The sequence below is a fragment of the Lactuca sativa genome, chromosome 5 (assembly GCF_002870075.4).
Source record: "Lactuca sativa cultivar Salinas chromosome 5, Lsat_Salinas_v11, whole genome shotgun sequence".
NCBI lineage: Eukaryota > Viridiplantae > Streptophyta > Magnoliopsida > Asterales > Asteraceae > Lactuca > Lactuca sativa.
The window spans coordinates 81,869,333-81,941,421 of NC_056627.2; positions in this window are offsets into that span (position 1 = coordinate 81,869,333).

The window sequence follows — 72,089 nt, forward strand, 5'->3', positions numbered from 1 at the left end:
GTTCGTATGAAGAAGATATGAATTTTTGAATTTTATTAAATAAATTATATATTTATTTAAATCAAAATTTCGGACCTTATCCGAAGAGGAGTCAGCGTCCTCATCCGGGTACGCGCTGCGTACCCCTGTACGCCCCGCGTACCCGAGTGACTTGGCCTCTGATCGTCCACGTCGCCCTATCCGAGCCATCCGACCCGTCCGACCCGTCCGAAGTACCCGACCCGTCCGACCCGCTGTCCCGTCCGACCCGCCGTCCCATCCGACCTGTCTCCCCAGCAACCCGTCCCATCCGACCCGCGTACCCAGCAACCCGTCCCATCCGAAGCCGAGGCAGTCGAGGCTTCGGTCATGCATGACTTACGCGTACGCACTGCGTACGGGCGTACGTCCCGCGTACCGAGGCAGTACAGCCTTCCTATAAATAGGATGTGAGGGCTTCCGAGAAAAATGCTCATTTCTCTCCTCTCTCTCACAATCTTGCCTCGTTTTCCGTGCCCGTTCAAACCCGAAGCTCTGGTCTTTTTGCTCAAGTCCCGAGGGTCGATTTTACTCCCGAGATTCCCGAGTGTCCCGAGGAAAATCCGTTTCCCGAGACGAAACTCTGTCCGGTTTTCCATCTCGCTATCTTCAAACTATCAGGTGAGTTCATACCCCTGCAAGCACACTTTAAATACATTTTTAAATGCTTTTTATACTCTTTTAGGGGGGGGGGGGGGGAATACAAGTAAACACACGACTAAAATCGTGTGAAACATCGATCTTTTTACATATCTTTCATAATGTTGTTTTAACTGTCTTATGAAGTCATTATCATGCAAAACACCTCACAACACAACTTTACCCTCTTGGGATACAATATGTTTATAAATAGAAATATGTTTTATTTATACGTTTACATACAAATACATCATATCAAGGGTAACATTCTTTACTAAACCGTTTTATACATCCAAAGAACTTATGACTTATGCTTTGTCAAATATTGTGAAAAAAGATAAACTTTGCATACAAAACTACTACTTTAATACAGACTTAGTTGAGAATCCATGAGACGTGTACATCTTCAAACACTGCCTTTTTGATAAAAGGTATCGCTACAAGTCCTGTCTATAACCAGAGTCTCCCGTTCGGAGAACGTGTCAAATGTGTATAGATCTATACGGGAAGTCATGATCCCGCACCCTGACTGTTAGCTACAGTCCGTCTTTTGGGGTGACAGTTGTCATAACGCTACGACGCCTGAAGAACGTCGCTACAGGCATATTATGTTTAGTATGATTATAAAACTCATCGGATATACAATTATTATGGTATTATGCTTTTATGAATGAGTAGCTATTAAAACTATTTTTCATCTAACAAGTGCGATCTTCGTATAGCTTTACTAAGTAAAACTATGACACAACTTACAAGCACGTCGGTTGCTTGCGATTTTCGGTCTTAGAGACTGCCAGTCATGTCAGGAAAATAAGGGTTTTTTCCCGTATACAAACCAAACGACTAATAGGAAAATAAGGGATTTTCTCGGTACAATTAGTTGCAACTTATATCACGAACATTCATATGCATTTCATACTGTTATAGGAAAATAAGGGTTTTTCTTGGAAAACACAACAAATCATATCTCAACTATTAGGGAAAATATGGGATTTTCTAGATCTAATATATTCATTTTCAACACAACGAATCATAACTCTTTACAATTGAAATACTGCGTTTTCTAGAAAACATACACAAACTTTCAAATGGCGTACATTTTCTCAAAACACTACTTATGAACTCACCAACTTAATTGTTGACACTTTTCCTTTGAAATAACTTGTATTCTTAGGGAACCGCTAGACCAGGTAGCAACTACCTTCGAAGACTAACGCGCTGGCGTTAGTAACATATTTTGGATCACCATATTGTATTTGATTTCTTTTGCAAACATGTAACATATACAATCATGTAAACTTTTCAAATATATTTATATTATGGTGGTGTGTACTTTCCTTTCTATGAACTGTTATGATACTGAATATGACGTCCTCCGCCCCCGAACGTTTCCGCCGTTCTGGTTTGGGGGTGTGACAACCACCTCCACCACCTCAATTTGATGCTGTTATGTTTCAAGCAGCAGTCACCGCAGCGGTGGCAGCTGCCATGTCACAGATCAATAACTCGAGTACTAATGGCTCGGGATCTGGCACACACCTATCCAACCATGGCGAGAGTCATGGACCACCTCGAGAATGCACCTATAAGGACTTCACCAATGCCAAGCCCCGGATGTTTTATGGAACTGGTGGTGTGATGGCCCTAAGGCAGTGGATTGAAAGGACGGAGGCAGTCTTTGAAATCTGCTCCTGTCCCGAGCACAGCAAAGTCAAATTTGCAACTTTCACCCTTATTGATAAAGCTTTAACTTGGTGGAATGGCCACGTTAAAGTACTTACCCTAATCGTGGCAAACTCCATAAGCTGGGAGAGCTTGAAAGCCATGATGATGAGAGAATACTGCCCACGGGGAGAGATTCAAAAGCTCGAAAACGAACTATGGACTCTCGGAATGGTTGGTACCGACATCGCTACTTATACCAACAGATTCTGCGAGCTGGCAATCCTTTGTCCAGATATGATTGCTCCCGAGAGCAAGAAAATAGAAAGGTACATCTGGGGACTGACGCCCCAAATACGATCAAGCGTGTTAGCTTCCAAACCTGACACCTTTGAACCACAGAATGGAAACAACAACAACAACAACTACAACAACAACAACAACAACAACAACAACAACAACAACAATAGCAGGAAGAGAGTGTGGAATAAAGGGAAGGGTGGGTCTTCCCAAGAATCTGCAAAGAAACAACTGGTTTCAGTGAATGCTACCACTGTACCTACTACAGCTCCTACAAATACCTACCCAACAAAGCCTTATATAGGTAACCTCCCAAAGTGCACCAAATGCAATTACCATCACCATGGACCTTGTCGGGAAATGCAGTGCGCCAACTGCAACAGGAAAGGACACACAGCCCGTTTCTGCAAGGACCCCGCAAAGCCGATCACTCAAGTTCCCGGTGCGGGTGTAGGGCAGACTTGCTACGGTTGTGGCGAGGTGGGCCACTACAAGAGGAACTGCCCTAAGGCAGCAGGCACCGACGGTGTGGGACGAGTTTTGGCAATAGGCCACGACAAAGCTGTAGCTGACCCAACTATAGTTGCTGGTACCTTCCTTCTCGATAATTCATATGCATGCATATTATTCGATAGTGGAGCGGAGAGAAGCTTCGTGAGTCAAAACTTTATTCATTTACTTAAACCTAAACCTAGCAAGTTAGAAAAATCATTCACTGTAGAGATGGCCAATGGAAAAACTGAAAACACTAACTGCATATACATGGGTTGTACGTTAACTTTAGACGGCCATTCCTTCCCAATCAATCTCATGCCGGTCCAAATTAAAAGTTTCGACGTCATAGTCGGCATGGATTGGTTGAGTCTTCTTCGCGCCGACATTGTGTGCTTTGAGAAAGCAGTCCGTCTTAATCTCCCTAACAACAAAACATTAGTTATCTACGGCGACAAATCAAGTACAAACCTTCGCATCATTTTGTGCATCCAAGCTCGCAAGTGCTTGCGGAAGGATTGTCGAGCAGTCCTAGCGCACATCGTTGATACAAGTCAAGAACTGAAGGACATCAAGAGCATCTCGGTAGTACGTGACTTTCCCGATGTCTTTCCAGAAGAACTACCAGGATTACCACCGCAACGCAAAATCAAGTTCAGAATCGACTTAGTTCCAGGAGCTACCCCAGTAGCGAAGTCGCCTTATCGTCTTGCACCAGCAGAGATGCAGGAACTTTCCAGTCAACTCAATGAACTCCTTCAAAAAGGATTCATAAGACGAAGTTTCTCACCTTGGGGAGCACCGGTCTTGTTTGTAAAGAAGAAAGACGGATCGTTCCGTATGTGCATCGACTACAGAGAGCTGAAAAAACTTACTGTCAAGAACCGTTATCCTCTACCCCGTATTGACTACCTATTCGATCAACTTCAAGGAGCGAACTACTTCTCAAAGATAGACCTACAATCCGGATATCACCAATTACGAGTTCTAGAGGGGGACATTCCAAAGACAGCTTTCCGAACTCGTTATGGACACTACGAATTTGTAGTGATGCCGTTCGGATTAACCAATGCACCAGCAGTATTTATGGACCTAATGAATAGGGTATGCCGTCCTTACTTGGATCAGTTCGTCATCGTCTTTATCGATGATATACTTATCTACTCCCGAAGTGAGGAAGAGCATAGTCAGCACCTACGAAAAGTCCTAGAAACACTGCGAACGGAGAAACTCTATGCGAAGTTCTCTAAATGCGAATTTTGGATTCGAAGAGTCGAATTTTTAGGCCACGTTGTTAGCAAGAAAGGTATATACGTGGACCCCTCCAAGATTAAGGCCATTGAGAACTGGTCGGCACCAAAGACACCTACATAAATTCGTCAATTTCTAGGTCTAGCTGGCTACTATCGCAGATTCATAAAGAACTTCTCTAGCATTGCGAAACCTCTTACTACATTAACCCAGAAAGGCGTGGCCTTTGACTGGGTAGCGAAACAGGAGAAGGCATTCCAGACACTAAAGCAGGCCTTGTGCACCGCACCGATACTATCCCTCCCCGAAGGGATAGAAGACTTCGTAGTGTATTGCGATGCGTCAAATCAAGGACTTGGTTGTGTTCTTATGCAGAGAAGGAAGGTTATCGCTTATACCTCCCGACAGCTTAAGACACACGAAGTGAACTATACGACACACGATCTCGAGTTAGGAGCAGTGGTATTTGCCCTGAAGATCTGGAGACACTGCTTATACGGAACAAAGAGTACTATTTTCACCGATCACAAGAGCCTTCAACACATTTTCGATCAGAAGGAACTCAACATGCGACAACGATGATGGGTTGAGTTACTAAATGACTACGAGTGCGAAATTCGTTATCATCCTGGCAAAGCCAACGTAGTAGCTGACACCCTCAGTCGAAAGGAATACACTGGTCGGAGGGTCAAATCTCTAACTATGACCATCCATTCCCACTTATCCACACAAATTAAGGAGGCACAAATGGAAGCTTTGCAACCTGAAAATGTGGCGGGTGAATCCCTGCGAGGAATGGAAAAGAATCTAGAAGTCAAGGGTGGCAGAGCCTACTATCTCATGGACCGAATTTGGACCCCGAAACATGGTGGTTTCAGAAACGTAGTCATGACCGAAGCTCACAACTCAAGATATTCCGTTCACCCGGGTTCAAATAAAATGTATCTGGATCTTAAGAAACTGTACTGGTGGCCTAACATGAAAGCAGAAATTGCTACCTTCATAAGTAAATGTCTTACTTGCGCTAAGGTGAAGGTCGAGTATCAGAAACCGTCAGGATTACTACAACAACCAGAGATACTAGAATGGAAATGGGAGCGGATTACTATGGACTTCATAACCAAGTTACCCAAGACGACAAGTGGACTCGATACCATATGGGTCATTGTCGACAGATTGACCAAATCCGCGCATTTCGTACCCATCAAGGAGACTGACAAAATGGAGAAGCTTACAAGAACATACTTAAGGGAAGTAGTGCGACTGCATGGTGTTCCGATATCCATTATCTCCGATAGAGATAGTAGATTCACTTCAAGATTCTGGCAGTCACTACAAAGTTCCCTAGGGACTAGGCTAGACATGAGTACAACCTACCACCCACAAACAGACGGACAAAGTGAGAGAACGATACAAACTTTAGAAGATATGCTGAGAGCTTGTGTGATTGACTTTGGAAAGGCATGGGACATCCATTTACCCCTTGTCGAATTTTCATACAACAATAGTTATCATACAAGCATAAAGGCTGCTCCGTTTGAAGCCCTCTATGGTCGAAAGTGCAGATCCCCTCTGTGCTGGACTGAAGTTGGCGATACCCAATTAGCTAGAGGAAGAGTTCCTGAAAGCACTCTCACCGGTCCGGAAATCATACGAGAAACGACAGAGAAGATCGTTCAGATTCGTGAGCGATTGAAAGCCTCCAGAGACCGACAGAAAAGCTATGCTGACCAAAGGAGGAAACCTTTGGAATTCCAGGTAGGAGGCCACGTCTTATTAAAGGTCTCACCGTGGAAGGGTATAATACGCTTTGGAAAGCGTGCGAAACTAAATCCAAGATACATAGGGCCTTTCGAGATTCTTGCCAGAATCGGCCCTGTGGCTTACAAGCTTAACCTACCGCGTGAACTTAGTAACATCCATCCAACCTTCCACGTCTCAAACTTGAAAAAGTGTCTGTCCGACGAGACTCTTGTTATTCCACTCGACGAGATCGAGATCAACGAGAGCCTCAAATTTGTGGAAGAACCAGTAGAAATCATGGACCGAGAGGTCAAACAAACAAAACAAAGTCGCATACCCATCGTGAAGGTTCGCTGGAACGCCAAGCGGGGACCTGAATTCACATGGGAACGCGAAGATAAGATGAAACAAAAGTACCCTCATCTCTTTCATGTTCACTAGTATCTTTACTACTTTAAATTTTGGGGCGAAATTCTCTCTAACGGGGGGATGATGTGAGAACCCGATATTTCAACTCTTTGAAATGACCTAAAAGGTCAAGTATTATAACCACTTTTGAGTTAATAAAATTAACTTTCATAATAAAATGTCCAAATAGTTCTATTTAAATTCCTTCTATATTTAAATGTCTTTAAACCATGATCGTACGTAAAAAGAACGCCCAAATCCGACTTCGTATATTGAAGTTATGATTTTTCCAAGTTCAGCTTAGCAACAGACAACTAAAAACTCAAATCGGAGATCGAGTGACTTTTGGCCAGAATGACCTAAACGAGAATCGAAGGTCTCGACAATAGTGTTTCAGCGGTAAAAAGTATGGCAAAAACCGACGTCAGATAAAGAAGTTATGAATTTTTGAAGAAATTCCTTAAACACGATAAGTTATAAAATAAATAATAAAAATAATTTCGGAATTTGCCAACAGAGTTTAAACGAAAGTTGTAGAGCGTAGTCTCACCTACGCGTAGATATAATGACCATCAAAAACGGAGTTCGTATGAAGAAGATATGAATTTTTGAAATTTATTAAATAAATTATATATTTATTTAATTCAAAATTCAAGCATTATCCGAAGAGGAGTCAGCGTCCTCATCCGAGGTACGCGCTGCGTACCCCTGTACGCCCTACGTACCCGAGGGACTTGGCCTCGGATCGTCCACGTCGCCCTATGCGAGGCTACCGACCCGTCCGACCCCCCCGTCCGACCGACCCGTCCGACCCGCCGTCCCATCCGACCCGCCAGACTGATCCGTCCCATCCGATGCCGAGGCAGTCGAGGCTTCGGTCATGCATGACGTACGCGTACGCGCTGCGTACGAGGCTTCTCAGACCCTCCTATAAATAGCATGCCAGGGCTTCCGAGAAAAATGCTCATTTCTCTCCTTTCTTTCACGATATTGCCTCGTTTTCCGTGCCCGTTCTAACCCGAAGCATTCTATCTTTTGAAACGTTATAAGGAACTTTCATATATATAACATATGTTAAAATAGCATTCTATCTTTTGAAATATAAACTGTTGTAATGCATGCATAAACTAAACTTTTCTTAGATTATATGTATACTTGTCTATCATAGACTTTACACCAAAAATCTATGCTTTCATAACAAATGATTCCTTTTCTAGGTATTTCTAAACAAACGAGACACACTTTTAGAAAACTATAACAGGTATAGTTTTACGAACAAATTTCTAACTCATATGTACTAGAAACATGAATTTCAAGAAGTCACTTTCGTATACAAGAACAAACGTAACATTTTAACAACTAGATCTGTTTTTATACCCCGGTTTTGTGAGACACTAACTTCATGTACGTTCGAGTACACATTTCAAGTCCTGTATTATATACCAGAATCCCTTGGAGGGGGAGCATGGTGTTTGTGTATAGATCTATACGGGCTTGACAACCCGCGCCCTGACTGTTAGCTGCAGTCCACCATTTGGGGTGACAAACGTCATAACATTCCAACGCCTGAAGAACGTTGTGTATAGGCATTCCGAGTCAATAGTATGGTTATAAAACTCACAAGGGGTATTAAAAATGCATTGATTTACAAGGTTTTCAAAATCATTGGTTATTTTACACTTACATACATTTTAGAAACAAACATTGGTCTTGAGTGAAGGCTACTTTTATACTAGTAGAAAATATAGGATTTTCTAAACACAAACAAACAAAGACAAAACATTTCATTTCATTCAAACATTGTCATTTAAATACTTATGAAACTCACCAGCTTAAATGTTGATCTACTCTTTCAAAATTACTTGTATGTACCAGGAAATCAGTAAATTTCAGGTATTCATTTTGCTTTTGATGAAGGGATGCTGCGGCGCCAGTTTAATCTCGTATTTTGACATCATATTGTAATTGCTTTTGAACATGTAACTTTTGACAAATGTAAACTTTCAATTATATATATGATGGTTGTATTGCTTTCTTTACTATGTATTCATTTGTTACGCTACCACATGAAGTCATCCGCCCCCGAACGTTTCCGCCGTTCAGGTTTGGGGGTGTGACATGTCGTCCGTTATACTGTTTTAAGTGCAACAGGAATGGACATACTACCAACTGCTGTAGGATCCAGATTCAACACATTACATCAACCACCAATGTCCAAACCTCTCAGATATGCCATCTATGTGGCATCATGGGACACTTCAAGAGGGACTGTCCAGCAGAGAAGGACAACAACGAACCCGAAGGAGTTTGATCGCAGAATGGAAAGAGACGGTTAAGGACCCTAATATAGTATAGGTTCCCTCCAAATCGTCAGTATTTGTATGATCAAAGACATGTTTAAAACTAGTGCAACTAGAGTCTTATCTTTTGCAGGATCATGTCGGTATAAGGATGCTTGTGCTGCGTATACTTGTCTTTTGTAGTATATCTTATTCGCAGCAATAGTCTGGTAGTAAATCTAAAGTACTGTAACTATGTTCATGGTTGCACGATTGTTTTTGTCTGTAAACATTTTATGTTCAAATCTAATGTCTTTAAGTTTCTGTATGATTCCGACATTATCATACGACTCGATTCAATTTGATCCTCACAAAAACAGCTTCATACGTACGTCTCCTTATCAGTAAACGTCTTTTCCAACAAAACCGTCACATCAGAACACTGAAGTACTCATGCTAGGAGTACCTCTTAGTTATGTTCTGTCCGAAGAAATCCCTGAAGTACCACTCATGCAATACGTCAAGTTTAAACTAAGGATTCATACGATTGATCTATCACTAAGGAAGGTATACATAAGAGTGATATATAATCAAGCTTCTACAGGTTTAGAATTGATGATTCCACTTTAACTTCTCTTTCTCCGATGGGATGTGAGCTTAAAGAAGAATCAGTTATTCGACTACCTTTTCAATCTTAATTATATACGACTCGTATACCCGATATTGTGATTGTGAAACCATTTATGAATTCTGATATGAACTTCAGGACGGAGAACTGCTTAAGTCTACTAGAAATCGCATCATCATGTGAACAAACTTAGAACCCAGTATGACTTCCGTAAACAGATCGCCCTACAGTCTAAACATCTACGGAGATACAAGAACAATACAGACAACTTAGCGAAATACACAGAAATAGAATTAGAAGACTAGGCTTCTCACCCTGGAGAACCCCGGTCATATTCTTCCAGAGATCAACGGATTGCATCGTATGTACCTCGGTTATCGAGGACTCCGTCGAGATTTTCATTAGAAATCGTTATCTCTGCCTCGCATAAACGAAATGGTTGAGCAAACGCAAGGAAAGAAACTACTTCCAGGAATGGATCTGAGATCCGAATATCATCAGTTCGAGTGTTAGGGAAAGATGTCCGGAAGACTATCTCCTGAACTCGATGCGGAAACTTCAAGTCCGTAGTGATACCTTTCGGATAGGACCAATACGCCCATAGTTTTCATGAGCTAGATAAATAGGGTACGTCTTTCTTACTGGGATCAGTTCGTCATTTCTCCATGTAATGACTTACTTATCTACCCTTGTAGTAAGAAGGAACCCATGGGAACAATACCTTCAGAGAAACTTCTCGTGAAGTTCTCTAGGCACGAGTTTTGAAATTGAAGAGTTGAATTTCTATGACACACTGTTAGTAATGTGGGAAATTTTGAGTACTCTTTCAATTTGTCAAAACCGTTGGGCACTTGATGACACAAGAGACGCCGACAGTCATTCGCCAAATTCTAGGTCTTACAGACCTACTGTCATAGTCCGTTCATAACTCCCCGTAAACCACAGAAACCCTTTCGACTCTGACCCAGCGAGGAGTGGCCCTTCACTGGGAAGTTAAACAAGAAAAAGAAACCTTGGAGATTCCAAGTGAGTGACCAAATTCTTTAGGAAGTCTCACTCGGGAACGGCTTAATACGCCTCGTAAAGCGTGGAAAGCTAAATCCAAGATAGACAGGACCTCCGAGCTTCTTATCAGAATCGGTCATGTGCCTCGCACAAACAAAACCTACTCCACGAACTCAATAACATACATCCTACTCTTCGCGTCTCGATCGTGAAACCATACCTTTCCGTTAGGACTCTTGTAAGTCCACTCGTCGAGATCCTCACCTTCGTATTAGACCCGTAGTGACCCTCGACCGAGAGGTCAAGCGGACGAAGCAGCGCCATCGCCCGATAGTGAAGGTTCGTTGGGATTCCAACCGAGAACCCGATTTCACTTAAGTGCGCTAGAACCAATCGATTAGGAAGTTTCCTCCTTGCGACACGATCATTTGTACATACTTCCTTGACTAAATTCTAATTTCGGGACGAAATTCCCTTCAACAGGGGGATGATGTGACAACCCGAAATTTCCATTCTGAACAAACCATATAAAGCCAATAGAAGTAGAACAGTTATAGTGAAAATTCAGACTCCGAGTGTAAGTTGGCAGTTTTCAGGATTTACACTTAAGGAGATATTAGGAGAGTGGTTGCACTAGGGTTTGTGCAACACTGTTATTCCAATACTCTAGGATATTAGAGTTCATTCCGAGAATAGAAATATTTTCTGACAAAAATCCCAGGACTATATATAGAAAACTGAACCAATTAGTTCATTAGTTGAATTCGAATCTGAGAAAAGCCAAAATTCTCTCTCACGGATCTTCGGGGTTTCATCCCAAATCGTGAGTACACTTCTCTAGTTGTTTTATAATGCTTGTTATAAGCTTAATAACATAGATTACATGTCAAATACGTGAGATCCGAGAGTTTACCACCCAAGAACGTTCTTGGGGAGTAAACTACAAAAAGTGGCTTAAGAGCTATCTAGTCCCATTTATTTGATAAGTGACTAACTTAGCACATTATGTATGTACATTTAAGGCTAGAAAACAATCAAGAACACATAGCTTTAGGTGTTTACGGCCCAGGAGTTTCTTGGACCGTAAACACCAAATTCAAGGGCTTAAATGTGCCCTAATCACTCCTAAGGCTTTAAGACATTAACCCTCAATTACTTCTAGCTAATTTGGAGACATTAAAGCATCAAGAACACCCCTTAAAAGGAGTTTACGGCCAAGGAATTACTCTTGGGCCATAAACACCAAGTAAGGGCACCAAAGTGTGCCTAGGGTCCTCCATAGCCTTAATCAAATGCCTAGATATTATCCTACTTGTGTTTGGGACTTGAAAGAATTAAAACACATTCCCAAGGGAGTTTACGGCCGTAAACTCCAAGGGAATATGGTCCCAAGGCCGTAAACTCCTTAAAGGAGTTAATATGGCACCCAAACACTTGATTTAGCCTTGAAACAATTCACCACATGAGTTGTATAATTGTTAGACTTTATTTAGGGGCTTTGTTGAGAGTTTACAGCCAGGAGTTTACTCCCCTGGGCCGTAAACTCCAAGACATATGGGCATTAGACCATAAACTCCCATTAGGGGCATTGCACTCCTTTGTTGCAACCCATGAGCCTCCTAGCACTTGACCAAAAGTGTTTTCCTCGCATTTAAATGGCTATACTTGTATAATTAGTGTTTTAACCACTAATTATTTGTATACATATGTCTTCATATGTAATTAGGATCATTGTGTGTGTTTAAAGACTTCACATGACACCAAGCACTTGTCCGATCCTTCCTTACGATAACAGTCCGTTCATTTCCAGTCACTTACTGCAGGTGAGTTCATACCCCTTAACTAATGTTTTAAACTATTTTTAAATGTTTTATGGGGGGGATACAAGTAGAATCATGCTAGTTATTATATCAATCACATGTGATTAATAAGTAGAATTATGCTAGTTATTACATCAATCACATGTGATTAATATACAACATTCAAATGATTTGTCTACTCATTAGCTGTTTTACCAAACCATTACTTCAAATGATTTTTATAAACATTTTATATGTTTTAAACTCCTTATTACACTGTACAGTTTACTCTGTATATTACATTTCAAACATATTTACAATTGTGTTCAAACAAATGTTTCTTTATACTAAACTGTGTTATCAAACCCACGCCTTCAAATTGTTTTATAGATTGACATCAAGTCGATCTTTTCTTAAGATAATAATTATGTTTCAAATGTTTTTACAAAAATTGTTTATGCTTTTATATTATAAATTGCATGCCTCTATATGTATATTTATATAAGAAATGTTTAAAAGACTTAGGAAGGCTATCCACCCTATTTTCTTTTCGCGCATTGAGATGTGGTCTGGTGGGATATCGGGTATTCATCCGAAAGTCGTTTAAATATTAGTTATATATCATGTGTACATATATAGTCATTAAAGGTCCTTGCAGTTCATTCCATGCCCTTGGGTAGCAAGGGTATACATCCATGTTCATACTTACCAGTTAGATTACTAGTAAACTACCATATGGGTAATTTAGGAAGATACTAGAACTATTACTAGAACGCGATATCATACTATGAGTCAGTTCATTCATGAGTCAATACTTACTACTAGAATAACATATACAACTATATACAACTATACTAGAACGATTAGATTACTATACTTGCTAGGTAGAGAGCACGTACCTTACAGCTAGAACAGTTAATTACATTACACTTACACGAATACGTTAACAATTGTGATCCACTGTATGGGAACATGCCTTAATTGTCATGACCCGAGTTGTAGCCAGAGTCTCTTGAAGGGAGAGCGTGAGTTTGCTTATAGATCTATACTGGATTGACTATCCTACACCTTGCTGCTAGATACAGCCGGACCGACAGGTCTGCGGGTGCCAAACGTCATACCTTATTTTCGACTATATGTTGTCGTTGTTACCAGTCTATAGTATGGTGCAATTTATCACATGATACCTTAATATAAATCCGGTTTAAGGTAGTTAGTACTGCAGTAGTTCTTACAGCGCTACGTTTTAGTACTACATTAATTTTCCCTGTACATATATTTAGTGATCTTTTCACTTAAACTATAAATGTAAAAACTATATTTTGTTAATAATAGTTACACTTGGGAAAATTACACACTTTTACATGACACGAACATTGAGAAGAGTTAGGTCTTGGTAGAAGACACCCTTATATAATATTAGGAATCATAGGGATTTCTAGAGGTTTTCAAACGTTTACAGTTGTTTTACAAACATTTTCATACTTAGAGTTCATATACATTTTCAATACTTACAATTCACAAATTCCTACATACAAATTAAGACACTAAGTACTTATGACCTCACCAGCTTTAAAGATGATACTCGCTTTCAAAATTACTTGTATCCTCAGGTCATCATAGACAGGTACCGACGCAAGGAGAAAGGAAGATGGAGCTTGTTCAAGACTTATCTTTCATTTTGATTTATGCTTTAGTGTTTATTAAAATATGACAGAACACATTTGTATAATAATTATATTATTAATGCAATGGATGATGTTGTTGCTTGTGTACCACTTTACATTGTTGTGATATTATACATGACGTCCTCCGCTCCAGAACATTTCCGCCGTTCTTGGTTTTGGGGTGTGACAGTTAAGGTGCCTTTAACCCCTTGAATAGCTTGGTTTTGGACATAGAATCACATGTGATTAACCTTCAACCACCAAAGCCGTTGATTCATGGACAAACATGAGTTTATGGTAGTAAACTCCCCAAGAACATCTCCTTAGACCTTAAACTCATTTCCAATGCCATTCCAAGTCCCGATCACTTCGTAAGCCATGGAATCGACCCTAGAACCTTCCCATGTGCATTGTATGACCATTTGGCATCCAAGAACCCACCACCCATACGGCCGTAAACTCATGGTAAAATGGTCAATAGGCCGTAAACTCCTCATTGAGTTTATTTTTGAAGAGTAAACTCCATATCTAGGTCCTATTCATCCATAGATGTCACCCGGATCACTCCTAACACTTGAATTGAAGTGTTTTCACGTCTTGGAGTGCATATTCATGTCTAATTAGTGGTTCAAAGTATAATTAGATACAATTTCATATCATTTCATATTACATAGGAACCTCGCGCGTAATCAAGCCCCAAACCATCACATAGCATCCAAACCGTCGCGTTTTCTCGTCTGGTGAGTTCATACCCCTACCCTTTTTCACTGTTTTCACCATTTTCAGGGGGGAACACAAGCAAAGTACAAGGGATTACCTGTACTCAAAACATGTTTTCATATGTGTGTTTCACATTTTATATGCTTTTAACACTGATTACTACAACTGATAACCGTTTGAACATGCAGATCACGTAAACATATATTTGTGAAATGGGTTTTAAACTGTTATGGTTTACATATATTTCACAAATGGATTTCCACATTTTATCAGTTAAAAGCATGACATTAGAACATTTGATCATAATACCTGTACACTGTTTTGTCCTTGGTAACACTCCACATAAATACGCGAGTGGAGGACTATCATATTATTACTAGTAAATTTGTTAATCCTGTATGATTGGAGACACGTCCTCGGAGAACACACCATAGAGATACGCGAGTGGAGGACTACACCCGTAACCAGAATCTCTGGGATTTAGAGAGCGTGACTTCAGTGTATAGATCTATACAGGGTTGAGTACCCCACACCTGGCTACTAGCTACAGCCGAACCGAAATGGTTCAAGGGTGACGAAAGTCATAAGTATGTGGACTACTTATTGCCACAGGTTTAGTCCATTGTATGGTTATGGAACTCGCAATTAGGATAACATAGATTTACTTATAGTAATAATGAACAACTTTATACAATTCATAAGATAACCAGGTTTTGGTATACATCTTTCACATCGGTAACCAACATTCAGGAAAGTATGGGACTTTCCTGGGAAACCTTGTACATAACCAGGTCTAACATGAATACATCTTTTACATACGGTAACCAACATTCAGGAAAGTATGGGACTTTCCTGGGGAAACATTGAACATAACCATATTTTACAGATACATCTTTTACATTGATAACAAACATTCAGCAAAGTATGGGACTTTCCTGGGGAAAACGTTTACATAAACAGAAAGGGTAACAAACCACATAACCTAACTTTACATCTTTCACAATTGATAACATACAAATCAGGAAAGTATGGGACTTTCCTGGGAATACATTGCTACATAACCAGAACAGTATGTCAATCTAGATAACCTAACTATACATCTTTACAAGAGAAAAACATGTTTTTCAGTGTACAACCTTACTTTACATGTTAACAAACGATAACCAACCTTTTTAAGAAAATATGGGATTTTCTTGGTGTGCTTAACATTTCAGAAACAGAAAGGAAACTTGAACATTTCACAAACAAAAACTACTTATGAACTCACCAGCGTTATGCTGATTTTCAAACCGCTTGTGTTCTCAGGTCAGCGTTAGAACAAGTACTCGAAGATCTCTTTTTGTCAGAAGACGGAGTTTTCAGAAGACCCGTTTCATTTTGTTCATATATATACTATGTATCACAATTGTACAACTTTACTTTTGAAACAATTGTAAAACTTTTCTTTATGTAATGTAATGGTTGTTTTACTTTACTTACTATGTGCATTGGATTTGATACTCAACGTGGAGTCAACCCCGTAAATGTTTCTGCCTTCGGTTTTCGAGGTGTGACAGATTGGTATCAGAGCCCTTGTTTATAGTGAATGAAGTATACCAAACCTTACATGGTATAAAACTATAAACACTAAAGGGCCTAAGTGCTCTGAATTAAAAGTATCTTCAAACTATAAGTATTTTCAAAAGTATACAAGTATACCGAACCGTTGTGATCCGTAACTACAAGTAGAACAAAACATAAGTAATTGGGTGTTGTGTACTACGGTTAAACCTAGGCAGTTATGTAGTCGTGTCTAGGGTCAATATAGCCTGGCCAACTATATTCATTCGAGACACGGCCAACATGTGCTTGGGAGTGACTGTGGTGTGCGGCATTCCTAAAACTTAACCTAATACCAAAAACATCGAACCATTGTCGTAATCAAATCATGAAATACTATGGGAGTATTTCTCGATCCAATCCTCTGTAGAAATCCTTATTCGAGTGGCGTTCTATGATCATTCATAGCGATAAATTATCTGTTTTAATAACTCTTTCCTGCTTTATCGCTTATTCGGAACATATAATTGCCATATCTATCGATTCAATGTAGAGGACTTACCATCCTCTCTCTTTCTTGATCTTATTATATCAAGATGCCTCCCAGAAAGAGACCCAGCTCAAAGAACAACAATAATCCTTCTTCACCACCACCTCCTCCTCAATGTGATCTTGCATCGCTTCAGACAGTCCTAACTGCTGCAATGGTGGCAGCCATGTCGCAAGTGAACCCTGGTGGCTCAGGAGGTGGTCCCCAGCCCCAGAACCCCGAAGACAGTCAGGGACACCGAAAGGATGTTTCCTATAAGGATTTCATGAACCCGAAACCAACATCCTACAATGGCACTGGAGGTGTCATTTCCTTATCCCGATGGTTCGAGAAAATCGAATCCATCTTCGAAATCTGTGCCTGTGCGGAATCTGATAAGGTCAAATTTGCAGCCTGTACCTTCGTTGATAAAGCCTTGACTTGGTTGAATGGCCAAGTCAAATCTCTGACCCTACCCGTAGCCAACGCCATGGGCTGGGAAGCCATGAAAGAACTTCTGATAGCCGAATACTGCCCCGTTGTGAAATGCAGAAACTAGAACACGAGCTCTGGAACCTGAAAATGAAAGGTTCCGACATTGCTGCATACACTTCCCGATTCGATGATCTGGCACTTCTCTACCCGGGATTAGTCACTCCTGGGAGTAAAAAGATCGAAAGGTTCATTTAAGGGTTATCCCAACCGACAAAGAGTCATGTCTTGGCTGCCCGTCCGGATACCTTTGATAGTGCCAAGACTTTTAGCCCAAACCCTGATTGATCATAGCGATGATGTTGAGGAAATCAGTACCACTTCTGAGCCGACTCAAAGGAGTGGTTTAAAAGAGAAAATTCTGGAAGAAGAAGAAGGGTCAATCTTCCCAAGGATCTTCCAAGAAACAGCAGACTGTAGCAGTCCATGCTGCTACTACTACCGTTGCTGCTGCTTCTGTTGTGGGATCCACAGCTCCAACTCCTACCAGCAGATATGCTGGTAATCTTCCTCTGTGTCACAAGTGCAAATACCATCACAACCTCGGCCCCTGCCGAGAACTATCATGTACCAACTGTGGTAAGAAAGGGCACACAGTTCGATTCTGCAAAACCGCGAAGTTTGTAACTTTCCTGATGTTTTTCCCGAAGAGCTTCCAGGAATTCCTCCCGAGTGTCAGGTCAAGTTCCGTATTGACCTAATTCCTGGAGCTACTCCCGTAGCGAAGTCTCCGTATCGCTTAGCTCCAGCAGAAATGCAGGAGTTATCTAGTTAACTCAATGAGTTGCTCAGTAAAGGATTCATTAGACCGAGTTCCTCACCCTGGGGAGCTTCGGTATTGTTTGTCAAGAAGAAAGATGGATCCTTTCGGATGTGTATCGACTACCATGAGTTGAACAAGTTGACCGTTAAGAACCGATATCCTCTTCCGCAAATAGATGACCTCTTCAATCAACTCTAGGGAGACAGCTATTTTTCAAAGATAGACCTTCGGTCAGGGTACCATCAGTTACGAGTTTAGGAGAGTGATGTTTCCAAAGCAACTTTCAGGACTCGGTATGGACACTACGAGTTCGTAGTGATGCCCTTCGGTCTAACCAATGCACCGGTTGTGTTCATGGACCTGATGAACCGGGTGTGCTGTCCCTTCTTAGACAAGTTCATCATCGTGTTCATTGACGACATCCTCGTCTACTCCAGGAGCGAAGAAGACCACAAACAACATTTGAAGTTAGTGCTGGAGACCCTTAGATCCGAAAAGCTATACACGAAATTCTCCAAGTGTGAATTCTGGATACGGAAGGTAACTTTCCTCGGTGACGTGGTAAGCGAGGAGGGCATTCACGTGGATCCTTCCAAGATTAAAGCAATAGAGAATTGGTCGGCACCGAAGACACCCACAGAAATCCGTCAATTCTTGGGTCTCGCTGGCTACTATCGGAGATTCATCCAAAAATTTTCCAAAATCGTTAAACCCTTAACCACTTTAACACAGAAAGGTGTACCCTTTTGTTGGGGTGATAAACAAGAAACTGCATTCCCAACGTTGAAGAGGGCCTTATGCAGCGTGCCTGTTCTGTCCTTACCCGAAGGGACAGAGGACTTTGTTGTCTACTGCGATGCGTCTAATCAAGGTTTAGGATGTGTGCTTATGCAAAGAGGAAAAGTGATTGTTTATGCCTCAAGACAGCTGAAAGCACACGAGGTCAACTATACCACACATGACTTCGAACTAGGGGCCGTAGTCTTTGCATTGAAGATTTGGAGACATTATCTCTACGAAACCAAGTGCACAATCTTCACTGATCACAAGAGCATGCAACACATCTTTGATCAGAAAGACTTGAACATGAGGCAACGGCGATGGGTAGAATTACTCAGTGATTATGAGTGTGAAATCTGTTAGCACCCCGGCAAGGCCAATGTGGTAGCAGATGCCCTTAGCCGAAAGGAAAGTGCAGGCCACAAAGTGAAGAACCAGACGATAACTATCCATTCCAACTTAACCATGCAAATCTGAGAAGCCCAGTTAGAAGCACTCAAACTTGAGAACGTGTTGATCGAAACCTTGAGAGGAATGGAAAAGAAACTTGAGATCAGAAGTGACGGAGTCTATTGTTTCATGGATCGAATCTAGATTTTAAAGTCCGGAGGATTCATGGAGATTGTCATGGAGGAGGCACACAAAACCAAATACTCTGTTCACCCGGGTTCTGACAAGATGTACCTGGATCTCAAGAAACAATACTGGTGGCCAAACATGAAAGCTGAGATAGCTACATTCGTGGGCAAGTGTCTGACTTGCGCCAAGGTTAATGTTGAGCACTAGAAACCCTCGGGTCTGCTCCAACCGCCCAAGATTCCTGAATGGAAATGGGAGATGATTACCATGGATTTCATCACCAAACTACCCAAGTGTGCTAGTGGGTACGATACCATTTGGGTAATTGTCGATCGTTTAACAAAGTCCGCTCACTTCATTCCGATCAAAGAATCATACAAAATGGAAAGACTTGTGCGAATCTACATATAGGAGGTAGTTCGACTACATGGTGTACCTGCATCCATTATCTCTGATCGAGATAACAGGTTTACCTCCATATTCTGGCAGTTCCTTCAAAAAGCCCTTGGAACCAAATTGGATATGAGCACAGCGTATCATCCTCAGACCGATGGACAGAGTGAGAGAACAATCCAAACCTTGGAGGACATGCTTAGGGCATGTGTCATTGACTTTGAAAAATCACGGGACACACATCTATCTTTGATCGAATTCTCATACAACAACAGTTACCACACCAGCATTAGGGCTGCTCCGTTTGAAGCCCTATACGGTCGTAAGTGCAGATCCCCTCTGTGCTAGGCCAAGGTGGGGGATACACAGTTAGCCAAGAGTCGAGTCCCCGATAGTGCTCTCACTGGTCCTGAAATCATCCGCGAAACCACCGAAAAGATCATTCAAATCCGGAACCGATTGAAAGCTTCACGAGATCGCCAAAAGAGTTACGCTGATAACCGTCGGAAACCTCTAGAATTCCAGGTTGGAGACCATGTCCTGTTGAAAGTCTCGCCCTGGAAAGGCACTGTACGTTTTGGCAAACGTAGAAACTTAACCCTAGATACATTGGACCCTTTGAAATCCTCTCCAGGATCGGTCCGGTTGCCTATATACTCTGATTCACAAGTTGAATCAGCCACCGTCTCCTGCTTTGAACTCTTCCAAGAGATTGCCCCTCCGTTTAAGGTAAAGACCCAGCCCGACTGAGAGCGAAAGTTATCCCTATCAGTCTGAAAACTAGCATCACTATACCCTAATACTCTCAAGTCATCACTCCCACCAAGGTTAAGGATCCAATCCTTAGTCCTCCGCAGGTACTTGAGAATGTTCTTTACCGCAGTCCAATGAGCCTTGCCAGGGTTCCCCTGATAACTTCTGACCATGCTCAAAGCAAAGGCCACATCAGGGTGGGTACAAGTCATAGCATACATGATCGAGCCAACAGCGGAAGCATATGGTAATTGGCTCATCTCAGCTATCTCTGCCTCTATACTCGGACTCTGAGTCTTACTCAGCTTGGTATTGCTTTGGATCAGTAAATCTCCTTTCTTGGAAATCTGCATGTTGAACCTTTTCAACACCTTATCCAAGTAGGTACTCTGACTAAGTCCAATTAGTCTTTTACTCATGTCTCTTAATATCCTTATCCCTAGGATATAGGCAGCTTCCCCTAGGTCCTTCATAGCAAAGCACTTCCCAAGCCAAGACTTAGCCTCCTGCAAGGTTGGGATGTCATTTCCTATAAGTAGTATGTCATCCACATACAGTACCAAGAATCTAACTATAATCCCACTAGCTCTGACATACACGCAAGACTCATCTTCACTTCTCGAGAAGCCAAACTCTTTGACATTTTCATCGAAACAAAGATTCCAGCTACAAGATGCTTGTTTTAATCCATAAATGGATTTCTCAAGCTTGCATACTCTATTAGGGTACTCTGCACTGACAAAACCCTCTGGCTGATTCATGTACACATCCTCAGCCAATTTTCCATTAAGAAAAGCGGTTTTGACATCCATTTGCCATATTTCATAATCATGAAATGCAGCAATGGCTAGCATAACCCTAATAGACTTAATCTTTGCTACCGGCGAGAAGGTTTCATCATAATCAATACCCTGAGTCTGAGTAAAACCCTTCGCAACCAGTCGAGCCTTATAATTATGCACTTTTCCTTCCATGTCGGTCTTCTTCTTGAAGATCCATTTGCACCCGACTATTTTACGGCCTGGTACATTGTCAACGAAGTTCCAAACTTGATTGTCATACATGGACTGTATCTCGCTGTCCATAGCCTCCTTCCACTTAGCAAACTCCGGGCCTACCATGGCTTCCTTAACATTGCTAGGTTCATCCAAATTTACCAGTGTACTATCGCTGATAAATGTATCACCTTCCGTAGTAATATGAAAGCCATAATAAAATGCAGGTGTGTTCCTAACCCGTGTGGAACGCCTTAGAGGTACAAACTCGTCAGCTGGCTCAATAGGAGTTTCCTCCTCAGGTTGATTGCTAGTGTCTGAGGTTCCTTCACCAATTGATTCTTGGATTTCTTCAAGATCAATTTTCCTCCCACTATCTCCTTGGCTTATAAATTCTCTCTCACAAAAGACCCCTCTTCTTGCTACAAAGACCACATTCTCACTGGGTCTGTAGAAGAGGTAACCGAAGGATTTCTGTGGGTAGCCGATGAAGATACACCTTTCACTTCGGGGTTCGAGCTTATCATGAGTTTCACGCCTCACGAAAGCTTCGCAACCCCAAATTTTGATGTGGTCCAAATTGGGAACCTTCCCAGTCCACATCTCATGAGGTGTTTTGGTAACCTTCTTTGTAGGGACTAGATTAAGGATATGGGCGGCTGTCTCTAAGGCATACTCCCAAAAAGAGATTGGTAGCGAAGCTCGACTCATCATAGAGCGAACCATGTCTAACAAGGTTCGATTACGCCTCTCAGCTACACCATTTAGCTGTGGTGTCCTGGGAGGAGTCAATTGTGAGACAATCCCACACTCCTTAAGATAGTCAAGGAACTCGGTACTAAGGTACTCACCACCTCGATCGGATCGAAGCATCTTAATATTCCTGCCCAATTGATTTTCTACTTCCTGTTTGAATTCCTTAAACCTTTCAAAGGTTTCTGACTTATGTTTGATTAAGTAGACATACCCATATCTACTAAAATCATCAATAAAAGTCACATAATACCGAATAGCATCCCTTGTGGCGGTTTTGAATGGTCCACATACATCAGTATGTATTAGGTGCAACAAACCCTCACCCCTTTCACAAGTTCCAGTGAAGGGTGATTTTGTCATCTTTCCAAGTAGACAAGACTCACAACTATCATCCGATTTAAGGTCGAATGACTCCAAGACTCCACTCTTTTGGAGTTGGCCTATGCGTTTCTTGTTTACATGTCCAAGATGACAATGCCACAATGATGCTTTATCTAGGCTAGTAGAAGAATCAATATACAACACATTATTTCCTATGTTGTTTACAATCGACACAGTTTCATACACACGATCACAAGGTAATGCTTTAAAATAAAACACATTATTAAAGAAAGCATTAATACCACCACATTCATTATCAAACGAAAAGGTAAAACCTTGTTTGTACAAAGCATGAAAGGAAATAATATTCCTCGCCATTTCAGACAAGTACACACATTTATTCAAATCTAATTTTAACCCGTTATTTAGTAACAAAGTATAAAATCCAATCTTGGAAACAGGTGAAGCCTTCCTATTCCCCATGATCAAGTTTATTTTCCCGTGCTCCACATCCTCACTTCTTCTTAGGCCCTGCAAATCACAACATATGTGAATACCACATCCTGTATCAACCACCCAAGAGTTAGAATATGGTGAGTTATTAGACAATATTGTGTAAATACCTGCGTGGGTGGGTTTCACTTTCCCATCCTTCAGATCCTGCAAGTATTTAGGGTAGTTTTGCTTCCAGTGCCCCTTGTCCTGGCAATAGTAGCAATCAACATCCTTGGGAATGGCAGAAGGAGTGACATAACTGCTCTTGGTCCTTGATGAGGAGCCTTCAAGAGACTTTCCCTTGGTACCCTTTGAAGGGTGCTTCCTCTTTTTCCCTTTGTCTTGCCCGATATCCAACACAGGGGTAGATGTTGGAGTAGCAGTAGTTGAGGCAACAACCGCCTTGCCCTTAAGACCGGTTTCAGCGGTCTTCAAGAGTCCTTGAAGTTTGCTAAGGTTAACTTCGTCCTTGTTCATATGATATGTCATACAAAAATGGTCATAACAAGAAGGTAAGGAGTGCAAAATGATGTCAATTGCCAACTCCTCAGGGAAGTTCACATTCAGCTTCAGCAAACGGTCCACATACCTTTGCATCTTTTGCATGTGGCCTGTGACGGATTCACCGTCCTTCATGCGGGTTGTTATTATGGAGGAGATTATTTCATACCGCTCCTGACGAGCACTCTGATGGTACCTTTCCATCAGGTCTTGGTGCATCTCAAAAGGGTAGAAGTCCTCATAGGACTTTTGGAGCTCGACTGTCATCGTGGCCATCATGACGCATGCCACCTTAGTAGCATCTCTCTCATGTGTCCTGAATTCAGCGATCTCCTCAGGAGTAGCAGTAGACTCATCAAGCTCTTTTAACTCCTTATCGAGGACATATTCCTTGTCCTCATAACAAGTTACCATCCTGATGTTCCTAATCCAGTCCATGAAGTTGGAACCATCAAAGATGACTCTCCCACAAAGATTCATGACAGAGAAAGAATCAGTTGGATTAGAGCCCGAAGCATTAGTGTTGGAAGACATCTGAAAGAAGAAAGCAAGTTTAGATTAGATATATAGAGTCCTTAATATGACACCCAAATGTAATATTAAGGCTAGGATCCAATCAAAATATATTATACTTAGAAGAGGGATGCCATAATCTAAGTAATAATATATTTAAAAGGTAGGTGAATGGCGATTCACCAATTTCCACCACGAAAACGAAATGATTTATTAGGTTTTAATTGGATTTGAAATTCCTAGATTCTTTTGAGATTCATTGAAATTTTCAATGGCATGTTTCAATCTCGATTGTGTCCTTCAAGTTTTGTGACTGGGATGCCGAGGATCACAAAACAAGGTGTGAATAACCATGCTAATTCACTTGGTATCCCTAATATTATCACCTAATCAATGTGCCGGTTAACCACACACGCTCCATTGATCTATGACAAACATTAAGTCACCCTTCATGATCCTTACTAGTCCAAGTTAGTGTGCTGGTTAACCACACACGCTCCACCAACGACTTGGTAAGGTACAAAGTGTGAATTCCATGGACTAGCACCATATTCACATTTTTCCTAAAGTAACTAAGATTGGGAATTAAATAAAAGATTTAGTTACTTTATATGATTCATCATACTTAATGAGAATTTATAAGTCCCTGTCTTACCCGTTCGGCTAACGACCCTCCACCAGTCAAGAAAGCGGTGGGTGAGTGTGGACACCCATTAAGTCGCCATTTTATAGGCAAATACCTTATACCCACCTTATAGACCGGCTTCGTGAATGAGGCCTACTAATGGTAAAACGACTTGTTCTTATACATATATATATAATAATTAACCATTAATGTTATAAATAGTATAAGTGTGGATTTTAAACTTTAAAACTCTAAGTGTTGGAATTAAAGTTTGTTAAAGTGTGTGAAACTTTTCCAAATTCCAAAACTTGAGGACAAGTTTTGTAACTCTTCAAAACTTTTCATTTCATAACTTCTGAATTAAAGGTTCATAAAATGAAGACTCTTCATTTTATGTAACTTATGTGTTTTTAATGTGTGTTAAAGAAAAGTGACCTTTGGATATCCATAACTTGAGGACAAATTATGGACTCCATTAAAACACATAAATGATCAAGAATTAATCCTAAACAATTCAGCAAATAATTCCTATCATCTTCTAAATTCATAAGAACATGAAAATGATTATCAAAGTTTCAAGAATTATATGAACACATACAAAGCATGAAATTTTGATATATGCTATTGTAAATGGATTAGAACAACCATTACACCAACTAAAATAAGTTTTAAAACATCAAAACAGTTTAGGGTAAAGTTTCTAGTCCATTTCCAGCAGCAAAAGTCGAAAATCTGCATTCTGAACCTTCTACTCGCCGAGTGCACGAACCTACTCGGTGAGTAGGTTGAATTTTGACTTGGACTCGGCGAGTCCCCCCATGAACTCGGCGAGTCCACCATGCAGACAGCAAAAATTTCGACTTTTTTCACTATTTTGCATCAAGTATCAAACAAGCAAGCCTAGGCTCTGATACCACTGTTGGGTTTTGAGCAATCTAACACTTCCTAAGTGTGCATGCAACCCTAATAAAGCTTGGATCTATGTTTGTCTAAATACATGCAAAATAATAATTTTCCAAGGTTCATAACCTATCTAACATGGCATGGGGTACTTTTAAACATAAAAGAATTAGATGAGATTACATACCTTCTTGATGAGTTTGATTCTTAAGGAGTTTGAGGGCCAAGCACCAATAGTGTTAATGCCTCAAATGGAATCACAAATCACCACAAACACTTGGAAAACCTTGAGAGAGTGTATACACACTATAATTTTGGCCACACACAAACACACACACTAGTGGCTATTTCATGCAACATAAGCATGCTTATATAGTGTACATGATTAGGGTGAAACTCTAATAACCCATGACCTTTCCTTTTCCAAGGATCCATGGGTTAAAAGCTCCATGGATCATCCATGGACTTCCATACAATCCTAGCCCATTAACAAATGAGTGTTAGCCCACACCATATAAAACCAATAGCCCACAATCTAATTAGTCTTCCTTTTAATCTCTAAATTAACTCATAATTAATTTAAGACTAAGACTAATTAAATAACATGACTTCATATTAATATATTATAACTTATAATATATTAATAATCATATGTGTATAACTCTCATAAAATTATCCATAAATAGTTCGGGTGAAGTGCAACCCAAATGGACCATGTTGAGTCGGGTCAAGTATATACCAAATAAGTTATGGACATAGACACCTTATCCAATAGTAGCATCCATGAGTCCGTAAGAGCGATACTATAATATTGCATGGAGCAATAGTATTCATTGGTTAGCAAGAGAGTGTTGTGATACTGTGGGGATCCGTAGCATTCACGAGTCAATGAGAGATTTTCGAAATTATGCTGGGAGCCGTAGCATTCATGAGTAAATGAGGGAGTGTCTTAAGACTACAAGGAACCGTAGCCCTCAGAAGTCAAAAAGAGAGAGTATTGTAACTACGAGGAGTTGTAGTATTCACTAGTCAGAGCATGACACAAAGGATTTCTTAGTCTTGGGTAGCCTTACCATTTGAGTCTTCGGGAACCTGGTAGCCGGACCAGGGGCGAGACTGGGGTCTCCGTGACGGTGGGGAATGATTATATCCCGAGTTGATGATGGGTTATCGCAATCGGAAGGAATTGGAGAAATGGTGTGTGCATGAATTCATGAATCTCGGGTCATGGGTTAAGGATCAGATTTGAAACGAGTGGTTGTAATTTTGCTGTTGAATCAGACTCTTGAGCTAGAGTTTAGATCAATTTGTGTATTGAGTTGGAGGGATGAGATTCGAGATTCATACATGGGTTTCATTTTGAGGGGTATTGATTTCCATTTGATGTGTTAGACCTGAATGGGTCAGTTTGTTGGTATGGGAAGGACGACAATACGCATGGAACTAGGGAGTAGTAGACGACAGAGGTCGGAGGTGAGGCAATTTTAGATGGGGTTGTAGTATTCGCTTGAGGTAAAGCGAACTTTATGACTTGTGTGTCACGATGATCTGAGATAGTTATTGTGAGAAGAAAGCCTATAATTTCGTTTTATTGGGAGTGCAATGGGTAGCCTTTAGAGGTTCAACTACTAGTTTGAGATTCGAACTGGTGCTTAGTGTTGGAAGGGATATGTGAGAGGAAGCTGGGGCTTATGTTAATAGAGGTTCGTGGATACTTCTGAGTGGGCCGATCATTTTCTTGTGTTGAGAACAAAGTATTGGGGTTTGTTTTATTCAGATGGGTTCTGATAGCAGTGTAGTTGATGGGTCCCTGGTGAGATGTGACCCTTTCGTTCCTTTGGAGTATGATCTGGATCGACTGATATGTCAGGTATGAGTGTTCGACAGTTGTTATGGTCAATGATCTGATTTCATCATTTGCATTAAGATAATTAGAGCTGGAAGTATGATTTTGAGATCGGTTATTCGATGAGCGAATGACATGATGATATCTTGCATGGGCGGTTGTTACATGCCGTTTTATGCATCTGATAGGGTAGTTTTCATTATCATTTAGGATCATACTTTGTACATTTGCATGTCATTTAGTTAAATATGTTGGGTTTTGAGCATTGTAACACTCCTAAGGTGTACATGCAACCCTAAATACCTTGTATCTATGTTTTTTCTATTATACATGCAAATATCAATTTTCCAAAGTATTGTTCTAACTAGCATATTATGAAGTACAAGTAATATAAAACTAGTAGAATTACATTCCTCTTTGTTGGTGCTTGATTCCATGGAGCTCAAGAGCCTAGTGCCCCAAATGTGACACCTCAAATGGTTCACACAACACCATGAGCATTTGGAATTACCATGAGAGAAGATATGAGTTCATAGAAATTGGCTTGCCTTCTATATTATGCACTCAAGCTCATTTCTGCAACCAATGGGGTCTTTATATAGTGTAGCTATTAGGGTTACAGCATGTAACCTATGACTTTACTATGCTCCATGGGTTTTAACCTCCATGGAGTATCCATGGGCCACCATATGGGTTAAACCCAACGTAAGGAATCATGGATCATAAGCACACATATATAAGAATCAATGATTTACACAATAAATCCCCAAATATTTAATTAGTCTCTTTTTTATCACTAAATTAATTCCAAATTAATTCTTGATCAATACTAATTAAATAATATGATTTCATATTAATATATTAGAACTTATAATATATTAATATGTCACAAATATCTTCTTCTCATTAAAAGGTGTACCCAAATGTTCCGATGCCATGCAACCCAAATGGACCATGCCGGGTCGGGTCAAGTATATACCAACTATAGTTATTAACTTAGACACTAATCCAACATTCTCCCACTTGGATAAGTCTAATAAATATTATTGCAAGTATAACTTCACAACCTGACCAGCAATTGTAGCTCTTAAAAGCTTCTACTGAACTCTGAACAAATCAATGACACATCCATTAGACAAGTGATCATATATTCCTCCAGTCTAGATTTCATATGGACTGAGACATGGATTATAATCATTCTTTCTGTCCATTTGTTGTTTCCCGATTTTCGATTTATGACAACCGACTAATTGAACAAATCAAATCAGTCCAGGCTTAGCCAAGCACTTTGGGGTGTCATCCCTAAATCATCGAGTGCCCCACATATATCGCTTTTATCCCTTTAAGGGTAAAAGGAATGGATAAACTTCGACTCATATGCTTGTACTGACTACTTGTTGAATCATACACAAAGTCACGTTTTATAACATCAAGTTACCAATGCGTTTTCATGCAATCAATGTATAACCAACTCATAGTCAACAACTCATATCTCTAGGTTTGAAGAATATAAGATATTATCGTCTGATGATTCACTCGTGATAAAATCCATGAAGTGATTCAAATGAGTGTGGGTTTAATCCAATACTCAGAACTTATGAGCACTCATGAATGTTGTAGCAACCATTGCTATGTCTAATGCACATTAGACAAATCTTGTAAGCCGAATTCATGACAGTCTTGATTCATATCTACTTCCAACATATGACCGACCATGGATGGTTTGAATAACAAAGTCATTCGGGAAGAAAGACCTAGTTATTCTGGAAATCAAAACATGCAAAGTGAAACACAAAATAATATTAATCCTGTATGGCCTCAACACTTTGAGTGTAAATAAAACATATTTTATCTAAGCACCATATGGATTACTCATTATTCATGTTTCTATAAATCCACTTAATACTTGAATTAAAACAGTAGTGATGCCATGCTCCAAGCATGAACACTATGTTTGTCTAAACAATAGTTATGACATACTGCAAGTATGCACACTATATTTAAATATTCCTCTCTTTGTGAAATAAATCGATTGACAAAATTTCAATGATGCTTATTTCACAATTCCAATCCTTATTGTAAATGTAAGAATACCAAACTCTTGCCATTTACTATAATCTGTTAGATATTAAACTTATATGCAATGATCCCCTTGTAATGACTATGCACAAAGTCACAAAGACTTGGCAACAGACATTATAGAGTATTCCAATGGAAAGATATCCCATGGAAATGAAATCTCAAATTCAAAGTACATTCCTTTGAACATCCTTCTTTGCATTAAGTTTTCTAATCTTACACGGATTAAAACAATAACTTCCAACTATGGAAACAATTCCATATTTCCATTTTGACTATCACTTCTGAACAAGAGTTGCCTCTTTTCAGAACATGTAAATATGGTCCTAACTATATACTTCCAATTGTCCATGAGCAACCAATCTTTGGTAAACCTCAGATTGTCCTCACAATTGCTTAATCATTTTAGTCATATCCAGTTCTATTCCTTTTTCCCTCCTAATGTCCTACGCATTTGGAAAATTTATAATGGATAAATATTATAGCACATGTAATCAAACCTATACCCAAGGTTCTAAATGGCGTGAGGCGTGGCGTGGCGGCAAGGTCATGCCTCAAGCTTAACAAGCCACGGCGAGCCATGGCGTTTTTCAAGGCGTGATGTAAGATGGCGATTTTGTATTAATTTAAAACTATATTACCACATAAATATAAAATTATATTAAATATAACTACTTTTTAGAAGTGTTAGATCAATAACTAGTAACAAAAATTAAACAAAAACCACAATACTTGTATCTCCGATTAGAAAAGACATAACAAAGAGCAAAAAACCGTGTCTCAAATGAAAAAACACGCGCCATAACATGCCATAACGCGCCATGGTGCACCATATCATGCCTTGCCACACGCCACACCTAACAGCAACGTTATGAGGCTTTTCGTAACGGCGGAGCCACGCCTCACGCCACGGCGCGCCTTGGCGCGCGCTATGGTGTGCCTTTTAGAACACTGCCTATACCCAATGCATATGGGACATGATTCATGCTATAAAATTTTCTTTGCCATGTTCTCACAATTCGAACTAAGAAGAGGTATGTCGTAATCATAATCGAATTTTGAGAACACAACATATATAGAATTTCCTTATGTTGAACCATTCCGACATAACATTCATATATATCCTTGACTAAAGTTTATTAAAATCTCAATCTAAGCTTGTATAATTTGAATGAAGTATAAAATCCTCTCCCTTAATTATAGGAAAACAACTTTTCAAAGTGAATTGAAACTTTTGTTTTCTATCATTAACATTGCTAACTTGCAACATAATCATCATGATCCCACTAGCATAATGATTATTATCTTACTAGCATAACACTTATGCTCCCACTAGCTTTCACATGTACTCAGAAATCAGTTGGACTTCTAGAAAAACAATACTTTATTGACTTTCTTACCAAAGTTCAGATTTCTGATACTAGATGCTTTGATAAAACTTTTATCAAAATCATACACCTTTCCTTAGATAGCACACATGTGTGTCTAAACAATTTTAGAACTATGAAAAGGGATGTCGTAATCATAATCTCAACTGTTTAGACCTTTGCCATTTCTCACAAGTCCATGTTAGTATGTCGGTTAACCACACACACTCCACTAACGACTTTGAGAATGCAAATATCACAATTTGTATCTACTTAAAATCTACTTAGTGAAAGCTTTTCCTCACCATCATTTTCATGAATCGGAGGGAAACCTTATGACACTTATATTTTATGTGGTATATGTTCCTATCCATGTGAATTTGTCATAACCATAATCACAAGACAAGGCTAGTCGCAAATCCAAACACATATGGACTGAACTTGTTCAATCTTTATTTCTTGCCACCCAGGAGTACAAGGGCCTGCCATTACTTCCAGGTTGTTATGCAAACAATTGAGAACTCATAGAACACACATGCATAGTCAACTCTAACTGGAATGGGCATAAAACAAGAATATATCAACATGATAGGTTACAACCCTTAAGTCGTGGGCTAGTGATTAAAAATACTCTTGATTAGTTCTTGAAACTATTTCAGGATCTTTTAGACTCGCACTGTCCTCTTGACATATAAGACTCTCTTGCCAAATATTTATGAGATAGTGTGGATTCTAATCAAGACAAACACTTCATACAATTGGCCTTAGTTGGTCTTTATTTTATCCAAAACATCACAACTTACCAATTTCAAATGTACAAGAGTAAGAAAACAGTTTGCTCTACATTTTACAAGTGTTTTAAACCTTTCTTAAGATTATGTCACTCAAGGATCAATCTTGGAGTATGATCTAAGATTTGATTTTGGAACGAAGTAAGTTTTATCTTTTGATTTAACCATTTCAAAAAATCATGATTCCTCTCCTTAGCCAAACAAATGAACTAAGGTGTCCTTAGAGGATCAATTGTGATATGGTTTCATAATCACTAAGATAATCATAAAACAAGATACTCAAGTACTCTCCCATCTCTTCATATTGGAGAAACTTTTATCTTCCTGCCTTATTTGATTCTTCTTATCCATTCTATCACACATTGAAACCTTTCCAATGTTTCAGAATTACTCTTAAACTTGTAAGCATAACCATATTTACTAAACTTTAGCAAATCATGAGGAATAGTCTTTGTAGTGGACCTGATCAACGCACACCCAAGTGTACCCGATCCCTTTGTCCTTCACTTGACTCACATATGGATTTCTAAATGAAAAATTCTCATTCATCATACAATACAAGTTGCATGATTCCAAGTTTGTATCCAACTGAACCTTGGGTGATGAGAATCTTTCCTTATTTGGTAAATTATGACACTACCACAAATGAAAGAATCAAATCCATTTACCAATATTGCTTATCAATGGAAACATATAAACAACAATTTTTTTTCACAAATTCCATTGTAAGGATACTTAAAATAAGTAAATAATAAATTTTCCTTTTTATTTAAAAAAGTTGCAAAAAAACTTATCCTTACAATGCAAATACATATGAAAACATTTTGTGGTCTATTCCTAAGCAATATATATCATAACTCTTATGCAGCAGCTAAAACTTCTGATCATTAGACCATGCGATCGAAATCCATCTTCGCGATCAGAAACATCATAATCATACCTTAAGCTTCCTTTGATTCTTCCAAAACATCAAAATGTAATTTCATTACATCATGTATTAAGAATCTCAAAAAGAGACTTAATAGAGTTAGATAATGGAGTTTAACTGAAGCAAAGTCAATCTTTTTACTTTACCTTCCTTATGAAATTTCAGGTAAATTAGGTAGCTTCTCAACCAATGTCCCTTTTATTGGCAAAAGAAATATATGGACTCTTTGGAAATGGTATACAGGACTATCACAGACTTAGACATTCTCCTTACCATTAGGTCAAACGACTTGACCATGGCCGATCCCTTTCAATTGGGAAGAGAAAGTTTTTCTGGACTTCCAATGTCACCATTATTAATGTCCAAATAGGTTTGGGAAGTAGATCTTCCATTATAATTTGCTTTACCAATGCTCCAAATCATTGTTGATTCAGCATCATCAAGCAAATAGGTAAGACCATTAAGGGTCATGTCGTGATATGTCATTAGGGAGTGACTGAAGAACCAAGTCAACAACCAGCTACCTCGAGACACTGACACCCGACTCTCTCGGCTTGTCAATATGTGACTTAACCTCTAAGATGTAAGCACATATATACTTTTCTTGCCAATAGGGATTGAGTGACTTAGGACTTATCAAGTCTTGAAACTTGTGGGATAGGGAGATTTATTGGGGGAGGTAGAGGAAGTGAAGTAAGATATCAAGTCCCACTAATGCACAACAAAGGGATTGATCTTTCTCCTTGGTTGCCATTTGGGATATCATCTTCATTAGGAAGCTTGTTCCAAAAGATTTGGGAAGACCATAGTTCTCTGAAGGAGACATCTATAAGGGAGAAATTCAAGTTAGTTGATTTAAAGTCCTTAATATAACACCCAATATGAAATCTAAGTTATAACTGGAAGAGGGATGTCGTAATCTAAGTTATAAAACAGTTGAAGATAGGTAAATGATGATTTACCAATTTCGACCATGAAAAACAAAATATAATTAAGTTTTAATTGGATTTGATACTCCTAGATGTTTTGAGATAAATTGGACTTTCAATGGTATGTTTGAATTTGGATTGTGCCCTCTCAAGTTTGCGACTGGGATGTTGAGGATCACAAACAAGGTGTGAATAACCATGAAATTGACTTGGTACCCTTAACTTTATCACCTAATTGATGTGCCGATTAACCACACATGCTCCACCAATCTATGATAAATTTAAATTACCCTTTGCCACACTTGGTCATTTCCAAGTTAGTGTGACGGTTAGCCACACACGCTCCAGTAACGACTTAACAAGGTGCAACGTGCAATTTCATGGGTTAGCACCTTTTCACATTTTCCTAAGTAACTAATATTGGGAATTTATAAGTGTTTAGTTAATTAGTATTTATCATTATACTTTTAATGAAGGGAGAATTATAGTCCTATCCTACCCGTTCGGCTAACGACCCTCCACTAGTCAAGGAAGCGGTGGGTGAGAGTGGACACCCATTAAACCACCATTTTATAGGCAGTAACCTTATACCGCCCTTATAGACCGACTTCGTGAATGAGGCCTACTAATGGTAAGACTGACTTATTCTTATACATATATATAATAATTAAACTCTTAATATTATAGAAGTATAAGGTTTGAATTTTAAACTCTTAAAAGTCTAATGTTTTAATTTGGAATTAAAGTATTAGAGTATAAGACTTTAAAAATTACAAAACTTGAGGGCAAGTTTTGAAACTATTTCAAGACTCTTCAATTCATAACTTATGAGTTTAATGGTTAATTAAAATGAGGACTCTTCACTTTAATGTAACCTCTTATTCTTTAATAACACTTTTAAAGAAGTGATTCTTTAAACATCTATAACTCAAGGACAAGTTATGGAGTCATAAAACAATTTAATGAAAAGGACTCTTAATTTTTGTGTAACCTATGGGACTTTTATGAGTTTTAAGATTCATAAATATGACTTTTCATATAACTTGAAGACAAGTAACAAAAACATATTTTATAAACTTATCTTAGATCAATATGGATTTAAAACAACTAACACATAATTTTTTCATTAATCTAAATCACTCATAAACAAGGTGACACAAAAACTTTTGGCAATCCATAACTTGAGGACAAGTTATGGAGTCCATACAATTTCATTAGGATCAAGAATTATACAAACAAAACAATTTGCACATAATTCCTATTATCTTAAAAAAACTCACAAGCATGAACATTCACAATCAACAATTTTCAAGAATTACATCAACATATATAAAATTGAAACTTTGATTATCGCATTTAAATTGGTTTAACATAATCATTACCACATTAAAAACAGGTTTTATTAGTCCAAAACAGTCAAAGGTAATGATTTTAGACCAATTCCAGCACCAAAACTCGAAGATATGTTGTTTGGGTGTTCAACTCGTCAGGTGCATGAACCAACTCGGCGAGTTGGATGCATTTTGCCTTGGACTCATCAAGTCCCTTCATGGACTCTTCGAGTTCCCTGTCTAGACAGCACAAAACTTTGATTTTTGAGCAGTTTGCATAAAGTATAAGTGAAAACAAGCCTAGGCTCTGATACTACTATTGGTTTTTGAGCATTCTAACACCCCTAAGGTGTACATGTAACCCTAAATACCTTGGATCTATGTTTTCTCTTTTATACATGCAAATATCAATTTTCCAAGGTATTGTTCTAACTAGCATATTATGAAGTACAAGTAATATAAAAAGTTAGAATTACATACCTCTTTGTTGGTACTTGATTCCATGGAGCTCAAGAGCCTAATGCCCCAACTGTGACACCTCAAATGGTTTACACAACACCATAAGCATTTGGAATAACCATGAGAGAAGATATGAGTTCATAGAAATTGGCTTTCCCTCTATATTATGCACTCGTGCCCATTTCTCCCACTAATAGGGTCTTTATATAGTGTGGCTATTAGGGTTACACCATGTAACCTATGAATTTACCCATTCCTTATGCTCCATGGGTTTTAACCTCCATGGAGTATCCATGGGCCACCACATGGTTAAACCCAACATAAGGAATGATGGATCATAAGCCCACATATATAAGAATCAATGATTTACACCATCAATCCCCATATATTTAATTAGTCTCTTTTTGATTGCTAAATTAATTCCAAATTAGTTGTTGATCAGTACTAATTAAATAATATGATTTTATATTAATATATTAGAACTTATAATATATTGATATGTCACAAATATCTTCTTCTCATTAAAAGGTCTGCCCAAATGTTCCGATGCCATGCAACCCAAATGGACCATGCCGAGTCGGGTCATGTATATACCAATTATAGTTATGGACATACACACTAATCCAACAAAATAATGTTCAACTCATGTCTTTTGTTATAACTTCCGTATCGCTCATGTTTTTATGTCAATTTCAGATAGTTCGAGTGGAGTAGTGCTTTGGGAGCAATTGGATGCGCGTTTGGAGCTTGAAATGGAGCTTTGAACTTATGGAGTATGTTGAGGAATGTTTGGAAGATGCTTTAGTCAAGAAACATTCAACTGAATTGATCACACGAAACTAGAATACGTAATCTAAAGTTAAAGGATGTTGCTGGCAGCTTTAACCCCCTATCAGTATTTTGACCATATCTCGAGAACTGTAACTCTGATTGATGCGATTCAAAATGATCTGAAAAGTAGATGAAATTTCAAACGTGTTAGGCACAATATGTGATCGTAGGTTCCCTTAATGTGATTGCATGGGGCCCTTTTTCAATCGCAGGTTAGGTCACAACTTGTCTTCGATGTTCTTTTGTGCCAAAAATTCATCCAGAAATGAAAAATCAATACCTGCGATCGCAGGTTAGCCATAAAGTGCTAAAATGGTATCCTACTTCAATAAAAAGGCATGAGACACATTTACTTCAAAACCTGCGATCGCAAGTTGTGTACATGAGATCACATGTATGTCGTTTTTGCTACTGGACGTATAAATAGACCCTAGTAACCTTCCAGTAACCTAAGTTGGCGATTCCAGAGGTTCCGGACGAAGAAAATACAATTTTGGAGGTGATTCTTCTCCGATTTCAATGATTTATGAAGATCTGAAGACTGTGGATCATCTCCTTCAAGTAGATTAGTAAGACTAGTAGTTTGGCGTCTCTTTTCGTTTGTTTTTATCAGATTTTAGCCATGTTTGGCTAAAACCTTAGTTTTCAGTTCTGCAAAGACAAGTACTTTTCATGCGGTTGATCATTAGATCTAGTTTTTGATTTGTGTTTCTATCTAGATTCTTCAGTTTTGTTCTTAATGAATGTATGATTTTGATTCTTGTTAGTCTGATCACCTAACTAAGGTTTTATCATTCGAGTTAATCTTTTATAGAATACTTAATTGTTCTAATTAATTGGTAATAAGTAACAAGTAATAAATCGGTTCTATGTTTGGGATTTGATTTTATTATAAACTGTAAAAATCATACCTTTATGCTTTCGAGCTTGTGAGAAGTATTGGGTATTGCTGGGAATTTATAAAGAACTTAATGCAAATTTTCTGATCTTAATTAAGAGCATGTTTAATTGAACAGTAAAAAGTTAGGGTTAATTGAAGAGCTTGTTTTGGTTAGCTAAATAAGGTAACAGAGAAATTACTAGAGCTTGTTAGTTTTTCTCAGTACCAGCTTTGATAGAACGCATCTCAAGTAATCATATTTAGGTTAGTTACATGATTAGGAATGTCGCAGCAGAACTAAAACCATTTTTATTATTGATTTTCATTTAGTTTAATATTATTGCAATTTTAGATTTTAGTTTAATTAAAACCCCCTTTTTTATAGTTTCTGTCTTGACTAGATGTGTCTGATGCAAAAAAGCATTGACTTTTAGGCTGTGTCCCTGAGGATTCGACCCTGCTTCCCTGTGCTATATTTTTAGTGCAACCAGCAGTGATAATTTATTTGCTTAATACGTGTGCGATAGCATGTTAACAAATTAGTGTCGTTGTCGGGGATACAATGCTTTCTAATAGTTTTATGCCAATAACTTTTCGTTCAGGTACACCTTTAATATTTTGATCCAAAAATTGAGCAAACTGCAAGGAAACTGAAGAAAGAAGTAGCAAGAAAGAAACAATCAGTTGGTCACTTTAGTTCATCATCCTCCCTACCTACAGAAAACACCACACCACAAGGCACTCCCTTGTGGAACTGTTGGAATAGTGTCTAAGGCTGCAACTATATTAGGCAAGTATTTGACCCGATTGTGCATGGTCCTTTTGGGTTGCCTTCACCATAGCAACTTGGTAGGATGATTTATTATGAGAGAATAGATATTATTAATATATTATGAGAATAATATAATGAATAATAATATTGTTATTTGATTAATATAAGTCATAGACTAATTAGTATTAATTTGGTGACTTAAAGAGATTAATTAAATAAGAGGGTATAATCTGTAAATTGTTTGATAGTTACACTTTAGGCTGTAAATCCTTATTGGAAAGAGGGTGGACGATTTCTAGGGATAAGATAAGCCTAAAATCGTCCATGGCTTATCTTTGGTAAGTATTAGGATTACTTAGAGTCTAAGTTATCCAATTAGGGTTTAAGGGTAAAACCCTAGGAGCCTTACAAGTATAAATAAACCCCTTGGGATAGGGAAATCGGGATCTCCTCTACAGCAAGGATACCCTGGCCGATTTCCTCCTCTCTCCTCTTTATCAAATCATTCTCTTTGCTAGTTGGTGTTTGTAAGCCATTAGAGGAGTGACAATTGTGACTCTAAAGCTCCAAGAACAAGAAGATCAAACAAGTGTTTCAAGGTATGCTTTTAACTGTAGTTTTGTATTGTTCTTATACCTAATTAGCCATTAGGAGACTTGGATTCAATGCATGTTTAATTAGAGAAACCTAGATCCAAGCATTAGGGTTTGTATGCGCACATAGGAATGTTCTTATGTATAAAACCCATCAGTGGTATCAGAGCCTAGATTGGTTTCTATTAAATTGATGCTTAATTGTTTGAATGTTAACTGCAAAATTCTATTATTGTGTTTCTGAGTCATGGACTCGGTGAGTCCCATAGTGGACTCGGTGAGTTGGCCTGACTCAGCGAGTCCGAGCGTCAGGAAGAGCCAAAATCGGGATTTTTTCATATTTATCTTATGGAAACTTACCTTTATCATATTAGATCAACTCAAATCCAATTTTATGATATATATGACTATATTTTTTATCTAATTGAGAATATTTATCAATTAATAAAATATTTAATTTCCTTATATGATAATTATTATTTATTTTGATTAAATTGGTAAATTGTTTTTCAAGAAATCATAAATAAATCAAATATGGATAATTATGTGATTAATTGTTAATTTAAATTATTTGTTATTTGATCCTTTATGTTTTAAATGTTTAAAACTTGCCGTCAAGTTTTAAAATTTATGTTTTGTGATTAAAAGTTTAATTTAGAGACTTTAAATTTCAAACCCTAGAATTTTTTACAAGTTTAAAATCCAACCCTATACTAATATAATATTACAAGATTAATATCTATATATATATATATAACTTAAATGCTAGTCTTACCGTTAGTAGGCCTCATTCACAAAGTCGGTCTATAAGGTGGGTATAAGGTTGCGGCCTATAAAATGGCGCTTAATGGGTGTACACTCACCCCCACAGCTTGCTTGATCGGTGGAGGGTCGTTAGCCGAACGGGTAGGATAGGGCAACCTCATCCTCTCATTAAAAGTATAATATGAAATACAAAGTAACTACATGTTTTCTTAAAATTTCCCAATCTTAGTTACTTTAGGAAAAGTGAATTGATGCAATCCCATGAAATTACACTTTGAACGTTGCTAAGAAGTTAATGGAGCGTGTGTGGTTTACCGGCACACTAATTGGTTCTAAGCGAAGGTGGCACAGGGTGATTCATTGTTTATCATAGTTCGATGGAGCGTGTGTGGTTTACCGGCACATTGAATAGGTGATCGTTACAATGAAGGCACCATGTGAATTTGCATGGTAATTCACACCCGCTTTGTGATCCTCGGTATACCAGTCACAAACGAGAGGGGCATATCGAGATTTAAACATGCCATTGATAAGTTTCAATGAATCTCATCCGAACCTAGGAATTCTCAATACATTTAGGACTTAAAGTTATGTTTTTCATGGTGGAGAATTTGTGAATCGTAGCCCTAATTTTCTAATGTGTAAATATTGTTGTTGGATCCTAGCCCTAATTTTCTTATTGGGTGATAATTAGGGATTCACATTCTAATCAATCTTTGTCCTTTCTATTGTAGATGTCGAACGCTAACAACGCTGCTGCTAGTTCATTCACTTTGATGAGCCTTTGTCAAAATGTCACCTTTGATGGAACAAACTTTAGCGAATGGATAAGATACATTCGCACGATTGCTCGCTATGAGGATAAGGAGTATGTCCTCGATGGGAAGCTCGAGAAAATCAACCCCGAAATCGCTACTCCCACCAAAATGATCGCTTTTGAAACTCACGAGCGTGATGCAACGAAGGTACATTGCATCATGATCGCAACTATGAACTCCGAATTCCAAAAGTCCTACGAGGACATGTATCTGTACGAAATGCACCAAGACTTATTGGAAAGATAGCATCAAAACGCGAGATAAGAGCGTTATAAGATTTTCACTAACATGATTTCCGCTAAGATGGGTCATGGAGAGTCTTACCGTGCACCTGCAAAAGATGCAAAGGTATGTCGACCGCCTTCGCAAGTTAAATGTTGACTTTGGGGAAGACTTGGCGATCGACATGGTGCTTCACTCTTTGCCTCAAAGTTATAATCAATTTAGGATGACCTATCACATGAACAAAGAAGAGGTCACCCTAAGCAAACTCCAAGGTCTCTTGAGGGTCGCTGAGAGCAACTTCAAGGACAAGTCTGTTGCACCAACTCCCAATCCGCCCGCCGCTCCTGTCTTGGCAATTAGACAAGGAAAGGGAAAGAAGAGGAAGGCTTCGTCTAAGAACTATCGCAAGGTTAAAGCCCGAGATGGTGCCTCTTCTAGTGGGACCAAAGTTGATCCCGCTAAGCCCTGCCCTAACCCGAAGGAGGCAGAGTGCCACCACTGCCACAAGATAGGACATTGGAAGAAAAGCTGCCCAGAGTACCTGCAAGCCATCAAGGAAGGAAAGATCAAGCCATCTTTCGTAGGTATATACACAATTAAATCTAACGATTCATCTCATGATATTTCTTGGGTTCTTGATACCGGTTGTGGTTACCACATTTGTTCTAATGTGCAGGGACTAAGAAGAAATAGAGACGTGGAGCATGGAAGAATAAATCTAATGATGGGGAACATAAGATCGTCGCCTGTGACCAAGATTGGAGTGTATTCTTTAGTGCTTAGGAATGGTTTGTCTTTAGATTTGAACAATTGTTGCTATTCGCCAAAAATGGCTAGAAACATCATTTCATTTCATGGTTTGTTTAGACAAGGTTTTAGATTTTCTTTAAATAATGAGAATGGTGCTATTTTAGCTTATCTGAATGGTGTCTTTTACTTTGAAACTATACTATGTAATGGAATTTATGAAACTGTTATGATTGTTGATAACTTAGGAAATGATGTTTTATGCATGGATTCTTCCAATAGTATGGATAAGGCATCCTTATGGCATTCTCGTCTTGGACATGTCAACAAGAAACGCATAGCCCAACTCCAAAAGGATGGAGTGTTGGAGTCATTCGACCTTAAGGAAGATGACACATGCGAGTCTTGTTTACTTGGAATGATGACTAAGTCACCCTTCGCTGGTACGTGCGAAAGGGGTGAGGGTCTATTGGACCTCATACATACCGATGTGTGTGGACCGTTTAGATCTACCACGAAGGATGGAAACCGCTTCTACGTGACTTTTACCGATGACTATAGTAGATATGGGTATATCTACTTAATCAAGCAAAAGTCAGAAACTTTTGAAAAGTTCAAAGAGTTCAAAAATGAAGTGGAGAATCAATTGGGCAGGAAGATCAAGATGCTTCGATCCGATCGAGGAGGAGAGTACCTAAGTCTTGAATTCCACGATTATCTCAAGGAGTGTGGAATAGTTTCACAATTGACGCCACCTAGGACACCACAATTGAATGGTGTGGCAGAAAGGCATAATCGAACCTTGTTAGACATGGTTCGCTCTATGATGAGTCCTGCTTCGCTATCTATCTCTTTTTGGGGGTATGCCTTAGAGACTGCCACCCATATCCTTAACCGACTCCCTACTAAGAAGGTTGCCAAAACACCTCACGAGATGTGGACGGGGAAAGCTCCTTCGTTAGCACATATCAAGGTTTGGGGTTGCGAGGCTTTCGTAAGACGAGATACTCACGACAAGCTCGAACGTCGTAGTGAGCGATGTATTTTCATCGACTACCCGCAGATATCCTTTGGATATCTCTTCTATAGACCGAAGGACAATGTTGTTTTTGTTGCAAGGAGAGGAGTTTTCTGAGAGCGAGAACTCATAGGCCAAGGAGACAGTGGGAGGCAAATCGATCTTGAAGAGATTCAAGAGTCGATAGATGAAGGAATCTCTACCGCTGGCGCTCAACCCGAGGAGGAAACTCCGGTTGAACCGATTGACGTATCATTACCTCTTAGACATTCCAAAACAGTTAGAGTTCAACCCCAGTTGTATGGTTTTCATATTACTACCGAAGGGGACACGTATATTAGTGATAGTACACTAATAAACCTTGATGAACCTAATAGCTATAAGGAAGCCATGGCAGGGCCGGAGTTTGCAAAGTGGAAAGAGGCAATGGATAGCGAGATTCAATCCATGTATGATAACCAAGTTTGGAATTTGGTTGATAATGTGCCTGGACGTAAGACCGTTGGGTGCAAATGGATCTTCAAGAAGAAGACCGACGTGGATGGAAAGGTACACACGTATAAAGCGCGATTGGTTGCGAAGGGATTTACTCAAACTCCTGGCGTTTACTATGAAGAGACTTACTCACCAGTTGCGAAGATAAAGTCTATTAGAGTGATGATAGCTATTACCGCATTTCATGATTATGAGATTTGGCAAATGGATGTCAAGACCTCTTTCCTTAACGGGAAGTTGGCTGAGGATGTTTACATGGCTCAGCCAGAGGGGTTTGTGGATTCGAAGCATCCGAATAGAGTGTGTAAGCTTGAGAAGTCCATTTATGGACTACAGCAAGCGTCTCGCAGATGGAATCTTTGTTTCGATGAGAAAGTCAAAGATTTTGGATTTGTACGAAGCGAAGATGAATCGTGTGTATATGTCAAAGCCAGTGGGAGTGTAGTAAGCTTCCTCGTTCTATATGTCGATGACATATTACTCATAGGAAACGACGTCCCGACTCTGCAGGAGGTTAAGTCATGGCTCGGGAAGTGCTTCGCTATGAAGGACCTCGGAGAGACTTCTTATATTTTGGGAATAAGGATAGTAAGAGAAAGAAGTAAGAGACTAATAGGACTTAGTCAGAACACTTAGTTAGAGAAGGTACTAAAACGTTTTAGTATGGAAAACTCGAAGAAGGGAGAATTACTGCTACAAAGTAATGCCAAGTTGAGTAAGACACAAAGTCCGAGTACCGAAGCTGAGATAGCTGAAATGAGCCGAGTTTCATACGCTTACGCAGTTGGCTCAATCATGTACGCTATGACTTGTACTCGCCCTGATGTAGCCTTTGCTTTGAGCATGGTTAGTAGATATCAAGGGAACCTTGGCAGAGCCCATTAGTCACTGCAGCGATTGCGCAAATTCATCAAGGGAACAACGGAGGAGTCAATGGGCAAGGAGCCAGAAGTTCGAACAACGGAATGAATCAAGGACCCACCAAAACATGCACCTACAAGGACTTCACAAACGCCAAACCACGAACTTTTAACGGCACTGGAGGGGTGATCACTCTGAAGCGATGGATCGAAAAGGTGGAGTCGGTATTCGAGATATGCGATTGCCCTGAGCAGATGAAAGTGAAGTTCGCGGCCTGCACTTTTGTGGATCAAGCACTCACCTGGTGGAACGGACATGTGGAAGCCATGATGCTCCCTGTAGCCAACTCTATTCCGTGGGCAGAGATGAAAGAAATGTTAATGGCTGAGTACTGCCCACGAGGCGAAATACAGAAGATGGGGCAAGAGCTATGGAACCTCACTGTGCAGAATGAGAACATCGATGCCTACATATCGAGATTTAATGAACTATCTCTGCTGTGCCCGGGTATGATCACCTCGGAAGGAAAGAAGACTGAGTGATTCATCTGGGGACTAACATCACCAATTCAAGGGAATGTGATAGCTACGAACCCTGAAACATTTGACAGTGCAAAAAGATTGGCAAAGAAGCTGTATGACCATAACAACAAGAAGGGCGAGAAGCCAGTGGAGGCTGAGAAAAAGAAGGAAGGTGATGGCAAGAAGAGAAAGAACAATAAGAGGAAGGGGCGCCAGGGCCCCGAGACCTCTAAAAAGCAGCAGACAGTGGCGGTTAACGCTGTCACCGCACCGGTTCCAGCCGCACCACATGCTCCAGCCTCAGCTGCTTCAAATGCTTCAAGACCTTATTTCAGTAATCTTCCCAAGTGCAATAAGTGCGGTCTCCATCATAATGGAGAATGCAAGGATTTTCAGTGCACCAGTTGCAACCGAAGGGGACACACTGCAAGGTACTGCAGGACTTACCCTCCCCAGAACCAAAATCAGGGGAACAACAATAACAACCATCGCAACAACAACAACATCATCACCGGCGGCAGCAATGCAGGGCCTAGCCACACCTGCTATGGGTGTGGAAGGACGGGGCATTTCCGCCGAGACTGCCCTAATAACAACAATTCAGGAAACGGAGGAACAGGAAGGATGTTGACCACGGGTCAGGGTGAGGCTATTCAGGACCCCTCTGTTGTTAACGGTACGTTTCCCCTAAACCACACTTATGCATGCATCTTATTTGACACCGGAGCGGAGCGAAGTTTCGTAAGCGATAAGTTTAAACATTTATTAAAACAACAACCCCAAAAGCTAAATGAAACCTATACGGTGGAAATGGCCAATGGGAAAACCGAATCCACTGCGGAAATCTACACCGGATGTACCCTAACCCTTAATCAACACGTCTTTCGAATAGATCTAATGACAACATCCATTAGGAGTTTCGATGTGATCATCGGCATGGACTGGTTAAGCCCCCACCATGCTGAAATTATGTGCCACGAGAAGGCCGTTCGTCTTCATCTCCCAAATCACGAAACCCTATTAATTTACGGAGACAAACCTAGCATGAACCTTCGCCTCATCTCGTGCATCAAGGCACAAAAGCACCTACAAAAGAAGGATTCGACATTTCTGGCTCACATAGTGGATAAAACAAAGGAAGAAACTAACATTCAAGATATTCCGGTAGCGTGTGAATTTCCAGACGTGTTTCCTAAAGATCTTCCGGGAGCACCCCCAGAGAGACAGGTTGAGTTTCGAATCGACCTCGTACCAGGAGCAACTCCTCTCGCTAAATCACCCTATCGGCTGGCTCCTGCCGAAATGTAGGAATTGTCCAGCCAACTCAGTGAGCTTCTGTACAAGGGATTTATCCGACCTAGTTACTCGCCATGGGGAGATCCAATGCTCTTTGTCAAAAAGAAGGACGGATCCTTTAGGATGTGCATCGATTACAGAGAGTTAAATAAACTCACTGTCAAGAATCGCTACCCACTCCCACGAATTGATGATCTATTCGACCAGCTCCAAGGAGCTAGTTATTTTTCAAAAATAGATCTACGGTCCGGATACCACCAACTCAAAGTCCGGGAAGAGGATATTCCAAAAACCGCTTTCCAAACCCGCTACGGACATTATGAATTTGTCGTAATGCCCTTCGGTCTAACAAATGCACCGGCTGCATTTATGGATCTGATGAACCAGATCTGTCGACCATTCCTAGACAACTTTGTCATTTTCTTCGTTGATGACATTCTCGTTTATTCCCGAAGCGAAGAAGAGCATGGCCAACATCTCCGACAAATCCTAGAAACGCTGCGATCGGAGAAGCTATACGCAAAACTCTCCAAGTGTGAGTTCTGGCTCCGAAGTGTGAACTTCCTAGGTCACGTAGTTAGCCAAGATGGAATTCATGTGGATCCCTGTAAGGTCAAAGCTGTTGAAGGAAGGGCCACCCCGACAACGCCCACAGAAATTCGCCAATTTTTAGGTCTAGCAGGCTACTATAGGAGATTCATCCAAAACTTCTCTAAGATTGCCAAGCCACTTACCTTGCTTACGCAGAAGGGCGTACCATTCAAATGGACAGACAAACAAGAAATTGCGTTTCGGACCTTGAAGCAAGCTCTCTGTAGTGCTCCTGTACTATCTCTACCAGAAGGCACGAAAGATTTTGTAGTCTACTGTGACGCGTCAAACCAAGGTTTAGGTTGCGTTCTCATGCAATGTGGAAGAGTGATAGCATACGCATCCCGCCAATTAATGACGCACGAAGTAAATTATACGACCCATGACCTAGAATTGGGAGCTGTAGTTTTTGCCCTAAAGATTTGGAGGCATTACCTTTACGGTACGAAGTGCACTGTCTTCACGGATCACAAGAGTCTCCAACACATCCTGAACCAGAAGGAGCTCAACATGAGACAACGAAGATGGGTTGAATTGCTAAACGATTACGAGTGTGAGATCAAGTACCACCTAGGCAAGGCCAACGTGGTAGCTGACGCACTAAGTCGGAAGGAGTACTCAAATCGCCGTGCGAAAACTCTCTCAATAACCATTCAATCTCATCTGGCCACCCAAATTGCAGCAGTCCAGTCAGAGGCCATGAAGACGGAAAATAGAGCAAGCGAAGCATTATGCGGGATGGAGAAGAACCTAGAGGCAAGGGAGAATGGAGTATACTACTTCATGAACCGAATTTGGGTCCCTAAAATCGGAGGATTTAGGGAGGTTGTTATGAAGGAAGCCCACAAGACACGATACTCCATTCATCCCAGTTCAGACAAGATGTATTTGGACATTAAACAACACTATTGGTGGCCTAACATGAAGGCGGAAATTGCGACCTATGTTAGTAAGTGCCTTACGTGCGCCAAGGTAAAGGTAGAGTAACAGAAACCCTCAGGATTGTTACAACAACCGGTAATCCCGGAGTCAAAATGGGAGGGGATTTCCATGGATTTCGTGACCAAGCTACCCAAGACGTCGGACGGACTGGACACCATATGGGTAATAGTCGACCGACTGACGAAGTCTGCCCATTTCCTGCCTATAAAAGAATCCTACAAGATGGAAAGATTGACACGATTGTACGTTCGAGAGATCGTGAGACTCCACGGAGTACCGGTGTCTATTATCTCGGATAGTTGTAGTAGATTCACCTCGCGTTTTTGGCAATCTCTCCATAAGGCACTAGGAACTCATCTTGACATGAGCACCGTGTATCACCCACAAACGGACGGTCGAAGCGAACGAACCATTCAAACGCTTGAAGACATGCTTCGCGCATGTGTGATAGACTTTGGGAAATCATGGGATACCCATTTACCTTTAGTCGAATTGTCGTATAACAACAGTTATCATTCAAGCATTAACGTCGCTCCTTTCGAAGCACTGTACAGGCGTAAGTGTAAATCACCATTATGTTAGGCTGAAGTAGGTGACACCCAGCTAGCAAAAGCACTCACGACTAATCAGGCGCTAACGGGACCGGAAATCATTCGTGAAACCACGGAAAAGATCGTTCAAATCAGAGCTCGACTACAAGCATCGCGCGGCCGACAAAAGAGCTATGCCGATAAACGGCATAAGCCCTTAAAATTTGAAGTCGGAGATCGAGTACTGTTAAAAGTCTCGCCCTGGAAAGGAGTTATTCATTTTGGGAAGCGGGGAAAATTGAACCCACGATACATTGGACCTTTCGAGATCATCGCCCGAATAGGTCCGGTAGCATACAGACTGCAACTACCCACAGAGCTAAACGGTGTACACCCCGTGTTTCACGTCTCTAATCTGAAGAAGTGCCTATCAGATGAAACCCTTGTCATTCCTCTTGACGAAATCGAAATCAACGAGAATCTCCTGTTCATTGAAGAACCAATTGAAATCATGGACAGGGAGGTAAAGCGTACTAAGCAAAGTCGCATCCCGATCGTGATAGTACGATGGAACGCAAAGCGTGGGCCAGAATTCACGTGGGAACGCGAAGACCAAATGAAGCAAAGGTACCCTCACCTATTTTAGCATTCTCAAACCTAGCTTTCAAACAGAATTTCGGGACGAAATTCCCTCTAACGGGGGGATGATGTCACAACTAGAAATTTTGTGTCTTGTAATCACTATACATAAGTAAAATGTTGAATCAAAAACTTAAGAGCATGTGTGATACCTATTATTATGACATCAAAAACATCAATCAAATACATCATACAAATACTACAAGTAGTCAACAAACAATTGGAAACCCTAGAAGTTCTTGTTCAGGTCCATTTTGGACTAGGACTTTCTTATTGGACTCAATGGACCAATAAGCTTCCAATTTGACTATCATGGGCTTAGAACCCTTAAATGGGCTCTAATTGGACCCACATTAATTTATTTCAACATTATGGGCCATATTGGGCCTAGAATGAAATAAATTAAAAGTTTTGAACCATGATTAACCTAAACTAGCCCAACAAAGTGTTAAAATCGTATTATATTTCTTTTAGGTCAAACTCATCAAACCTAACTCTACATATTGGGCTTAGGGGTATTGAAGCCCAATACTCTCTTTTCTTTACAAAGTTTCGGCCCAAGACAAGCCCAAGAGGAGAAGTTGACTATTACCATGCCACCTCATTTTTATCTCTTGGTTTTCCATGCAACATGTCGCATATCTCTATGCATGTATCACTTCATGTCTATTTCTCTCTCTCTCTCTTCTTGTTTCGGCCGTGAGCAACACACACACACACAAATCTCTCACAAGCTCTCTCTAGGTTACTCAAGAAACCATCCTCCCTCTTCATTTAAAATCTCGAAACTTTGCTTGTGTATCAAGAGGATTTCAAGAAAATATCATCACTTCTTGGTAAGTTACACATATCTAAAGAATTTATAACTCTTTTTCTCATGATTAGATCCTTTCTCTTAAAAAATTTTGGTAATCATGGTCCTAGAAAACTCGTTAAACTCGAGATCTTCATCAAGGGGAGCTAGGGCCAAAAATCACCAAGTTTTCTTCAATCTTTTCTTCAAAAACCGAAACCACACCCTAAGGTGAGCTTCATACTCCCTGTTTTTCTATTTTATAAGTTTTATGGGGGGGGGGGGGGGGCGAATACAAGTGAAAGTGTAGATCTATATGTGTTTTGTATGTCTTGTATGATTTCTATGCTTAAATATGTGTTTTTGTGTGATTATGATGATGGATCTAGCCATAAACTCCAAAAAAAATCGAGATATATTTTATGTGAAATGATGTTAGCATAACTTATATTATTACATACAAGGTATTCCAAGAAAAATGGCTAAGTGACTTGATAACATCTTCTTTGGGCTAAAAACTCAATTTTTGGACACAAAATGTTAAAAATATAAAGTTAAAGGGCCCAAATTGTCATATTACGAATTCTGATGGACGAGAGGAGTCAAAACAGTTTTAGTAAAATATTTTCTGGAAATATACTTATTTGGAGGATTAAAAATATAAATTTCAAGCTTAATGGGCTAAAAATGACATTTTCGGCCCAATAGGGCCCAGTATGCGAAATTTTCTATTTTGGAGGGCTGAAACTGTGTTTTTCGGTAAAACTGTGGACTATTAATGTTATAAATACTTTTCAAAGGTTAAAAATGCTTTTCATAATTAAAAAGGACCAAAGTTGCAAAAATTTTCCAATTTGGGCCAAAAATGTAAAAACTGCGAAAAAGAGGGGTTACAACCGAGAAAACTGTTTTTTTAGGGATTAAAACTGTTTTCAACTAAGAATATGCTGAAAAATGTCAATTGCAACAAGTTTTGGTGTTAAATGACAAGAAAAATGGTTTAAGGACTAAACCGGAAACTTATTTATTCCAAAGGTTGAAAAAGTAAATTTACCAAATAAAGAGGGGCTGAAAACAGAAAATTCTCAATGTTAATTCAATACATCCGTTGTGATTAAATAATGGCACTATGGCTACCAACAAATTATAATACACAACAATACCAAAAATCGTTGTTAAACGAATTGATTCGGTCTCGAATCAATAACAACCCGAAACTACTAACACAACGATAACTCGATCCATACAAGTAACATTTGGGAATTCAATATACACGTGAGAGTGCACAGACGTCGATGCACCATCTTTGGGCCCCAAAGTGTAAAATCTTGTTTGTTGGGCCTAGCTAGCCCAATGGCTTGATCTTTAGGCCCGAAGACTTCAACCTTACGAGTTGTTGAGTCTTACATGATCCAACACAACGTAAAAGGACTTTCAATGGCTATTATACTATTGGTCCCCAAGAGTCCTTTGGTACTGCTAGTAAAGTCAGTTATGCTAATGCGAATCGGGTCAAGGGCCCTTCACACTCTTTTTTTTATCCCCAACCGGCTAACGGAGTTATCGAGGTCTTCGTGCCCTCTTTCTCTTCGGATGTGGGACTACAAGAAGTCAGGGTGGTTGGATTACGTGAATAGTACGGACGACGCCTACGGGATCATTAGTATAGTTGTAAACTGGTCGTTTGTGTAACGCGTGTTTATAGCAATTCACCATGCGCAATAATCCGACGTCGCCTGGAATCAACGACTTCACACGCCGCGATGGTACAACAACTACATGGAATTCAAAGTGTTAGGAAAACATCGGGTTTTCCTAGGATTTTTCAATACATACGGTTTCGAAATGTACACAAGTTTAATGAACAATTTTTACAACTATAGAAACAAACAAGCATACTTATGGATCTTCACAAACTTTTTCATAAACTCTTTTTAGAAAATATCGGATTTTCTGGTAGTTTTTCAAAACAATACAAAACGTTGCTTTTCAAATACCGCTTATGAACTCACCAACATTTCATATGTTGGCGTTTTTCAAAATACTTGTATTCTTAGGTAACAAGTGAACCAAAGGAAAACGTACTCAGTGATGGCTTGCCGTTTGTTAATCTATGAACCGAACAATTTATTTTTGGGAATGTAATGCTAAACAATGTACTCAGTGTAAACCTTATCAGTTGTACTATATTAATGCATGGTGACGAATGATGTTATGTTTAATATATATTCAATGTTATGGTATTCAATTAAGTCACGATAGCCCTCGGACGTTTCTGCCGTCTGGTTCGGGGGTGTGACAGGTTGGTATCAGAGCTTTGTTTATAGTGAACTAGCATATCTAGCCACACATTGATATGCAACTATAAATCAAAAAGAGGGACTAACATAACTATGAACAAAACGACTAAATAAAACACCCTTGCTTGCATTAGGAATAAGAACATAACGTCGAACCAAACAAAATAATGCTAGTATCTCGGTTAATTTAGGACTGTTCTTAGTGGGACCAAGGAGTGGATGTAGCCTGATCAACTACATTCTCTCCAAAGTACAACTAACACACGTTTTGATGAGATCGGAATAGCTAGGGAACCTAAAACTACAGCCTTTTAGCACCAAAAAGAGGACATCTATTTAGTATATATATCATAGTCGTAGGAGTGACGATAGTTTATACTTTCCCCCAGTCGTCATGGAGGGAGATCAGCTGGGTATTCAGTTCAATCAAGTCCTAGTGGCTCACGGGATGCTTGAAGATGAACCAGAAGGGAATCCAGAGGAAGCACATGACGTCGGACCTGACGAATACATAGACACTGACTACGAGTTTGGTGAGACCGACGACGACGTCGAGGAAGGCCAAGACGGGGACAAGGACCATATCCCTCCGTGTGAGAACGAGGCGCAACCAGACCACCCCGCTCCACCAGTGAACCCCCCAAGGGAGAACCGTTCCCCCGAAGCGGAGATCGCCGCACTGCGACAACAGCTGTATGCTATGGAAGCTCGGGCAGTGCGAGCTGAGCATGAGAGGGATGAGGTTATTGGAGACATGGCGGAGATGGCTCAGTTACTGGCGCAACATTTCGGCATATGACCTCGTCACTACGTAGGACGCAGCTCATCGCGGTTAGGGATAGACTTATCTTAGTAGGTCGTTAGGAACTATGCTATGTACCCCGACTCTATGTTTAAGTGACTACACTACTCATAGAGCCGTTATGCTGTCAAATTAGTGTCACTCATGTATGCTCTTACAGGCAAAATTTTCTTGTATCAAATGCGGATAATATAAATAAACTTTTATGTGCTTTGTTATGATATTACAAATTGCTTTGTGTTGAGAAGTTATGAGTGCATGTTCAATGGTAGTAGTGTTTAAGTTCGTACCATGCACCTAGTCAGTAGGATCACAACCTCACAGAAACCACATACACTCAACATCTTTCCGTTTCGTGACAGAAAGATGCCTCTCCGACCCACTCGCGGAAACCCAGGACCAACTCCACCCGAAGTTGACTCAGTCGCGTTCCAGGCAGCGGTATCTGGTGCGGTCACTACAGGGATTGCACAAATTCATCAAGGGAACAATGGAGGAGTCAATGGGCAAGGAGCCGGAAGTTCGAACAATGGAATGAATCAAGGACCCACCAAAACATGTACCTACAAGGACTTCAAAAACGCCAAACCACGAACTTTTAACGGCACTAGAGGGGTGATCACTCTGAAGCGATGGATCGAAAACGTGGAGTCGGTATTCGAGATATGCGATTGCCCTGAGCAGATGAAAGTGAAGTTCGCGGCCTGCACTTTTGTGGATCAAGCACTCACCTGGTGGAACGGACATGTGGAAGCCATGACGCTCCCTGTAGCCAACTCTATGTTGTGGGCAGAGATGAAAGAAATGTTAATGGCTGAGTACTGCCCACGAGGCGAAATACAGAAGATGGGGCAAGAGCTATGGAACCTCACTGTGCAGAATGAGAACATCGATGCCTACATATCGAGATTTAATGAACTATCTCTGCTGTGCCCGGGTATGATCACCTCGGAAGGAAAGAAGACTGAGTGATTCATCTGGGGACTAACATCACCAATTCAAGGGAATGTGATAGCTACGAACCCTGAAACATTTGACAGTGCAAAAAGATTGGCAAAGAAGCTGTATGACCATAACAACAAGAAGGGCGAGAAGCCAGTGGAGGCTGAGAAAAAGAAGGAAGGTGATGGCAAGAAGAGAAAGAACAATAAGAGGAAGGGGCGCCAGGGCCCCGAGACCTCTAAAAAGCAGCAGACAGTGGCGGTTAACGCTGTCACCGCACCGGTTCCAGCCGCACCACATGCTCCAGCCTCAGCTGCTTCAAATGCTTCAAGACCTTATTTCAGTAATCTTCCCAAGTGCAATAAGTGCGGTCTCCATCATAATGGAGAATGCAAGGATTTTCAGTGCACCAGTTGCAACCGAAGGGGACACACTGCAAGGTACTGCAGGACTTACCCTCCCCAGAACCAAAATCAGGGGAACAACAATAACAACCATCGCAACAACAACAACATCATCACCGGCGGCAGCAATGCAGGGCCTAGCCACACCTGCTATGGGTGTGGAAGGACGGGGCATTTCCTCCGAGACTGCCCTAACAACAACAATTCAGGAAACGGAGGAACAGGAAGGATGTTGACCATGGGTCAGGGTGAGGCTATTCAGGACCCCTCTGTTGTTAATGGTACGTTTCCCCTAAACCACACTTATGCATGCATCTTATTTGACACCGGAGCGGAGCGAAGTTTCGTAAGCGATAAGTTTAAACATTTATTAAAACAACAACCCCAAAAGCTAAATGAAACCTATACGGTGGAAATGGCCAATGGGAAAACCGAATCCACTGGGGAAATCTACACCGGATGTACCCTAACCCTTAATCAACACGTCTTTTGAATAGATCTAATGCCAGCATCAATTAGGAGTTTCGATGTGATCATCGGCATGGACTGGTTAAGCCCCCACCATGCTGAAATTATGTGCCACGAGAATGCCGTTCGTCTTCGTCTCCCAAATCACGAAACCTAGTAATTTACGGAGACAAACCTAGCATGAACCTTCGCCTCATCTCGTGCATCAAGGCACAAAAGCACCTATGAAAGAAGGATTCGGCATTTCTGGCTCACATAGTGGATAAAACAAAGGAAGAAACTAACATTCAAGATATTCCGGTAGCGTGTGAATTTCTAGACGTGTTTCCTAAAGATCTTCCGGGAGTACCCCCAGAGAGACAGGTTGAGTTTCGAATCGACCTCGTACCAGGAGCAACTCCTCTCGCTAAATCACCCTATCGGCTGGCTCCTGCCGAAATGCAGGAATTGTCCAGCCAACTCAGTGAGCTTCTGGACAAGGGATTTATCCGACCTAGTTACTCGCCATGGGGAGATCCAATGCTCTTTGTCAAAAAGAAGGACGGATCCTTTAGGATGTGCATCGATTACAGAGAGTTAAATAAACTCACTGTCAAGAATCGCTACCCACTCCCACGAATCGATGATCTATTCGACCAGCTCCAAGGAGCTAGTTATTTTTCAAAAATAGATCTACGGTCCGGATACCACCAACTCAAAGTCCGGGAAGAGCATATTCCAAAAACCGCTTTCCGAACCCGTTACGGACATTATGAATTTGTCGTAATGCCCTTCGGTCTAACAAATGCACCGGCTGCATTTATGGATCTGATGAACCGGATCTGTTGACCATTCCTAGACAACTTTGTCATTTTCTTCATTGATGACATTCTCGTTTATTCCCGAAGCGAAGAAGAGCATGGCCAACACCTCCGATAAATCCTAGAAACGCTGCGATCGGAGAAGCTATACGCAAAACTCTCCAAGTGTGAGTTTTGGCTCCGAAGTGTGAACTTCCTAGGTCACGTAGTTAGCCAAGATGGAATTCATGTGGATCCCTCTAAGGTTAAAGCTGTTCAAGGATGGGCAACCCCGACAACGCCCACAGAAATTCGCCAATTTTTAGGTCTAGCAGGCTACTATAGGAGATTCATCCAAAACTTCTCTAAGATCGCCAAGCCACTTACCTTGCTTACGCAGAAGGGCGTACCATTCAAATGGACAGACAAACAAGAAATTGCGTTTCGGACCTTGAAGCAAGCTCTCTGTAGTGCTCCTGTACTATCTCTACCAGAAGGCATGGAAGATTTTGTAGTCTACTATGACGCGTCAAACCAAGGTTTAGGTTGCGTTCTCATGCAACGTGGAAGAGTGATAGCATACGCATCCCGCTAATTAATGGCGCACGAAGTAAATTATACGACCCATGACCTAGAATTGGGAGCTGTAGTTTTTGCCCTAAAGATTTGGAGGCGTTACCTTTACGGTACGAAGTGCACCGTCTTCACGGATCACAAGAGTCTCCAACACATCCTGAACCAGAAGGAGTTGAACATGAGACAACGAAGATGGGTTGAATTGCTAAACGATTACGAGTGTGAGATCAAGTACCACCCAGGCAAGGCCAACGTGGTAGCTGACGCACTAAGTCAGAAGGAGTACTCAAATCGCCGTGAGAAAACTCTCTCAATAACCATTCAATCTCATCTGGCCACCCAAATTGCAGCAGTCCAGTCAGAGGCCATGAAGACGGAAAATAGAGCAAGCGAAGCATTATGCGGGATGGAGAAGAACCTAGAGGCAAGGGAGAATGGAGTATACTACTTCATGAACCGAATTTGGGTCCCTAAAATCGGAGGATTTAGGGAGGTTGTTATGAAGGAAGCCCACAAGACATGATACTCCATTCATCCCGGTTCAGACAAGATATATTTGGACATTAAACAACACTATTGGTGGCCTAACATGAAGGCGGAAATTGCGACCTATGTTAGTAAGTGCCTTACGTGCGCCAAGGTAAAGGTGGAGTACCAGAAACCCTCAGGATTGTTACAACAACCAGTAATCCCTGAGTGGAAATGGGAGGGGATTTCCATGGATTTCGTGACCAAGCTACCCAAGACGTCGGACGGACTGGACACCATATGGGTAATAGTCGACCGACTGACGAAGTCTGCCCATTTCCTGCCTATAAAAGAATCCTACAAGATGGAAAGATTGACACGATTGTACGTTCGAGAGATCGTGAGACTCCACGGAGTACCAGTGTCTATTATCTCGGATAGGGATAGTAGATTCACCTCGCGTTTTTGGCAATCTCTCCATAAGGCACTAGTAACTCATCTCGACATGAGCACCGTGTATTACCCACAAACGGACGGTTGAAGCGAACGAACCATTCAAACGCTTGAAGACATGCTTCACGCATGTGTGATAGACTTTGGGAAGTCATGGGATACCCATTTACCTTTAGTCGAATTCTCGTATAACAACAGTTATCATTCAAGCATTAAGGTCGGTCCTTTCGAAGCACTGTACGGGCGTTAGTGTAGATCACCATTATGTTGGGCTGAAGTAGGTGACACCCAGCTAGCAAAAGCACTCACGACGAATCAGACGCTAACGGGACCGGAAATCATTCGTGAAACCACGTAAAAGATCGTTCAAATCAGAGCTCGACTGCAAGCATCGCGCGACCGACAAAAGAGCTATGCCGATAAACGGCGAAAGCCTTTAAAATTTCCAGTCGGAGATCGAGTACTGTTAAAAGTCTCGCCCTGGAAAGGAGTTATTCGTTTTGGGAAGCTGGGAAAATTGAACCCACGATACATTGGACCTTTCAAGATCATCGCCCGAATAGGTCCGGTAGCATACAGACTGCAACTACCCACGGAGCTAAACGGTGTACTCCCCGTGTTTCATGTCTCTAATCTGAAGAAGTGCCTATCAGATGAAACCCTCGTCATTCCTCTTGGCGAAATCAAAATCAACGAGAATCTCCTGTTTATTGAAGAACCAATTGAAATCATGGACAGGGAGGTGAAGCGTACTAAGCAAAGTCGCATCCCGATCATGAAAGTACGGTGGAACGCAAAGTGTGGGCCAGAATTCACGTGGGAACGCGAAGACCAAATGAAGCAAAAGTACCTTCACCTATTTTAGCATTCTCAAACCTAGCTTTCAAATAGAATTTCGGGACGAAATTCCCTCTAACGGGGCGATGATGTCACAACTAGAAATTTTGTGTCTTGTAATCACTATACTTAAGTAAAATGTTGAATCAAAAACTTAATAGCATGTGTGATACCTATTGTTATGACATCAAAAACTTCAATCAAATACATCATACAAATACTACAAATAGTCAACAAACAATTGGAAACCCTAGAAGTTCTTGTTTAGGTCCATTTTGGACTAGGACTTCCTTATTGGACTCAATGGACCAATAAGCTTCCAATTTGACTATCATGGGCTTAGAACCCTTAAATGGGCTCTAATTGGACCCACATTAATTTATTTCAACATTATGGGCCATATTGGGCCTAGAATGAAATAAATTAAAAGTTTTGAACCATGATTAACCTAAACTAGCCCAACAAAGTGTTAAAATCATATTATATTTCTTTTAGGTCAAACTCATCAAACCTAACTCTACATATTGGGCTTAGGGGTATTAAAGCCCAGTACTCTCTTTTCTTTACAAAATTTTGGCCCAAGACAAGCCCAAGAAAAGAAGTTGACTATTACCATGCCAACTCATTTTTATCTCTTGGTTTTCCATGCAACATGTCTCATATCTCTATGCATGTATCACTTCATGTCTATTTCTCTCTCTCTCTCTCTCTTCTTGTTTCGGCCATGAGCAACACACACACACACAAATCTCTCACAAACTCTCTCTAGATTACTCAAGAAACCATCCTCCCTCTTCATTTAAAATCTCGAAACTTTGCTTGTGTATCAAGAGGATTTCAAGAAAATATCATCACTTCTTGGTAAGTTACACATATCTAAGGAATTTATAACTCTTTTTCTCATGATTAGATCCTTTCTCTTAAACAATTTTGGTAATCATGCTCCTAGAAAACTCCTTAAACTCGAGATCTTCATCAAGGGGAGCTAGGGCCAAAAATTACCAAGTTTTCTTCCATCTTTTCTTCAAAAACCGAAACCGCACCCTAAGGTGAGCTTCATACTCCCTGTTTTTCTATTTTATAAGTTTTATGGGGGGGGGGAGGCGAATACAAGTGAAAGTGTAGATCTATATGTGTTTTGTATGTCTTGTATGATTTCTATGCTTAAATATGTGTTTTTGTGTGATTATGATGATGGATCTAGCCATAAACTCCAAAAAAATCGAGATATATTTTATGTGAAATGATGTTAGCATAACTTATATTATTACATACAAGGTATTCCAAGAAAAATGGCTAAGTGACTTGATAACATCTTCTTTGGGCTAAAAACTCAATTTTTGGACACAAAATGTTAAAAATATAAAGTTAAAGGGCCCAAATTGTCATATTACCAATTCTGATGGATGAGAGGAGTCAAAACAGTTTTAATGAAATATTTTCTGGAAATATACTCATTTGGAGGATTAAAAATATAAATTTCAAGCTTAATGGGCTAAAAATGACATTTTCGACCCAATAGGGCCCAATATGCGAAATTTTCTATTTTGGAGGGCTGAAACTGTGTTTTTCGGTAAAACTGTGGACTATTAATGTTATAAATCCTTTTCAAAGGTTAAAAATGCTTTTCATAATTAAAAGGGACCAAAGTTGCAAAAATTTTGCAATTTGGGCCAAAAATGTAAAAACTGCGAAAAAGAGGGGTTACAACCGAGAAAACTGTATTTTCAGGGATTAAAACTGTTTTCAACTAAGAATATGCTGAAAAATGTCAATTGCAACAAGTTTTGGTGTTAAATGACAAGAAAAATGGTTTAAGGACTAAACCGGAAACTTATTTATTCCAAAGGTTGAAAAAGTAAATTTTCCAAATAAAGAGGGGCTGAAAACAGAAAATTCTCAATGTTAATTCAATACATCCGTTGTGATTAAATAATGGCACTACGGCTACCGACGAATTACAATACACAACAATACCAAAAATCGTTGTTAAACGAATTGATTCGGTCTCGAATCAATAACAACCCGAAACTACTAACACAACAATAACTCGATCCATACAAGTAACATTTGGGAATTCAATATACACGTGAGAGTGCACAGACGTCAACGCACCATCTTTGGGCCCCAAAGTGTAAAATCTTGTTTGTTGGGCCTAGCTAGCCCAATGGCTTGATCTTTAGGCCCGAAGACTTCAACCTTACGAGTTGTTGAGTCTTACATGATCCAACACAACGTAAAAGGACTTTCAATGGCTATTATACTATTGGTCCCCAAGAGTCCTTTGGTACTGCTAGTAAAGTCAGTTATGCTAATGCGAATCGGGTCAAGGGCCCTTCGCACTCTTTTTTTTATCCCCAACCGGCTAACGGAGTTATCGAGGTCTTCGTGCCCTCTTTCTCTTCGGATGTGGGACTACAAGAAGTCAGGGTGGTTGGATTACGTGAATAGTACGGACGAAGCCTACGGGATCATTAGTATAGTTGTAAACTGGTCGTTTGTGTAACGCGTGTTTATAGCAATTCACCATGCGCAATAATCGGACGTCGCCTGGAATCAATGACTTCACACGCCGCGATGGTACAACAACTACATGGAATTCAAAGTGTTAGGAAAACATCGGGTTTTCCTACGGTTTTTCAATACATACGGTTTCGAAATGTACACAAGTTTAATGAACAATTTTTACAACTATAGAAACAAACAAGCATACTTATGGATCTTCACAAACTTTTTCATAAACTCTTTTTAGAAAATATCGGATTTTCTGGTAGTTTTTCAAAACAATACAAAACGTTGCTTTTCAAATACCGCTTATGAACTCACCAACATTTCATATGTTGGCGTTTTTCAAAATACTTGTATTCTCAGGTAACAAGTGAACCAAAGGAAAACGTACTCAGTGATGGCTTGCCGTTTGTTAATCTATGAACCGAACAATTTATTTTTGGGAATGTAATGCTAAACAATGTACTCAGTGTAAACCTTATCAGTTGTACTATATTAATGCATGGTGACGAATGATGTTATGTTTAATATATATTCAATGTTATGGTATTCAATTAAGTCACGATAGCCCTCGGACGTTTCCGCCGTCTGGTTCGGGGGTGTGACAAATTGAGTCTAAACATTCCGGGAATGAAGACAAGTGGTATCCAAATCAACCAAGGGGTGTTAAGGAAGTCAACAATGTTCATCTAGAAGCTCAGATATTTGAATTGACAAAAGTTGTTCTGCTCTTGACTAAAGAAAAAGCAGCTGCAAAGAAACATGTGCCCAATATTGCAAGAGGATACAGTTGCATTAAAAGTTGTCGGGGGCTACCACGAGAATTTTCAGAATAATTATCAGCGAAAGCAACAATTTCAGCCTCTACTCGGATTTCAACAGCAATAGAATTTTCGACAACCGGGTTTTCAGCAGACAAATTTTCATCAAAATTCTCACTTTCAGCGCAACTTTCAGAACTCAAATTTCCAGAATCAAAACTTGCAACATCAACCCACTAGCACCAGCGTGGCTTTTGAAGATATAGTAAAGAGTCTTTCCACGAGCACCCAAGCATTCCAGACCGACACTAGAGCTAGTATGAAGAATATGGAGCAACAAGTGTCTCAACTTGCCACTTTTGTGGGTCGTCTGGAGTCTCAAGGAAAGTTACCAGGTCATACATAAAACAATCCAAAGCAAATTTGTGAGTGTCATTTCCTTGCGAAGCGGAAAGATATATGAAGGCCCAAGCTTATCTGAACCAGAAAATAAGGCTAAAGAAGAATTTAAAGAAGTTATGGTAGAAGAAGGAGATATGGAAGAAACAGAAAAAGGAGCTGAAACAGAAGAGTATGAAGAAGTGTTAGTTGAAAGAATATAAGCCACTACCGCCCTTCCCATCACGACTGAGGAGCACAAAACACGAGCGTGAGGATGAGGACATTATGGAGATTTTTTGCAAAGTAGAGGTAAACATCCCGTTAGTTGATGTTATATAACACATTCCTTCTTATGCAAAGTTTTTAAAAGAATTATGCGTTTCAAAGAAAAAACTAAAATCTAATGAAACAATTAAATCTGGTGAAAATATTTCTTTAATTTTGCAAAAAGGTTTACCTCCAAAGTGCAAGGATCCGGGAGTTTTCTCAGTTCCTTGTAAATTGGGGAAACTTGATTTTCCAAAAGACATGCTTGACCTTGGTGCCTCAATCAATGTCCTTCCCTATTCTATTTTTGAAAAATTAAAATTGGTATCTTTGAAAAAGACTGGGACCATCATCCAGTTGGCGGATCATTCAATAGTACACCCAAAATGTGTGCTTGAGGATGTTCTTATCCAAGTGGGTGAGATTATTTTCCTGTTGATTTTTATACATTGGACATGGGAAGCTTGGACACTTCAGATGCGAACTCTATTATTTTGGGAAGTCCTTTTATGAAAACTGCAAAAATGAAAGTTGATGTTTTTAATGAAATGATTTCAATTGAGTTTGATGAGGAAGTGGTTAAATTTTAAATTAATAATGATGATTTTCCTTCTGAAAATGTTTCTATCAATTATATGGGTACCAGCAGTCCTTTGTCTCAGGACTGCTGTGAGTTTTCTAATGTCTCTGTGTAAGAAAATGTTTTAGATAGGAATTTATTTGATAATATATCCAAGGAGCTAGTAGAAGATAAGCTTGGGGAGGTGGAAGAGGTTGAGCTGAAATCTGCTACAGAAGAAGAATCAAATAAAAATATGAAAAGAAAAAAACTTTTGGAGAAAGAAAAGGTAGAAGTGGTGATTTCAGATACGAATCTGAAAAGAAGAAAGTTTAAAGCAAAGAAGGAGATTTCTGGGAAGAATAAGAAGATCAGAAAGAGAAAGAAGTCTAATCAACTGAAAGACTTATCTGATAACTATTTGGAGTCTTTGCAGTTTGCTGAACAAGTTCCAGATCCACCCATATTTCCATATTTGAAGGGATCTGGAGTCACAAGGAAAAGAGTTGAGCTTCAAGGAAGTCCCAATAACCATACCAGTTAATAATCTGGTTGGGCAAAGTCGAGCCAACGACTTTAAAAATCGGCGGCTTTTCGGGAGGCAACCCGACGAGTAGTTTTTAATTTTTATGTTTTTAATAAAGAGATGATCGTAGTTCCAAGCAAGCTTTGGGAAATCAGAGGATCGACAGAGTTGCTGGAATTCAGATTTTTCGCCACATCTTTGTCAAAACCAGATTTTTGCAACCTTATCAGGTACATTGTTTCCTAGCTGCAACCCTTTTTGTTTTTATTTTCTTTATTGAGCTATTTATTCCTCTTTAAACATTGAGGACAATGTGTCATTTTAAGCTTGGTGAGGGGGTTGGTGTAAAAATTTGCATTTTTGTTTAAAATTTTAATTTTTCAGTTTTTCATTAAAATTTTTAAAATTTACTTTTCTTTTTGCATTTTATTTTCTACATTGCATTTGCATATAAAAAATTCAAAAAAAAATCTAAAAATATTTTCCTTTTTATTTTTTTTCATTCATAAAAACAAAGAAAAACCCAAAAAGATTTTTATTTCTAGTTATTTTTTATTTTCTGCATATCAAATTAAAAAAAATGAAATATACATGAGATGAGGATATCTTTTTACATTCGATAGCTCTGTTAAGATGAAGTGTGATAGTTAACGAAAATAACGGGCTCATTACAATCAATTATAATTAGTATCATAAAGTGCTTTAAATGTTTTCAATATGAACCAACATAGGAGTCAGATAATTTTACAATGAAAGTGTGGGATAAAAAATTGAATAATGTTTTGAAAATAATTTTCTTAAATGCCTTAAAAAGAACTTAGATTGGATAACCCTTATCATTCATTGAAGTACTGAACCCTATAGTTTCTACGCCTTTTGTGGTTGGAAGGGAACTCTCATTATACCCACAATTTAGTTATCCTTTTTCAAGTATTGAAGATATGGTGGGCCTCAAAGTAAAATCCGCACCCGATCAGTATATATGTTAGAAATGGTACATCAATCAACTTGAAGAAATTTGCAATTCAAAGTTAAATCCAAGTCAAGTTCAAGTCGTAATCAAGAAGCAAACAAGTTAAATATAGAGAGTTGATCAAGACAAAGAAGACATGTGGTATGATGAGATTGATCCCTCGATAGTGGAATCATAGGGGTAAGCTTGGATTTTTTTTGTCCATAATGGAGCTTATCACGTTTACAGGACGAGTTCGGAAAAAAAAGGAGGGGTTGGTCAACCTAAGTTTTTATAAATGAATTTTTGTGAAATTCTATTTAAAAATACCCTATTTTTACAAATTAATTCGGCGTAAAAATTATTTGCTCAAGTTTGGTTTAACTAATTAAATATAGTTATGAATCGTTAATATAAAGTATTGAGACTGTTGTCTAGGTAGTGATTTCATTGGAGCTTCCTCGTTGTAAAATCTAATCATGCGAACAAACAAAAAGAGTGATGTACTTTAGTTTAAGTTTTTTCTTTATTTCATTCTAAATTCTTTTTAGGTCATCTACATCTTTCCATCTGTCTATAATGTTTTATCTTCTTCTTACTTGAGGGCAAGTAAGGTTCAAGCTTGGGCAGATTTGTTAGATGCCGTTTTATGCATCTTATAGGGTAGTTTTCATTATCATTTAGGATCATATTTTGTACATTTGCATGTAATTTATTTAAATAATTTTCAACTCATGTCTTTTGTTAGAATTCTCGTACTGCTCATGTTTTTATGTCAATTTCAGATAGTTCGAGTGGAGCAGTGCTTTGGGAGCAGTTGGATGCGCGTTTAGAGCTTGAAATGGAGCTTGGAACTTATGAGTATGTTGAGGAATGTTTGGAAGATGCTTTGGTCAAGAAAAATTTGATTGAATTGATCAAATGAAACTAGAATATGCAATCTAAAGTTAAAGGATGTTGCTGGCAGCTTTGACCCCCTGACAATATTTTGACCATATCTCGAGAACCCTAACTCCGATCGATGCGATTCAAAATGATCTGAAAAGTAGATGAAATTTCAAACTTTTTAGGCACAACATGTGATCGCAGGTTGCCTTAATGCGATTCGATGGGGACATTTTTCAATCGCAGGTTAGGTCACAGCGATCGCAGGTTGTATACATGCAGTCCTAGGTTGGCCAAAAAGTGCTAAAATGGTATCCTACTTCATTAAAAAGACATGAGATACATTTACTTCAAAACCTGCGATCGCAGGTTGTGTACATGCGATCACATGTGTGTCGTTTTTGCTGTTGGACGTATAAATAGACCCTAATAACCTTCCAGTAGCCTAAGTTGGCGATTCCAAAGGTTCCAGGTGATGAAAATATGATTTTGGAGGCATTTCTTCTCCGATTTCAACGATTTCTGGAGATTAGTAAGATTCGTAGTTTGACGTCTCTTTTAATTTGTTTTTATCAGATTTTAGCCATGTTTGGCTAAAACCTTAGTTTTCAGTTTTGTAAAGACAAGTACTTTTCATGCTATTGACCATTAGATCTGGTTTTTTATTTGTGTTTCTATCTAGATTCTTCAGTTTTGTTCTTAATGAATGTTTGATTTTAATTCTTGTTAGTCTGATCACCTAACTAGGGTTTTATCATTCCAGTTAATCTGTTATAGAATACGTAATTGTTCTTATTAATTGGCAATAAGTAACAAGTAATAAATCGGTTGCGTGTTTGGGATTTGACTTTATTATAAACTATAAAAATCATACCTTTACGCTTCTAAGCTTGTGAGAAGTATTGGGTATTGATGGGAATTTAAGATGAACTTAATGCAACTTTTGTGATCTTAATGAAGAGCTTGTTTAATTGAACAGTAAAAAGTTAGGGTTAATTGAAGAGCTTGTTTTGGTTAACTAAATAAGGTAAAAGAGAAATTACTAGAGCTTGTTAGATTTTCTCAGTACCAGCTTAGATAGAACGCATCTTAAACAATCACATCTAGGTTAGTTACATGATTAGGAAAGTCGCACCAGAATGGAAACCGTTTTTTTTATTGATTTTCAATTAGTTTAGTATCATTGAAATTTTAGTTTTTAGTTTAATTAAATCCCCATTTAATAATTTAGTGCAACCAGCAGTCATAATTTATTTGCTTAATACGTGCACGGCAGTTTGTTAACATCGGTCATGTAGGGAGTCAGACTACTAGAGTTTCCAGGTTATGAAGAGTCGGAACTGGAACCGCAACGGCAGAAGGATCCGTTCTTTTTCGGGATAGGGAGTTCCTATATCGGTTGGGTGTTTTGGGAAACAGATTGTTGTATGACATGATATGGCAGTGGTGCCATTGGAGGATATTCAGGTTGATGACCACCTGAACTATACTGTATGGCCGGTGACGATTTTGGATAGAAAAGTAAAGACCCTGAGGAACAAGGAGGTGTGTCTAGTTAAGGTGCAATGGGTGCACCACAGAGTATCCGATTGGACTTTGGATCCGGAGTCTGAGATTCGAGAGTAATACTCCAAGTTGTTTCCGGAGGCTGACGTCGAGGGCGAAGTCTGATTCTAGTGGGGGAGAACTGTAACATCCCCACTCCCAGGTCTTTTATTAAATGTATTTTATTGTTGATAACATGGAAATTCGACGAGTTGGGGAGCACCAACGAGCCGAGTAGAGACTATTTGGAAGGGACTTTTAGAGTCTACTCGATGATTTGGAGTACCCCGGCTCGACGAGTAGTGGTGTACAAGGAAACGCTAGTTTTTTTGGGTTTGTGCCCTATTTATAGGGCCTTAAGCCCTATTTTTTGCCTTCCTTATTACCTTTGAGCTCTGTGAAGAAGAGGTTATCTTTAGCATTTTGATGTATGAGAAGGAAAGGCTATCTTTAGCATTTTGATGCACTTTGAGAGAAGAAGTGGGGAACATTAAGGCTTGGAGCATGAAGGGACGTTTGGATCTAGAGATTCTTGGTGGATAGCTTTTGTTTGAGGTAAAAAGATGCTATTTTGATCATTTTTTGTTGTGAGATCTTGGTTTGGGTAGTTTTTAGGGCTTTCCCTACCTATCTTGTGTTATTAAGTCCCTTGAGCATATCTTGAGGTTGAAACCTCAGATCTGGATTATAGAGGGTCTTGTGAGCCCAAAGACCCAAACTTTATGGAGCTAGAGGCAAGCTTTGGAGCACTAAAGCCTTGTTAGGGATTGTATTGGCATTATTGAGTCAATATGACATGCATGAACGTAAAGCTGCAAGCTTTACATGGTATTCAAGCCTTAGGAAGATAAATCCAGAGTATGGAGTAGATTTTGTGCCTTAAAACATCTGAATGAGGATTGGATTGAAGGGATCCGACGAGTTGATGAGCCGACTCGACAAGTCGGTTAGGGTTTGTCCCAATGAGTCTAAACATGCTGTAACTCGACAAGTTGACGGGTCAACTCGATGAATTGAGTTGGACTTTCATGAGGTTTATGAGGAAATAAGGGGAATCGACGAGTTGCATAGATGCACTCGATAAGTTGGGTCAACATGGACTTTTAAATCGAGTGTTGACTTCTATTGACTCTAGGGTTTGGTCAAACATGAGTAATGGGGACCATGGAGGGGTAGAATGGTCTTTTACCCTTCCTAAGAGTTAGAGAAGGGCTAGCATGAGTTTATTTAGAGTTTTGATTTTAAGTGTTAATTAGAGATGCTTGTTACATGTAGGCAGGGATTAGATGGTTCGAGGGGTAAACGTTTTCCTAGCTTACTTACGAGGTGAGTCTTCTCACTATACTTACCATGAGTGATATCTTTGTGTGAAAAGAGGGTCTTACGTTCTTACTTGAATATTGTGATATCATGCATTATGTCTTTGTGATTTATGCTGAGTATTGTTATTATTATGAGCTTATTGAGTTAGGACCGGAGGGTCCAGCCGAGCTGTGGACTCGGAGGGTCTCCACTGAGACACATTGACCAGACTGTCTTATTGAGGTATAGCCTTGAGTAGCTAATGTGATGTGTGTGGTATTTGGGGAACTCACTAAACTTCATACTTACCGTGTTATCTAATATGTGTTTTAGGTACTTTTCAGAATATCGGGAAGGCGTCAGCTCGATTGTACAAACGAGAGAAGGAGTTATGTTTTGAGGATCCTGGATTTTTTATCAAACAATTATGGAGTTGTGTTTTGATGATTTTAAACTTTGGATTTGGTGAAATGTGTTTATGAGAATTAATTTAGTTTAAAATGAAAATTTGTTTGAAAATTTACGGTGTTACAGGCAACTTATAGTTTAAAATTGTTATTTGTTATATAACCGTTTTTCCATGTATTTCAGTTATATAAAAGTAGCATTAGAAAAAAGAATGTTTTTTATTTATACGTTGTTGTGTATAAACCATCCATTAGGATGTTTGTGGTTATTATTTATTTATTGATATGATGATGTAATAGATAAATATGCATTATTTCATTTGTTCATTTTTATGTGTAATAAATTAGTTTAGAGTAGTTGTTATTTTCTTTAAATTTAACAAGATGGAGCATGAAGACCTTATCAAGAAATGGAGCTTTTGAAGACCTCGAAGTGTCCTAGTAAGTCATTTAGGAAATAACTTAGTAATTGGTGTGGTGACTCACAATAATTATTACTAGAAAATGGTTTTGTTTATACATTTTATAATGCATGTTTATGATGATTATTTTTTGTTTCTATAGAATGTTGTATGTATAAAAATATGTTGTTTATGTTAAATGACATTTTGACAACGAAAACATCAAGTTGGAGTTTGGAGTTTTAAATATAATGGTTAGAACATAACCTGTGTAAAAAATGTGTGTGTGTGTGTGTGAGTGTGTTTTATCCATAAGGGTTTTATTTTTTAAAAATCTTAAATAGCCATTATTTTAAATATTTAGAAAGGTTTAAAATTATTTTTAAACTTAATCTAAGCTCCATAACTCTATAATAAAAGGAAGTTTTATTAAAAAGTTAAAAATCGATTCCTATCGTTATTATGTCGAATTAAAATTGAGTATTTGTTACAACCCGATATTTCAACTACATGTAAACGACCTAAAAAGTCAAGTATTGTAACCATGTTAGTTGTAATAAAATTTACTTTGAAAATAAAATATCCAAAAATCACTAATTAAATTACCTATTATGTTAGAAGTCATTAAACCGTGATCGTACGTAAAAAGAACGCCCAAATCCGACTTCGTATAAGAAAGTTAGGAATTTTTCAAATTTGGCCGGAATGACCTAAACGAGAATCGAAGGTCTCAACAATGGTAGTCCAACGGTAAAAAGTCTGGCAAAAACCGACGTCAGATAAAGAAGTTATGAATTTCTAAAGAAATTTTCTTACCGCGACCTTTTAAAAACAAATAATAAAAATGATTTTGGAATTTGCCGACGGGATCTAAACGAAAGTTGTAGAGTATGGTCTCACCTTCGCGGGGATATAAAGAACGTCGATAAAGGAGTTCGTATGAAGAAGATATGAATTTTTGAAGTTTATTAAATAATTTAGATATAAATTTAATTCAAAAATCCGGTATTATCCGATGGGGGAGTCACCGTGTTCATCCGAGTTACACGCCGCGTAACCCCGTACGCCCCGTGTACGCGAGGCCTTGGCCTCGGTTCGTCCACGTCGCCCCTATGCGAGCTACCCCGACCCGTCCCATCCGAAGCCGAGGCAGTCGAGGACTTGGTCACGCATGACGCATGAGTACGCCCCGCGTACCGAGGTTTCTCAGCCCCCGCATGACGCATGAGTACGCCCCGCGTACGCTCTATGTGTAAGATGAAAGTAACTATGCACTCACCTAAAAGGTGGTGCCTCAGCACTCGGAAAATGCTTCCACACTCTCAAAACAAATTCCTTCGATAAAACCTAGTACCAATATCACTAGGGTTTAGTCTAACGATAACCGCGACAAATTAATTGTCTGACTATTATTATTATTATATAAGTGTTAATAACACTCAATATAACTCATAATAATAGCCCAGATAATTATTTTAAGGACCTAATAACATTCCTATAATTATTCGAAAGTTATATTAAAAATTGCGTAAGCGTAGCACACTTACAGCGAATTTTATCGAAAACCGGAACTTAATTGGAGCAGCGTTTCGAAACCGAACGGCTCTTTTTCTCAGGACTCTGGGAGCCTCGGGGCTTCCTTAGGGTGTTAGGGGTTTACCTAGACTTTAGGGGACTCAAAAGGGGCTAGAGAGAGAAAGTTCTTAGAGAGAGAATGAAGAAATGTGTGAAAAAGTCGAAAGGGTTCACACCCCTTTTTTAGGCACCAGCCTCGGTCTACGCTGGGCGTTCCTGTGAGGGTATCCGGGGAGTATCTCGCACGCAGGGCATTCCGGCCTTACGCTGCGCGTTCGTACAGCCACTTGTCCGAGCCTCCTTGGTGCGACGTGGTCCTTCTGAAACCAAGCGATTCCGAGCGCGGGGCGTTCTCTTCTTTTACGTGCTGCGTAGCGAGCCAACTGTCACCCATCCGAAGCGAGGCCTTGGTCAACAAGCGACGGCCCAGATGCGGCCACGTCATCCATCTCGCATCAGATTTCGCAATTTGCACACTCAACTTTAAAAATTCGTAACTTTCTCATACGAACTCCGTTTTCGACGTTCTTTATATCCACGTGAAGGTGGGAACGTACTCTACAACTTTCGTTTAGACTCCGTCGGCTAATTTTGACTCGATTCTAAATTTTATATTATTAACGGGCCGGGACAAGATTGGTCCATTAAATCCTCATAACTCTTCATCCAACATCCGTTTTCGCCCATCTTTTTCTCGGTACGCTACTCTTAAAGAGATCTTCGATTCTCGTTTAGGTCGTGTCGGCTGAAAACCGCTCGATCTAATTATTCGAATTTCAGGCTGTACACTGCTAATCCGAAACTTCGAAAAATCATAACTTCTTCACACGAAGTCAGATTTGGGCGTTTTTTTTATCGATGTTCTTAGTTTAACATATTCTACGACTTTCGTTTAAATTGCTAAGGCTAAATCTCGCTCTATCGTAAATTCATTATTTACGCTTTCAGGTATCATGTCGGTTCTGACGTGAAACTTCGACGGGTCATAACTTCTTCGTTATAACTCGGATTTCGGCGTTCTTTATATGCACGAAAACCTTGTAACATAGTATACAACTTGGTTAAGATTATTTATTCTAAATAATCTTTTGTCGAAAAGTCGTTTTCGACTCCTATTGCATTTAATTTAACTAGCCCGGATCTACGGGCGTTACAAAGGAAAGGGTAAAGGGAAGTCTCCAGCTACCAATCCAACTTCTAAGGCAAACCTACTGCAGACACTAATTACCTTTACTACAATGAAAGGGGACTTTGGAAATGCAACTGTCCCAAGAACCTAACGGAAGTTAAGAAAAACAAGGCCAACCAGGTTGGCACCTCCGATATATATGTAAATGAATTATATGTATTCCCAACCAATTATTGGGTATTCAACACTAGAAGTGGTACTAACATCTACAATGATTTGCTGGGATGAAAGAATTTAGAGAACTCAAATATGGTGATTTGGAACTTCATGTGGGGAATGACACTCGGGTAGTTTTTCGAAGCAATAATGATATATCATCTTTTGCTTCCAATTGGTCTTTACCTTATTTTGAAAAATTGTTGTTATGTACCTAGTATAACTAGGAATATTATCTCTACTTTCTGCTTCTATAAAAAAGGTTTTCGTTATAAGTTTGAATTTTATTCTGGAAAAAAATTTGTGTTTAAAGATGAAGGTTTGTATTGATCGGGTACTCAAGTATGAATAATGAAGAACAAACAAATAAAAAAGAACAAGATGCTCACAAAAATACTTTCACTAAGAAAGAGGATTCTCACAAAGCGAACATGTCACAAAGACTTCACCAAAACCTATTAGGATTTGATCCAAAAAGTATACTATATACTATTACAGAAAAGGAGATTCCAGTATTTTGCTAATGTATACTAATCTATGTAAAGGTCTGATCCTAATCACTAAGACTACAGATCAAACATCTATTCAATATACACAAAGAATAATTTCCTAATATACAAACTTCCACTAAGATCTTTGAGTTCACATTGTTGCTGATGATAATGCTAGCACCTTCGCTGGTGGACAATGTGTTTTGTGTTTGACTCATCAGATCATAAGGTGTTAAGTTACCATCTCCCTATCTGATGATTTCAAAACTAATTTTCGTGGGAGTCATCAAAATCATCATTAGAAAACTTTTCAGCTTCTGGAGTGAGGAGATAATTACTGCTCCCCATGAGAGTAAGAACCTTCTTGCATTTTATCTCGCCCTGAGAAAATGAAGGCGTCTTGAAAGTAAGCCCCCCCCCCCCCCCCCCCGAGAAGATGAGAATATGATCTCTCCCCTTTTTGACATCAGCAACACTGTAATATGAGTAGAAGCGATCAACATATCAGAGTTGCATTATTAGTGGATCAAATTTGCAGTTGATGAACGGGTGATACTGAGATGCCTCATGATAACATTTGTTTGTGCTATAATTCACTAACATAGTATTGTGAAGTCTGATCAGCATATGGTTTTATACGCTGAATCATTAACTTCTTTTATTAGAAGAATAAAGTGTAAGAATGGAATGATATGTGTAATACATTCCGGTACGAAGTGTACCCATCAACAAAGAATGTTGAATTTTTATTAGTGTATGGTAGGTATGGTGAATCATCAACTTCTTTAACAGAATATTTGTTGGGAGAGAATGGGTAGGTGTGTGTAATAAATCACGGGACGTGATATACTCATCGACATAGAGTTTTCGAATTCTCATCAATGTCTAGTTCATACGCTGAATCATCAAATTCTAAAGAAGAATGTATGGTGAGAATGGATTGGTGCATGTGATAAGCTATGATACATAGCCTAAACATCAACACATATTTTTCAAGCTCACATCAACATATGGTATGTTACTCTAAATCATAAAGCTTTTAAGAAGAATTTAAGGGCAAGAATAGATTGGTGCGTGTATTATCCTATTTAAACCGTTTTCGTGCATAATTTAAGAAAATAATATTCTCACTATTGGTTGCACTAGCGAATAAAAAAGGGAAGCAAGATTGAATCCTTAGGGACACAACCAAATGGTCAATGCCTTTTTTCGTAAGGTACATACTAGTCATCAAAACAGAAAAATATAAAAATGGGTTTTTGATTATTAACTAAGAAATAAAATTGTATTGAAAATAAACTAAATAAAACAAAGTAATAAAAATGAATTCATCTCTACTGCGACATTCCTAATCATGCAATTAGCCTGTATCTGGTTATTTAGAATGTGTTCTACCTATGTTGATACTGATAAAAACTAGCAAACTCTAGTATAATCTCTATTACCTACTTAAATTAGCAAACAAGCTCTTTAGTTAACCCCAACTTTTTACTGTCTAATTAAACACACTCTTAATTAAGATTAGAAGAGTGATGAGATTAAAAACTTAATCTTGAAGATCGA